The following is a 72,089-nucleotide window of genomic DNA, read 5'->3' as shown; positions in this document are numbered from 1 at the left end:
TTACCAAATCATTATTGTAGTACAATAGGCAATAGAATAAAAATAAAGAAACAATTTCTGTTTTTAGTTATTTTTAAAATGTATTTACATATATTATTGAAATTATGTATATGTGTATGCGTGTTTAGATGCTACATGCAACAATATAAAAAACTTCGTATTCGAAAATAGAATTTAATAATTTCTAATAATATAGGATTTAAAAATTAAGATTTTACAAGTTATTTTTATATTATTATATTTTATTATTGGTCAGAAAGATCTTGCTACCCTGCAAGACGTAGTGTTCGCCCAACGTTTGCTGAGCTGACTCGAGCATAGCTGGGAAGAGCAATCCACAGGCGGCTAGCGGAATCCCGAAATCCCTACAGACATCTTCATCCGGTTCAGTTGTACCGATTCGGGCTAAGAGATCCGTTTGACAGTTACCCGGAATATCCCTCGCCAACCTTTCCGTCCAACTTCGACCCATCCGTGAACAAGTTAACCGGCACCATGCCCCAGATAATTCCTCTTCCCCACTCCTCCCTCGGGGGAATGACTGGGATGAAGGTTGCATAGGGAGCGGCTATCGGCATGCAATAGTCCGTCCTGTCCGGGATAAAGTCGAAACTAGTATTCGGTCTAATATATAAACAAACTTATAAAATATCAATTTTACAAAAATAAAAAACTCAGTCTTGAAGACGGCAATTGATGTATTAATTAATTACTACAAACCATTAAAACCAACTTAACAATCATTTTTAATTTCATTTAAATTTATACATATTTCATAATAATTGTTTCATAACTTGAAATTCAACTGAATGGTCATCCAAGGAAAAAAAATTTGTTTTTACTATTTCTTCTGCCACTGGAATCATGCAGTGGTATGTAAACGCCCCTTTCACTGCTACTGCCTTTTTTGTTTTTATACTGTGCCTTTGCCCCATCAGAAAAATATGTAATTTTGGAAATATTTTCAAAGTTATTTTTAACATATTCCACTAGGTATTTTTGAAATAAATGCATGGCAATTGTGTTGTGATGTAAACAGTCCGAAATGACAAAAAAGCTTTTCATACGAATTTCGCCGCTTTCTTGCCTGTGTAAGACAGGTCGCCATGTAGTCCTCCATTTTAAAGCCAAAGTAGAACGTGACGCCTTGTAACCCGTCGAAGACTGCTGTACTCTTGGAGAGCGCCGCCTCCACACCAACTTTGTGCTATGAGAAAACGCTATTGTGGTATCCGCGTTAATCTCGTAGCGGTCCTTTTCTCCACACTATACATTCAATCGAGAAAACCACTTTATTTCAATTTTAATACACTTTATTTGGTGCTTTCTCAAAAAAGTACGTCTGAGGTATCTCGCACCCAAATTATAATGATGGCCGCCTTTTCTTTTTCGAGCCGACCACCCCGTTTCCAAATCTGTTGTCCATTCACAATAGACAAGAGGGTTCCACCAATTTGGAAAGAGGGTGACATGGTTCAACTATATACAGGTTGGCTCATCTGTAAAGCAACAAAATATGTCTGTTCAAATTGTCAAAATCTGTGTATTGGTGTTGGTGCGAATGGTATGGAATGGAAACATAAAACTTAGCAGTTTTTGTATGTGTAAGTAAAATGTTGCCAATGTGTTGGTTTCATTTTGAGTTTGCCATCTCCTTTTGACAATCCCTTTGACCATGCAATGACATAAATAAAATCAGCTGATGAGATGAGCCAACCTGTACATAATTGAACCATGGAGGGTGAGAATATAAGGCTGCTGTTACACCTGTAATAAATGGCAAATGGATGAATTGTTGCCTGATTGTTATTCCAATGAATTCCTTGAGCAGCATTTTGCACGACAAAATCACTGAGAATGATGCATTCATTTTCTGGTAAATATTCCTTTCTTCTGCTTATAAACTTGTTTTGGTTTTTAACTATGTATGAATGCAACACTAATTTTTTTTAAACCGGACTCTAAATTTTGTAAGTATTAATCAACTGGGGATACCATTACTTGCAAAGTGGTTCTATCGACGTTCACCCTTTGTCTGTAAGTTACTTCCTCAATGAAGCTATCCTCCAAAATTGTTCTTATTTCATCGATCAAATTTGTTGTCCCAGGGCACTGGGCACATTTTCCCAATAACAATTTGTTGATGCATTAAAACATAACATACATTTTAAACGGTCTTGATAGCTTTTTATTGGGTGCACAGACTCAGCAGTTAGATGTTTGATTTTAGGTCCTTCGACTAATAATTTGACGGTTTCATGTATAGTGCAAACACATACTGAATGAGTACCAGTTGAACCTGATAGAACACAATGTTTTGACCAGGCTTTGAACTGCTTACTGAAAAATAGTAAATTGAAAAAATTTTTGCCTTTACCAGCACATCTTGCATTTGTATTTGAAAAATATTTCAGGAAGAGAAAAAAGCAAAGCAAACATTTTTTTTTTTTTTCATTTTACTTCAGATGTAACTTGAATGGATTCGAGCTGTCGTCGTCAGCAGAAAAACAATCTTGAATATTTTACTGTGCTTTGAAGCTATAAGTATTTCATGATCAATTATTTTTAAGTAAACATTTTTAAGTTTTTTAACAGCCGAAATTCTGCTTTCGAATTACTTGCTGAAAATAAGTAAAAGTAATTTTTTTTTTATTATTTCAGCAGAAATATTTGATTTTCAAAAGGACATACAAACAATAATACGATGTATTGATCGCTGCTGCTCGCGCCCCACGGCGCCACCAACTCATAGGGCTGCTCCCACTCACACCTACAATCTCCGTAGTAGAGTCTGAAGCATTGCCGAGCAGCAGTCCCTGCTCCCGTCTTCTCTCCCACTCTTTTCCGGCAGCAATCGTGTAGTTCAGGGAAACATACTCTTAGTCCCTACCTCCTTTTGCACCGTTTGCCAGCACAGAATATATGTGCTTGCGACATCCGCCCAATGCAGCTCCTGCCTTGGACGGTGCCACTTTCCTAGATGTTCTGGTCTCCGCGACGCCAACCCCCCGACGGGTTTCATTGCGCCATGTTGCCAGGCCGCATACCCAAATACACCGGCATTGCTGCGATTCAAGAGACAAAACTCACAACAAGATCTGCTCTGCCTCGCGTTTATCATACACCAATATCATATAATTGATCCCGGCATCGGCCGCAGGGACAGTGCCTCAGAACATCAAGGCTTATCTGTCCGGTCATGTGATGCAAACCTAGAAATCATCACAATATCAGCGCCTTACTAACTGGCAATAATCGCATTATCTTGGGCGATTTTAATGCCCATCACGATCTATGGCATTCAAATTTGCAGGCAGACAGTAGGGGTGAGATGTTGGCGGATCAAGTAGAAGAAACGAAGTTCTGCACAATAAACGGAGGCGCCCACACGTATGGTAGGAAGCTGTCACAGCTCGCCGAATAACATTGGCATCCGACGACCTGCCCATACTTATTTCGCTCGAGCGTACCGCCCACTTCATCGTCACAGAAAAACGCACTTTCATAAACTTCAAAAAGGAAAGTGGGACGAATACAAATCCTTTACAGACAACCGCTTTGCTGCCCCGCCTATCCCGACTGATGCTCGCCAAGGGGAGCGTGCTTTCCGCAAGTTCATTGAATACGCCCCGGCTCGCTCCATTCCCGCCGGTAGAATTCCCGAAATTCGAACTCATTTCCCGGAGGAGGCCGCAAACTTAGCGAGAGAACGTGACCTCATAAGACAGCTCGATCCCGGCGACCTCCAAATAAAGGATATAATCCAACACATTAGAATGCTTGTGGATGAACACAAGCGGGCGAAATGGGAGGAGCACCTAAGCGGTTGTCACCTCTTTGTCGGTGTAGGTAAACTTTGGTCCACCATAAAGTCCATATCGAATCCGTCTAAGCGTAAATTTCCATCGCCTTTGGCGATAAAGTGTTGTCGGATGCGAAAAAATGCGCGAGCGCCTTCTGCCGACAATATATAATGCATTCTACGGTCGACAAAGATAGACGGAGGGCCAACAGACGCGCACATAAACATAAACTCAGCACGTCTCCAATTACCATAACCGCCAAAGAAGTTGAGGACGCCATCGGTCATGCCAAACCATCCAAAGCAGTGGGCCCTGACGGCATAGCCATGTCGATGCATAAAAGCCAAGGGAAAGAGGGTTTCAAATATTTAGCACATGTCTTCAACCTGTCTCTTTCCACCTTTGTCATTCCCGAAAAATGGATCACGGCCAAGGTGGTCCCGCTACTAAAGCCTGGAAAACCAGCTAACATGGGAGAGTCATATCGCCCGATATCTCTTTTATCGCCAGTAGCCAAGACGCTTCAAGCCATTTTGCTCCCCTACTTCAAAACAAATTTGCAGCTAGCCTGTCATCAGCATGGCTTTAGAAAACTCCATAGCACCACCACCGCGCTAAATGCCATTATCACCCAGACAAATTGCGGTTTAAATCAAAACGCCCACCATAGAACAGTGATCGTTGCGCTAGACCTATCAAAACCATGGCACGTTACTGCAAGACCTGGAAGGGTCTACCCTTCCCCACTGTCTTAAAAGGTGGACTGTAAATTATCTGGGTGGTCGGCGGGCATCGGTGCGATTTAAAAACGAATCACCTAAACCAAGAAGAATTAAACAAGTGGTGCCACAGGGTGGTGCCCTATCCCCACTTTTGTTTAAGTTCTACATATCAAAGCTACCTTCGCCACCAGAAGGAGTTACTATCGTTTCCTACGCCGATGACTGGACAATAATGGTCACAGGCTCAGGCCCAAAGATCGATGAGCTTTGCAACAGAATAAACGTCTACCTCTCTGATCTCTCCAGTTTTTTCGCCTCGCGAAACCTGGCATTATCACCTACTAAATCCTCCGCGACCTCATATACAACATGGACGTCCCAAATGTCGACCATTTTGAACATCCACGTCGATGGCACTACGCTACAGACTGTCCTAAACCCCAAAATCTTGGGTGTGACGTTTGATCAGGATCTAAATTTTTGTGAGCATGCAGCCGCAATTTACCGAAAATCCAGAGCCGTAATAAAATCCTCAAGAAACGCTCATTACCACTTACAAAGCAATTGGCCAGCCGATTGCATGCTACGCGTCCACGATATGGTCGCTAAGCTTAAAGACCACTCACTGGGAGAAGCTACAGGCCTTCCAAAATACTGCCCTCAGAACCGCTACGGGTTGTTTTCTTATTTCCCCAGAACACCGTCTACATAATTAGGCGAGAATACTCCCCATCAGGGAGAGAAATGAGATGCTAACCAAACAGTTCCTGTTGAATACCCAGGAACCGGGGCATCCCAACAGACATTTCATTGATGATCCAACACCGCCCAGGGGCTTAAGGAGTCATCTCCGTAAGCATTATGAGGAGATACGGTACATGAGAACTCAGCCGTATGAAGCCAAAAAAACACAAGCTGATCCTCAGCGAACTCCACAAACAGGCGTCGGACCTTTATAACCCGGTGAATCCAGTACTCTAAGAACAGTACCCAAAACTTGCGGTAGAGGAACGCATACTCACCAGGGAAACGCGAGTCACTCTAGCTCAACTTCGATCTGGATACTGTAACAGGTTAAACTCTTACACATCCAGAATAAACCCCTACATAAAAAATGTATGCCCCGCTTGCAATATGTCCCCACATTACACCAACCATCTCTTTAATGGTAATGTGGAACCGACACCTCTAACACCCCTCTCATTATGGTCCACCCCTGTTGAAACTTCCAAGTTTCCTTGGACTCCCGTTAGAGGACATTGATGACAATTTGTGATAGGTCGCACTTATTGGATGGGGCAAAGCACTGCTACAACAACAACAACATGTATTGATCGTAATATCTTTCATCTACGAGTAGGTATTTCTTGTTTTTATATTGTTTTAACCGCCGACAGACATATATACGCATGCTTCTACTGAAAAAAAGACAAATACGTACAAAATCTGCACCTCCACCGGCAGCTTGGTATATGTACTGGAGTCATTCGGTGTTTTTTCCGGGACCAAAGCATGGAATTTCAATGCAGCATGGCTCAATTTCTCTCGGATCGTTCAAAATTTGTCATACAATGAGCAGCTCCTTGTGGAGAGACTGTCCTTCATTCGGTCCTAGAGACTACCACTGTCGCATCTACAGAAGAAATGCATATTTATAAAACGGGCACATACATATGTCACATGCAAAACGCGATGTTTCAGGCTAACCTCTAATACTTTTGTCGACGCGAATTCTTTGAAACATGCATGTCTCCTTTCTGTTCACACCTGGGCTAAAGTACCTAGAAAATCAACATCAACATCGCCCTCTAGCTGTGGGCTCGCAAATACTCAGAGTGTATTTCTTCTATGAAAAGCTTTTCAGCGAAAATGCATCTTCCACGCAGATGCCATTCGGAATGGGTTTAAACAACGCAGACTGAAAGAGAAGCTCGGCCTAAATCTCCTCGAAGGTATATCGTGCCTTATGTTGATTTTTTAAATTTTTTTAATTGTGTCATGGTCGTCAGAATAAGTACAATACTATACCAGGGCCAAATCAAGGTACTCGCCTGCGAAGACGCAAGGTCTGTTGCGCTGTACAAGGCAGCAGCCGCAAAGCTGGGACAAGTCTATCCCGGGCGATTATTGAGGTCGTCGACTGGAAGGACATTCCGGCTCGGCCAAGGGCCAGGGCATGGGTTCCAGCAGAACCTGAGAGAATTCTCAGGATGCTGCAACTAATGAACCCAGCTCTCCCAACGCAGGACTGGAGTGTCATCCAAGTCGAGTATGATGTAGGACCTAGGAGAAAGGTCCTGTTGGCCCTGAATAAGGAAGCTCTCGAGCCCCATATACAGAGCAAAGGAAGAATGTTTTACGGCCTCGGCGAGGTGGTAATTCACATATACCGCGGGGACGCACAGCGCGCATCCCTTTCGAGTGCCTCTTTGGACACGGACATTGAGGCACCCGAAGTGCAAGCGGAAATTTCCGACGCCGAAAGCCTGGTTTCCGCAACGTCAAATTACGCAGGGGCTCTGGCCAGTTTGTCGATGGAGGATGCTCTGCTGGATAGTGACGGAGATGGATCACAACATCACGGTGATGGAGGCAGGGAAGCCTAAGCAAGCTCATGCTGAGGTTGCTCCAGATAAACCTGCAGAAAAGTAAGGCAACCTCGGCGGCCCTCATCAGTCGCCTTTCTAAGGGCGACGTCGACGTGGTCCTTATCCCCGAACCGTGGGTGAACAACTCAAGGATTTGCGAATTGGGGGCCATTGGGTTTAAGCTCATCCGAGCTGCAGATGTAGGTAAAGTTAGAACTTGCATTTTAGTAAAGTCTGAGCTAAACATCTTTCTGTTACCTAACTATAGCAATGGTGACGTTACAGCGGCCAGCTTGGCACGCGGAGGCTCCCAATTAACGCTAGCATCCGTTTATATGGCGTACGACGCAGAGGAATCTCCTCCGCAAAAGACGGTAAAGGATCTGTTGGCCGACTCAAGCAAAGGCCATCTGCTTATCGGGACAGACGCAAACGCCCACCACGTGCAGTGGGGTAGTTCCGACATAAACACTTGTGGTGAGTCACTTTTTGATTACGTTTTAACAACTAACCTGGTAGTATGCAATGTAGGTAATGAACCAACTTTTATTACTAAAAACAGTAAAGAGGTCATTGACCTCACTATTTGTAGCGAAGGCGTTTTTGGGTAGGTAAAAAAATGGTGTGTTCTTGAGGAAGATTCCTTCTCAGACCACCGGTATATTGAAGTAATGTTAGAGTTCTTCGTTGATGAGCCCATTGCGAGACCTAACTCACGTAATACAAACTGGGAACTACATAATGAGCTGGGAACTACATAATGAACTACCAGTACTGCCCCACAAAGCCCCTCATCAGCGGAGGAGCTAGAGGGTATGGTAGAAACCTTCACATCAGCATTCTCAAATGCCCTAGAACAGGCTTGTCAAATGCCAAAACCACGCAGTAAGCTTAAACTTCACTGGTGGTCCCATGATCTGGACCTACTTAGTAAATCCTGTAGAGAACAGTTTAACAAAGCCAAATTCCTTGATAACGGGTCACATTGCCTAGAATACAAGGAAAAACTAAGGACCTACAAAAAAGTCCTGAGACAAGCGAGAAGAACTTCATGGAGAAATTTCTGCACTGCAGTCGAAAGTGTCGTTGACACATCAAGGCTACGGTGCGTGCTTTTTAAGACGCAAACAGCTATTACCTTTCTGCGGAGACCGAATGGTACCTGGACCTGCACAGAAGGGGAAACTCTAGAGCTGCTCCTGGACACACATTTCCCGGGAAATATGACCAACGCACCGGAAGTACCTGCAGCAAACCAAGCTATGAATATACCCATCACTGAGGAGAGGGTGAGGTGGGCAGTCAAAAGTTTTAAACCTTTTAAGGCTGCTGGACCAGACGGGATTGTACCCGCTCAACTTATCTACTCTTTGGAGTTATCATCCAACTGGCTGCGGCACATATATACCGCTTGTTTGGCTATGAACTATATTCCGTGTGCATGGAGGAGCGCCACGGTCATATTCATTCCTAAGGCAGGCAAAGCCTCTCACTACGAGCCGAAGGACTACAGACCTATCAGTCTTTCATCCTTCGTACTCAAGACCCTAGAGAGATTAGTTAGCGATTTTCTAACTACAAGCATTGATATGAATCTCATTTCGGGCTATCAACACGCGTACACCAAAGGTAAATCTGCGGAGACTGCGCTACACAGCCTAGTCTCTACTATAGAAACATCCTTGTTCGAAAAGGATTATTGTCTTGTGGCCTTCCTAGACATTGAAGGAACATTCAACAATATAAGTCCAGACGTCGTTAACAATGCTTTAACTGATCTGGACGTAAATAGACCCCTAGTAGGACTGATTGATCAACTGCTCAGGGGAAGGAAAGTGCTTTCCTCACGGGGGAAGGTTGATATAACACGATTTGTCGCAAGGGGCACGCCCCAGGGTGGTGTCCTTTCCCCTTTACTATGGAACCTAACGGTAAACTCGCTATTAAGAGATACTAGTTGGGGGAGCGGGAAGGTTGTGGCATATGCTGATGACCAGCGATTTTCTACAGAGGCAAGTTCCCTCAAACTGTATGCGAGTTGATGCAGGTAGTATTGCGAGAGGTTTCCCTATGGGCTACCGATGTGGACTCAGCGTCAATTCTGGTAAAGTAAAGCTTGTCTTATATATCAAGCGATAAAAAACACCATCGTTGAACCTACCAGAACGCGATTATCCGACCCATACTGCTGTATGGGATACCCGTACGGTGGCCAGCCTTGAGCAAGGCGTCAAACCTAAACTTGTTGGCTAAAGTCCACAGATCTAGCATGATAAGCATAAGCGGGGCTCTGAGAACAACGCCTAGCGAAGCTCTTCAAGTAATTCTTGACATCCTTCCATTGGATCTAGCTGGTCATTCGGCACCGGCAACGTCAGCCCTGCGTCTAAAGGAGTTGTCGTGTTGGAACAACAAGACCACAGGACACTCAAGTATACTAAACAAATACAGTTTTCTTCCTCCTAGCACGGATCGCTGTGCGACCACAACAGTTGCTGAAACCAACTTTAAGATAAACATCCCCAGCAGGGATGCCTGGACGGAGTCGGATAAGTGCCTTGCTATGGGCAGCAACATTTCCATATACACGGACGGCTCGAAGCTAAACGGTAAAGTTGGAGGTGGAGTATACTCAAGGGACCTTGACCTCCAGCTCTCATTCAGACTACCCGACCACTGGAGTGTATTCCAGGCAGAAATTGCAGCCATAATGGAAGCCGCAGCTAGGATAGGGGCATACAATGTCGGCAAAGAAAACTTTATCTTCAGCGACAGCCAATTTGCCATAAAATCTCTTGGCTCCGACTCCATCAATTCTGAACTAGCACTAAACTGTCGCCGATCCCTTCAAGGCCCAACAGAACCCTATACACCTCACATGGGTCCCTGGACATACGGACATCGAGGGAAAGTGCATTGCAGAAGAACTCGCTAGGCAGGGTACAACCAGGCAGGTTCTTCCTGGACAAGAACGCTTAGGTATGCCCCGTCCACATGCAAACTAATGCTAAAAGAGAAAGAACCTGGCATCGAAAGAAATCTGGCCTAAATGGGATCCTAAAAGATCCCGTCACGTGTACAAGCTAAGAAGGGATACAATTTCCATACTTGTGGGGGAACTAACTGGTCATTGCCTCATTGGTAGGCATGCAGAAATGTTAGGAGCGCCTTATCGTCATTGCTGTAGGAGTTGTAAAGAGGATGAGGAGGAAGAAACGGTGGTTCCCCTCTATTGCAACTGCCCCGCACTAAGCGGAGCAAGTCAGCGCTTTCTGGGAGCTCCATTTCTTGATAATCTGAGCCAGGTTGTGGAGCGTGATGTCAAGGACCTGGTAGCTTTCATCAGGTCCTCAAAATGGTTCGAAGAGGAAAGGTAACGGTGTTTTTCGTGGTATCACAACGGACCTAATACTACTGGCCTAAGTGTGGCCTCGGGCAGCCACCCTAACCTAACCTAACCTAACCTATACATGGACCAATAAGCCGTTGCCACGCCAGTTTTTCAAAATTGTAAAATACGTAATTTAAGTCATCATTACCAGGATATTCCCCTTAATTTTTAAGATTGCAGCTCTTCGTAAGTTACAGAGATATCTTATAATTATATGATTTTATTTTTACAAAGAAAGTGGACTTAGTTGTCTGCCGATTGTATTTTTTTGGCACTTCCTCCTTGAATAGGAAGATATTGCTCCCAACTTGAAGGCAATAGTTCAGTTAGGTATTAAAATATCGAAAAGTCAATTTATAGGATATATTTGATGTACATATAAAAACTCTGCGTGGCTAGATACCGGTTACGGCCCCTTCTTGTAGGAACCTGACTCGTGTTCGAAAGTGGCGGCATTGCAAATTTCATTTGCACAATTAGCAACAAACGAGAATTTTGTCTGGCTATCAGACCAACTTTGGTGCTAATAGGTGAGGGAGGAACGGAGGTGCGCTTAAACGCGGCGTGAAACGCTCTTGGTTGTGAACAGAAAGCAGCCATACATGTTTTAAAGAAATCGCGTCTACAACAAGTATTAGGGGTTAGCCTAAAACATCACGTTTTGCATGAGACATATATGTACCCGTTTTATAAATATGCATTTCTTCTGTAGATGCGGCAGTGCTAGTCTCTAGGACCGAATGAAGGACAGTATCTCCACAAGGAGCTACTCATTGTATGACAAATTTTTAACGATCCGAGAGAAATTGAGCCATGCTGCATTGAAATGCCATGCTTGGGTCCCGGAAAAAAACCCCGAATGACTCCAGTACATATACCAAGCTACCGGTGGAGGTGCAGATGTTGTACGTACGTATTGGTCTTTCTTTTCAATAAGAGCATGCCTGTATATGTGTGTCGGGGGTTAAAACAACATAAAAACAAGAAATACCTACTCGTAGATGAAGGCTGTTACGATCAATACATCGTACAATTGTTTGTATGTCCCTTTGGAAATCAAATATTTCTGCTGAAATAGTAAAAAAAAATTTACTTTTACTTATTTTCAGCAAGTAATTCGAAACCAGAATTTCGGCTGTTAAAAAATTGAAAAATGTTTACTTAAAAATAATTGACCATGAAATACTTATAGCTTCAAACACAGTAAAATATTAAAGTTTTTTTCTGCTGACGACGACAGCTCGCATCCATTCAAGTTACATCTGAAGTAAAAAAAAAAATTGTTTGCTTTGCTTTTTTCTGTTGCTGAAATATTTTCCAAATTTAAATTCAAGCAATTTTGTAATACTGAAAATTAGTTCAGCATTTTCAAACCCTGGTTTTGGCCTCCAAGTTGCAAATTTGGAAAAACTACACTTAACCATGGGGTGATTTTCCTTAATCATTTGATGAAGTTCGCGTAAGTTTATCAACAGTAGCCTCTTTTGCACGTGAAAGTAAAAAAAAATTTACTTTTACTTATTTTCAGCAAGTAATTCGAAACCAGAATTTCGGCTGTTAAAAAATTGAAAAATGTTTACTTAAAAATAATTGACCATGAAATACTTATAGCTTCAAACACAGTAAAATATTAAAGTTTTTTTCTGCTGACGACGACAGCTCGCATCCATTCAAGTTACATCTGAAGTAAAAAAAAAAAATTGTTTGCTTTGCTTTTTTCTGTTGCTGAAATATTTTCCAAATTTAAATTCAAGCAATTTTGTAATACTGAAAATTAGTTCAGCATTTTCAAACCCTGGTTTTGGCCTCAAAGTTGCAAATTTTGAAAAACTACACTTAACCATGGGGTGATTTTCCTTAATCATTTGATGAAGTTCGCGTAAGTTTATCAACAGTAGCCTCTTTTGTACGTGAATGCGTTCGTTATTAATTTTTACGGAGACAAAATCTTTTTTCCCGAGCATCACACGACTATTTTCATCGAGTTCATAATATTGTGTTATTAATGCCCCTATTACCGTTTACAACTCAACTTAGTTGGGTTGTAATTAAAACAACTCAACTTCAAGACAACTCAACTCCTGTTTGGTATTACGAATTACAACTTATTTCAGTTGAAGTTGAATTGAGTTGCCAACTTCAGAAAGTGATGATTTGAGAGATAAATGAACAGCTGATCACTTTGTGGCGGAAATTTAAGCATTTGCAAAAGTGATTTTTTTGTAATTAAAAGCAAAATTGATATTATATGAAATCTATTTTATAATGGCGAAAATGTTGGTGATTGACAAGTCGCGAATACGGAAAACATTCGCGTAATCATTCCAATCCCTTGGAACTACCAAGCACCAAGTAAGGAACTGTTTGAGTGACAAATGATGAGCTTCTAATGAAAGTATTTTGCAGATTTGCACGGAAGCATTTTGCTCATTACTAAACAAAATAAAGGACCATGTCCGCATACGCGTTCGTATTTTAAAATTATGCGCCACTCTCCGATTCCTTGCTGACGGCAGCTATCAAGTATGCTGTGGAAATGATTTTGGTGTTGGACTGGTTTTAGATATTATTAAGGAGCGTATTTTGCACGAAGTGGATTAAAATCCTATTTTACTCTGGAACAGGATTCCCAGGAGTAGTGATTTGTATCAATGGGACTCACGTTCGCATAATTTCACCTATTTTAGCTGCAACCGAACTGCCGTTTAGACGGTTAAGCGCCAATTAAGTAAGTAAGAACTGCGGCTAGCCTCGTCCAACTTTGGAATGTCCCTCCATAAAGTCAAAAATTATTCAATGTAATCCTTCGTTTAAACGTTGTTTTTTCTATCAATATGTACAAAATTGTTGATTATTGTTTGATAAAAAAGGTTTAACTACCGGCTTTGAATTTTTGGGTTTTTTTTTTTTTTGGTAACATTTTATGAGCCCGTGCACCATCTAACCCTTATCAAAAGTGATATCAAAAGACGCGTTTCGATCTCCGTTTTTAGGATTCAAAAGCGGAAATTAAAAATTTTATTTCTGTCGAAAAATATTTACAAAAACCTACAAAATGGCCCGAAAGGGTCCGAAATATGAGGCCCATTTCACAGTTTTTTTGCACATATCATCTTTTTGCGTTGGCGGCCTTTGGCCGCGATTTATAAAAATAACTATTGGTGGGTCGAACGCCTTTCTGCATTAGTGTGTACAAAAAATCTGGCAAAATAAAACAACCACATGAAATTAGATTTTATAAGAAATTTATTAGAAATAAAATTTTAAATTTTTGTTATCGGATTCTTAAATCGGAGGTCTAAACGTGTCTTTTGATACCAACTTTGAAAATTTTTGCTAAAAATTAGGTGGTGAACTGTACTGTAAAACGTGACATTTTTTCAAAATAACTGTAAAATTGTATGAGACAACTGCTAGTAATCAGTTGTAAGATTTTGACGTCTTTGACAACTACACCAACACAAGGTTGTAAACGGTAATGCCACAAAAATTTATTAGACTAGACAACTCAACCGACATTTTTTTGACAGGTTGAGTTGTAATCTGTAATACCAAATTGCGAAATTTCAACCCAACCAGAGTTGAGTTGTAAACGGTAATAGGGGCATAAATCAATAACTTCTCTTTCTAATGACGGATGACTATTGGGATTTGCTTCTTCCAGAATTCCTTTTTCTCAGCAATTTTCTTAGGAACAGTTATCAAATGAACTTTAGCAGAGAAATGATGCTGAATTTTCCGATGAGGCCAATTTTTTAAATAGTTAAAATTTATTTATTTATTTATTTAAAATTATAGTCGACTCAAAAACAAAGCGGTCGACTGCTAAAAATTTAAATTAAATTGTATATAATTATATGCATTACAATTTCTATTATACAGAAAGTAATGTTATTTAAGGATTTATATAAGTGTCCCCAGTGGCGGGTTGTCGTGAGGAGCTCAGAAGGGAGCTTACGCAAGGTGCTCAGAAAGGAGCTTGGTGCCTATAAGGGGGCTGACGCGACGTGCTCATAAAGGAGCTGGATGCCCAGTAGGGGGAACGCGCGAACTGGTTGAAGTACCGATGTATCCAATCCATCCTTATACGATACCGTGCCCGTTTTCTACAGAAGAAATAATAATTCCAGCATATTAAAAAATAAATTTGCTTGTATCTCTTAGTTTAGATAGGCGAGTATTGCATTACGTATAGTGGCAAAAGTACATTCAAGACTGATACAGCTATACAAGTCACAAGGCACCAGATAAGCAGAGGATTATTTTTAAAAAAGTTTCGACGACAAAGGGGTAAATAAAAAGGAACGTACTGTCTGGAAACCCTAGGAGGAACTGCAGAAAACAATCGGCTGAGAAGGTCAGCAGAATCAATTTCTCCAATAAGGAGATTATGGATGAACAAAACCCCCCCGTAATATTCTCCAGTTTTCCAGAGTGGGTAAGCTAATAAGAAGAAGTCTGTATGGTGGAAGGTGGAGACTTGAGTCCCAGTTAAGGCCACGTAATGCGAATATAAAAAATTCCTTTTGAACTGACTCAAGACGCTTTATATGATTTTGAGAAACAGGGCAACAAACGCATGAGCAATACTCGAGTATTGGACGGACCAGTGATGTGTAAAGAATCTTAGTGAGATATGCATCATCGAACTCTTTAGCCCATTTTTTAATGAACCCAAGTAAACCCAACGCTTTGTTGGCAATAGATGAAATATGCATGTTGAAACTCACTTTTGGATCAAAAAGAACACCTAGATCATTTACAATAAATGTACGCTCCAAAGGGGTACCATCTATTACATACGGGTTCGAAACTGGTATCACTCGGTGAAAAGTCATATGCTTACATTTAAAGCAATTTAAATCTTGTAAATTTGTTGTGCACCAACAATGGAACGAGTCTAAGTCGGCCCGAAGAAGATCCAAAGAACTCAAATCGGTAGGACAGTAAGTGTAGCAAAGTTTTAATTCATCCGCATACATTATAACATGGGAATGTAATATTATCTGTGGCAAGTCGTTTATGAATAGGGTAAAGAGCAAAGGGCCTAGATGACTTCCCTGAGGTACACCGGAGGAAACTCCAAACGATTTCGAGAGATTGCACTTGAACAGGACTTTTTGGGTCCGGTTAGAAAGATAGCTTTTCAGCCACATTAATAGGTCAAAAGGAAAGCCCAGTAAATCAAGCTTATGAATAAGTAACTCATGGTTGACGGTATCGAATGCTTTGCTGAAATCAGTATAGATGACGTCCGTTTGCTTGTTCGCTAAAAATCCTTCCATAACTAAAGAGTTAAACACTAGCAAGTTTGTAGTGGTTGACCTTTGAGGAATGAAGCCGTGTTGACATGGAGATGAAAGGAAACAGCACTGATTTTGAAGTTGACTGGCAACAATCTGTTCAAAAATTTTAGGAATAGCTGAAAGTTTAGCAATACCCCTGTAGTTCTCTACTTTTGACCTACTACCTTTTTTATAAAGTGGTATAATAAAAGACTGTTTTCAAAAAGAACAACTGACGCAGACCCAGAGATAGCTCAAATAATTTTAAAATAGGCTCGTATATGTTTTCAGCGCAATAATTAAGCACACAACTAGCAACATCATCTGGTCCCGGAGAAAAGTTGGACTTCAAAGATTAAAGATTCTGAAGAACAATATCACCATCAATAGCAGGATTTCTAATGGAATTCAAGCTATCTAAGCGGTAGGGGTATTGACCGGAATAAAAACAACTGGATGAATACGTGAACTTAAAGGACTCAGAAAATAGTTCAGCAACGTCGTCATCAGTACAAGCTTTTTTACGTCCAAAGGTTAATGAGGAAGGATACCCAGAAGTTTTCCGTTTTGAATTTACGAATATGTAAAACTTTTTTAGATTTTCAAAAAATTTAGCTTTACAACAACTTAAGTAATCTTTATAACAAATCTTATTAATACGGTGAAAGTTAGAACGAGCTATTAGAAATTAGAGAAGTTCAAGTTCAAGTTTTCTTGAATTTTTTATATTATATTCTATGTTGTGATCGAGCAACACCGGTAGTAGCGAATACGTCTTTAAGAGTTTATGATATTTCGTTTCCATCATTTTCGTCGAAGCAACCGTTGTCATCACTGGGTATGCCAAACATTTTTCCTGAAATTTCTTTCTGTATTTTTTCAGTTGAATAGCGTTTTTGATGAACCTTTTTTTTTTGAACTGCTGAAACTCCGATTATTTCTAAGCCTTTGTGGATTAAACTAGTTGCCTCGAACATTGCATCTTTGTCTTTCTCCAATGATATGGATGTAGAACATTCCGGAGCCCAATTCACGTCGCTATCAGTTTCAGTGAGTACTTCGCTGAAATTAATAACATCTGATTCTTTCATCTGGAAAAACGAATAAATGTATGAAAAGTACCTAATATCTGACGAGTTTAATAATATTGAAGTTAAAATATGGAAAACCATATGTGTACATGAGGGCAGCTGCCAATGTCTTACATATGAGTTCCATAAATAGATATGTTGTTATAAATTCAAGGTACCTGCGAAGACGCAAGGTCTGTTGCGCTGTACAAGGCAGCAGCCGCAAAGCTGGGACAAGTCTATCCCGGGCGATTATTGAGGTCGTCGACTGGAAGGACATTCCGGCTCGGCCAAGGGCCAGGGCATGGGTTCCAGCAGAACCTGAGAGAATTCTCAGGATGCTGCAACTAATGAACCCAGCTCTCCCAACGCAGGACTGGAGTGTCATCCAAGTCGAGTATGATGTAGGACCTAGGAGAAAGGTCCTGTTGGCCCTGAATAAGGAAGCTCTCGAGCCCCATATACAGAGCAAAGGAAGAATGTTTTACGGCCTCGGCGAGGTCGTAATTCACATATACCGCGGGGACGCACAGCGCGCATCCCTTTCGAGTGCCTCTTTGGACACGGACATTGAGGCACCCGAAGTGCAAGCGGAAATTTCCGACGCCGAAAGCCTGGTTTCCGCAACGTCAAATTACGCAGGGGCTCTGGCCAGTTTGTCGATGGAGGATGCTCTGCTGGATAGTGACGGAGATGGATCACAACATCACGGTGATGGAGGCAGGGAAGCCTAAGCAAGCTCATGCTGAGGTTGCTCCAGATAAACCTGCAGAAAAGTAAGGCAACCTCGGCGGCCCTCATCAGTCGCCTTTCTAAGGGCGACGTCGACGTGGTCCTTATCCCCGAACCGTGGGTGAACAACTCAAGGATTTGCGAATTGGGGGCCATTGGGTTTAAGCTCATCCGAGCTGCAGATGTAGGTAAAGTTAGAACTTGCATTTTAGTAAAGTCTGAGCTAAACATCTTTCTGTTACCTAACTATAGCAATGGTGACGTTACAGCGGCCAGCTTGGCAAGCGGAGGCTCCCAATTAACGCTAGCATCCGTTTATATGCCGTACGACGCAGAGGAATCTCCTCCGCAAAAGACGGTAAAGGATCTGTTGGCCGACTCAAGCAAAGGCCATCTGCTTATCGGGACAGACGCAAACGCCCACCACGTGCAGTGGGGTAGTTCCGACATAAACACTTGTGGTGAGTCACTTTTTGATTACGTTTTAACAACTAACCTGGTAGTATGCAATGTAGGTAATGAACCAACTTTTATTACTAAAAACCGTAAAGAGGTTATTGGCCTCACTATTTGTAGCGAAGGCGTTTTTGGGTGGGTAAAAAAATGGTGTGTTCTTGAGGAAGATTCCTTCTCAGACCACCGGTATATTGAAGTAATGTTAGAGTTCTTCGTTGATGAGCCCATTGCGAGACCTAACCCACGTAATACAAACTGGGAACTACATAATGAGCTGGGAACTACATAATGAACTACCAGCACTGCCCCACAAAGCCCCTCATCAGCGGAGGAGCTAGAGGGTATTGTAGAAACCATAAAATCAGCATTCTCAAATGCCCTAGAACAGGCTTGTCAAATGCCAAAACCACGCGGTAAGCTTAAACTTCACTGGTGGTCCCATGATCTGGACCTACTTAGTAAATCCTGTAGAGAACAGTTTAACAAAGCCAAATTCCTTGATAACGGGTCACATTGGCTACAATACAAGGAAAAACTAAGGACCTACAAAAAAGTCCTGAGACAAGCGAGAAGAACTTCATGGAGAAATTTCTGCACTGGAGTCGAAAGTGTCGTTGACACATCAAGGCTACGGTGCGTGCTTTCTAAGACGCAAACAGCTATTACCTTTCTGCGGAGACCGAATGGTACCTGGACCAGCACAAAAGGGGAAACTCTAGAGCTGCTCCTGGACACACATTTCCCGGGAAATATAACCAACGCACCGGAAGTACCTGCAGCAAACCAAGCTATGAATATACCCATCACTGAGGAGAGGGTGAGGTGGGCAGTCAAAAGTTTTAAACCTTTTAAGGCTGCTGGACCAGACGGGATTGTACCCGCTCAACTTATCTACTCTTTGGAGTTATCATCCAACTGGCTGCGGCACATATATACCGCTTGTTTGGCTATGAACTATATTCCGTGTGCATGGAGGAACGCCACGGTCATATTCATTCCTAAGGCAGGCAAAGCCTCTCACTAAGAGCCGAAGGACTACAGACCTATCAGTCTTTCATCCTTCGTACTCAAGACCCTAGAGAGAATAGTTGGCGATTTTCTCACTACAAGCATTGATAGGAATCTCATTTCGGGCTATCAACAGGCGTACACTAAAGGTAAATCTGCGGAGACTGCGCTACACAGCCTAGTCTCTACTATAGAAACATCCTTGTTCGAAAAGGATTATTGTCTTGTGGCCTTCCTAGACATTGAAGGAGCATTCAACAATATAAGTCCAGACGTCGTTAACAATGCTTTAACTGATCTGGACGTATATAGACCCCTAGTGGGACTGATTGATCAACTGCTCAGGGGAAGGAAAGTGCTTTCCTCACGGGGGAAGGTTGATATAACACGATTTGTCGCAAGGGGCACGCCCCAGGGTGGTGTCCTTTCCCCTTTACTATGGAACCTAACGGTAAACTCGCTATTAAGAGATACTAGTTGGGGGAGCGGGAAGGTTGTGGCATATGCTGATGACCAGCGATTTTCTACAGAGGCAAGTTCCCTCAAACTTTATGCGAGTTGATGCAGGTAGATTGCGAGAGGTTTCCCTATGGGCTACCGATGTGGACTCAGCGTCAATTCTGGTAAAGTTGAGCTTGTCTTATATATCAAGCGATAAAAAACACCATCGTTAAACCTACCAGAACGCGATTATCCGACCCATACTGCTGTATGGGATACCCGTACGGTGGCCAGCCTTGAGCAAGGCGTCAAACCTAAACTTGTTGGCTAAAGTCCACAGATCCAGCATGATAAGCATAAGCGGGGCTCTGAGAACAGCGCCTAGCGAAGCTCTTCAGGTCATTCTTGACATCCTTCCATTGGATCTAGCTGGTCATTCGGCAGCGGCAACGTCAGCCCTGCGTCTAAAGGAGTTGTCGTGTTGGAACAACAAGACCACAGGACACTCAAGTATACTAAACAAATACAGTTTTCTTCCTCATAGCACGGATCGCTGTGCGACCACAACAGTTGCTGAAACCAACTTTAAGATAAACATCCCCAGCAGGGATGCCTGGACGGAGTCGGATAAGTGCCTTGCTATGGGCAGCAACATTTCCATATACACGGACGGCTCGAAGCTAAACGGTAAAGTTGGAGGTGGAGTATACTCAAGGGACCTTGATCTCCAGCTCTCATTCAGACTACCCGACCACTGGAGTGTATTCCAGGCAGAAATTGCAGCCATAATGGAAGCCGCAGCTAGGATAGGGGCATACAATGTCGGGAAAGAAAACTTTATCTTCACCGACAGCCAATCTGCCATAAAATCTCTTGGCTCCAACTCCATCAATTCTGAACTAGCACTAAACTGTCGCCGATCCCTTCAAGGCCCAACAGAACCCTATACACCTCACATGGGTCCATGGACATAGGGACAACGAGGGAAAGTGCATTGCAGATGAACTCGCTAGGCAGGGTACAACCAGACAGGTTCTTCCTGGACAAGAACGCTTAAGTATGCCCCCGTCCACATGCAAACTAATGCTAAAAGAGAAAGAACCTGGCATCGAAAGAAATCTGGCCTAAATGGGATCTTAAAAGATCCCGTCACGTGTACAAGCTAAGAAGGGATAAAATTTCCATACTTGTGGGGAACTAACTGGTCATTGCCTCATAGGTAGGCATGCAGAAATGTTAGGAGCGCCTTATCGTCATTGCTGTAGGAGTTGTAAAGAGGATGAGGAGGAAGAAACGGTGGTTCCCCTCATTTGCAACTGCCCCGCACTAAGCGGAGCAAGTCAGCGCTTTCTGGGAGCTCCATTTCTTGATAATCTGAGCCAGGTTGTGGAGCGTGATGTCAAGGACCTGGTAGCTTTCATCAGGTCCTCAAAATGGTTCGAAGAGGAAAGGTAACGGTGTTTTTCGTGGTATCACAACGGACCTAATACTACTGGCCTAAGTGTGGCCTCGGGCAGCCACCCTAACCTAACCTAACCTAACCTATACATGGACCAATAAGCCGTTGCCACGCCAGTTTTTCAAAATTGTAAAATACGTAATTTAAGTCATCATTACCAGGATATTCCCCTTAATTTTTAAGATTGCAGCTCTTCGTAAGTTACAGAGATATCTTATAATTATATGATTTTATTTTTACAAAGAAAGTGGACTTAGTTGTCTGCCGATTGTATTTTTTTGGCACTTCCTCCTTGAATAGGAAGATATTGCTCCCAACTTGAAGGCAATAGTTCAGTTAGGTATTAAAATATCGAAAAGTCAATTTATAGGATATATTTGATGTACATATAAAAACTCTGCGTGGCTAGATACCGGTTACGGCCCCTTCTTGTAGGAACCTGACTCGTGTTCGAAAGTGGCGGCATTGCAAATTTCATTTGCACAATTAGCAACAAACGAGAATTTTGTCTGGCTATCAGACCAACTTTGGTGCTAATAGGTGAGGGAGGAACGGAGGTGCGCTTAAACGCGGCGTGAAACGCTCTTGGTTGTGAACAGAAAGCAGCCATACATGTTTTAAAGAAATCGCGTCGACAACAAGTATTAGGGGTTAGCCTAAAACATCACGTTTTGCATGAGACATATATGTACCCGTTTTATAAATATGCATTTCTTCTGTAGATGCGGCAGTGCTAGTCTCTAGGACCGAATGAAGGACAGTCTCTCCACAAGGAGCTACTCATTGTATGACAAATTTTTAACGATCCGAGAGAAATTGAGCCATGCTGCATTGAAATGCCATGCTTGGGTCCCGGAAAAAAACCCCGAATGACTCCAGTACATATACCAAGCTACCGGTGGAGGTGCAGATTTTGTACGTACGTATTGGTCTTTCTTTTCAATAAGAGCATGCCTGTATATGTGTGTCGGGGGTTAAAACAACATAAAAACAAGAAATACCTACTCGTAGATGAAGGCTGTTACGATCAATACATCGTACAATTGTTTGTATGTCCCTTTGGAAATCAAATATTTCTGCTGAAATAGTAAAAAAAATTTACTTTTACTTATTTTCAGCAAGTAATTCGAAACCAGAATTTCGGCTGTTAAAAAATTGAAAAATGTTTACTTAAAAATAATTGACCATGAAATACTTATAGCTTCAAACACAGTAAAATATTAAAGTTTTTTTTCTGCTGACGACGACAGCTCGCATCCATTCAAGTTACATCTGAAGTAAAAAAAAAAAAAAATTGTTTGCTTTGCTTTTTTCTGTTGCTGAAATATTTTCCAAATTTAAATTCAAGCAATTTTGTAATACTGAATATTAGTTCAGCATTTTCAAACCCTGGTTTTGGCCTCAAAGTTGCAAATTTTGAAAAACTACACTTAACCATGGGGTGATTTTCCTTAATCATTTGATGAAGTTCGCGTAAGTTTATCAACAGTAGCCTCTTTTGCACGTGAATGCGTTCGTTATTAATTTTTACGGAGACAAAATCTTTTTTCCCGAGCATTACACGACTATTTTCATCGAGTTCATAATATTGTGTTATTAATGCCCCTATTACCGTTTACAACTCAACTTAGTTGGGTTGTAATTAAAACAACTCAAATTTAAGACAACTCAACTCCTGTTTGGTATTACGAATTACAACTTATTTCAGTTGAAGTTGAATTGAGTTGCCAACCTCAGAAAGTGATGATTTGAGAGATAAATGAACAGCTGATCACTTTGTAGCGCAAATTTAAGCATTTGCAAAAGTGATTTTTTTGTAATTAAAAGCAAAATTGATATTATATGAAATCCAATCCCTTGGAACTACCAAGCACCAAGTAAGGAACTGTTTGAGTGACAAATGATGAGCTTCTAATGAAAGTATTTTTCAGATTTGCACGGAAGCATTTTGCTCATTACTAAACAAAATAAAGGACCATGTCCGCATACGCGTTCGTATTTTAAAATTATGCGCCACACTCCGATTCCTTGCTGACGGCAGCTATCAAGTATGCTGTGGAAATGATTTTGGTGTTGGACTGGTTTTAGATATTATTAAGGAGCGTATTTGCACGAAGTGGATTAAAATCTTTTTTACTCTGGAACAGGATTCCCAGGAGTAGTGATTTGTATCAATGGGACTCACGTTCGCATAATTTCACCTATTTTAGCTGCAACCGAACTGCGGCCAGCCTCGTCCAACTTTGGAATGTCCCTCCATAAAGTCAAAAATTATTCAATGTAATCCTTCGTTTAAACGTTGTTTTTTCTATCAATATGTACAAAATTGTTGATTATTGTTTGATAAAAAAGGTTTAACTACCGGCTTTGAATTTTTGGTTTTTTTTTTTTTTGGTAACATTTTATGAGCCCGTGCACCATATAACCCTTATCAAAAGTGATATCAAAAGACGCGTTTCGATCTCCGTTTTTAGGATTCAAAAGCGGAAATTAAAAATTTTATTTCTGTCGAAAAATATTTACAAAAACCTACAAAATGGCCCGAAAGGGTCCGAAATATGAGGCCCATTCCACAGTTTTTTTGCACATATCATCTTTTTGCGTTGGCGGCCTTTGGCCGCGATTTGTAAAAATAACTATTGGTGGGTCGAACGCCTTTCTGCATTAGTGTGTACAAAAAATCTGGCAAAATACAACAACCACATGAAATTAGATTTTATAAGAAATTTATCATAATTAATTTGTTTATTGGCCGTTAATGAATAAATATATATATTATTCTGTTTTATGAGCTCCAGGCCTGTTTAAAATAAAACAACTCCGTTTGTTGCTTATATGTATTTAATTTCGATATTTCGATCTCAATCTGAGATCAACATCAGGACTGTAATAAAAAACAATAAAAACACACATTCAATTACACATAAAAAACATATCCATCTTTTAAACATATTATATTTCACATAAAACATGCTAATCTACTTAAACATAATGCATAAGCGCGACTTACATCTTCCGCTGTGATGCAAAGACTAAAAATTATGAAGAAAAGTGATTATCGGAACCAACGAAAAAATATAAACAGAGAGTGTAAACATGTAGATAATCAAATGAAATACCGTAATTGTAAACAAAAATTGAGAAAAATTTACAACAATAATATGGCAAGCGGCGAAAATAATAATACTGTAGGTAAGCATACAAGTAATCAGGTGTATAGTTATTGTACCAAGGCACAGAAACTACATGAGTGTGCATGTGCAGAGAATGGAGCAAATTGTTATTATTTTTATTTTATCAAGAGTATTGATTGTGCTTTAAAATCAGGTTGCGGTAGGCGTAAGCATAATGATCCGTGTCCGCCTTAAAATTCATCCTTCTATCATTAGGGGTGTTCACTATGTGAAGCATTTCTAAAGTAAAACGCTTATGATAATTTTTCTCCTCTTCCAAAATTTTGATATTTTCGAAATCCGGGTAATGTCCGGTATCCTTACAATGAGATGATAGAGCCGTTTTGTTGTCAGAAAAATTGTTCCTTAATTTTATATTGGATTTGTGAGCGGATATCCTTGTCTTCAGTTTTGATTTTGTAGTACCCACATATACTTTCTCGCATACGTGGGACCCGTCGCCGTTGCAAGGAATCCTATAAACAACATCCGATTTTTCTGGTATTGGTATTGGGTCTTTTAATCTGCTGAACACCTTTTTTAAAGAATTGCTGTAGGTAAATGCTAGCTGAACATTATCCATATCATACATTTTTGAATGTTTGATCCTTTCTGAAAGCCCAGGGATATATGTGACGGATTTAAAGATTTTGGCATTTTGATTTTTCTCCTTATTATCTTTACCTAGATGCGAGTAATAATTATATATAAGTTTGTTCACTAATTTAATTGGAAAATCGTTCTTTTCGAGGGTATCCTTTATAAGTTTAATATTATTGGTATGGTAAATTCTATCACTAATTGAGAGAACTCGTCTCACGAAATTATTGGCCGTGTTCACTATTACTCCTCTATCATGCTGTGAGTTGAAGTTAATCAGTCTGCCGGATGCAGTAGGTTTTTTGTATCAGTCTAATGCTAATTGGTTGTTCCTCCTAATCACTAGGGTGTCCAGAAAAGGTATTTTTCCGTCCCTCTCTACTTCAATAGTGAATTTAATCGATCGGTGGTATCCGTTAAATAGGTTAAGCAAAATATTTGTGTCCTCCGTTTTTATTATCGCGAACAAATCATCTACATATTTCGTAAGCATTCGTGGTTTGTTCGGCGCCTGCATTTCAAACCGGGATAAAAGTTCCTCCATCACAATATCCGCAATAACCGGTGACGCTGGGGATCCCATGGGCATTCCCGATCGTTGCTCGTATATTTTATCCTTATATTTGAAATACCGATTTTCCTTAATGCAAAACTTGACTACCGTTAAGAAAAGCTCTTTCGTCATGGACGTGTGCTCCTTTATCATTTCCCACTTTGCACCTATTATGTCTAGTGCTAAATCAACTGGTATGCTGGGAAATAAAGACACGACGTCGAACGACACCAAACTCTCGTCGTCATGCACATACGTATTGTGTATCTTATTTTTGAACTCAGCTGCATCTTTGAAGTTGTATTTGGATGAAGAGGTCAGATTTTTCAGAATTTGTATGACAAATTTACACAGATTGTAGGACGGAGACTTGACGGACGAACAGATAGGTCTAAGTGGAATTCCTGCTTTATGGATCTTGGGCAGGCCATAGATTCGGGGGGGATAGGAAGTTTTACAATTAAGACTAACTTTTTCTTTTAAATCAATGACATTGTTGTTGTATAATTTATCCACTATATCGTTGTTTTTCCTTTGAAGCTGATTGGTAGGGTCGCGTTTTAATACTTTATACATAGAAATATCATTAACAATTTTCTGCATCTTTATGTCGTATTCAGTTCTGTCCATTAACACTGTGACATTTCCCTTATCTGCATTGAGAACTAAGATTTGTTCATTCTTTTTCAAAAATTGTTTTGTGGCTCGCAGTGTGTCTACCGTGAATTTGTCTCTAGCTGAAATTTTTGTTTTGTTAATGTGGTTCTGTAGAAGTGCCGTCAAGTTGTTCCTTTCGATTTCCTGTTTATCTTTTTCTTTAATAGTTTGAATGTGATTTTCCCCATCTGCTATCAATTTGAATAACGGGAATTCTTTAACCAACGTGGGCAGAGCATGTTTGGGACCAAGGGAAAGAAGCCACATGATATTTGTCGGTATTTGTATATCCGTCGTGTTACAAATATATTCAGGTATCACCCTAATGTTAAAGCTTTGTTCCTGTTTTTGTTTTAGATGTTCGTACTTGCTAACTTGTGTATTTTTCATGTTGGTCTTGAGAGTATTCGTCAAAAGCTCTTTGCTTTTAAAGAATGTCGTGGCATCGTTTGTTGTAAGGGATTGTGTTATTAGTGTTTTTAACCTATTTACCTCTTTTCCTTTTCGCCGTAGAATTTCATGTTTTATTGTGATTAGTAAGTTTAAAAGTTTGTACCCGATCCTCTCCATGTATGTATTTACGGTGTTCGATAGTTTTGTTGGTATTTTGTGGCTATTGATGTTGTTGTTAATAGTGTAAAGAATGGTTTTGGTTGCATTGGTTATGAAACTCGGTGTAACTCTATTTCTCCTACATCTCTCCAGGAACTTTGTTGATTCTGATATTCTCGCGATTTGCTGTGTGTTGCGTTGGTATTGTTTAATATTTCTCTTGGTTTTGTTGTTGTAACCATTTTTGATGTTTTTGTAAACGTTTGTGTTGCCGTTTACCTCTCGGTGTGCTCTCCGTTTTGACATAATTAATTTGTTTATTGGCCGTTAATGAATAAATATATATACTGTTCTGTTTTATGAACTCTAGGCCTGTTTTAAATAAAACAACTCCGTTTGTTGCTTATATGTATTTAATTTCGATATTTCGATCTTAATCTGAGATCATCATCAGGACTGTAATAAAAAACAATAAAAACACACATTAAATTACACATAAAAAACATATCCATCTCTTAAATATATTATATTTCACATAAAAACATGCTAATCTACTTAAACATAATGCATAAGCGCGACTTACATCTTCCGCTGTGATGCAAAGACTAAAAATTATGAAGAAAAGTGATTATCGGAACCAACGAAAAAATAAACAGAGAGTGTAAACATGTAGATAATCAAATGAAATACCGTAATTGTAAACAAAAATTGAGAAAAATTTACAACAATAATATGGCAAGCGGCGAAAATAATAATACTGTAGGTATGCATACAAGTAATCAGGTGTATAGTTATTGTACCAAGGCACAGAAACTACATGAGTGTGCATGTGCAGAGAATGGAGCAAATTGTTATTATTTTTGTTTTATTTTATCAAGAGTATTGATTGCGCTTTAAAATCAGGTTGCGGTAGGCGTAAGCACAATGATCCGTGTCAGCCTTAAAATTCATCCTTCTATCATTAGGGGTGTTCACTATGTGAAGCATTTCTAAAGTAAAACGCTTATGATAATTTTTCTCCTCTTCCAAAATTTTGATATTTTCGAAATCCGGGTAATGTCCGGTATCCTTACAATGAGATGATAGAGCCGTTTTGTTGTCAGAAAAATTGTTCCTTAATTTTATATTGGATTTGTGAGCGGATATCCTTGTCTTCAGTTTTGATTTTGTAGTACCCACATATACTTTCTCGCATACGTGGGACCCGTCGCCGTTGCAAGGAATCCTATAAACAACATCCGATTTTTCTTGTATTGGTATTGGGTCTTTTAATCTGCTGAACACCTTTTTTAAAGAATTGCTGTAGGTTAACGGATACCACCGATCGATTAAATTCACTATTGAAGTAGAGAGGGACGGAAAAATACCTTTTCTGGACACCCTAGTGATTAGGAGGAACAACCAATTAGCATTCGACTGGTACAAAAAACCTACTGAATCCGGCAGACTGATTAACTTCAACTCACAGCATGATAGAGGAGTAATAGTGAACACGGCCAATAATTTCGTGAGACGAGTTCTCTCAATTAGTGATAGAATTTACCATACCAAAAATATTAAACTTATAAAGGATACCCTTGAAAAGAACGATTTTCCAATTAAATTAGTGAACAAACTTATATATAATTATTACTCGCGTCTAGGTAAAGATAATAAGGAGAAAAATCAAAATGCCAAAATCTTTAAATCCGTCACATATATCCCTGGGCTTTCAGAAAGGATCAAACATTCAAAAATGTATGATATGGATAATGTTCAGCTAGCATTTACCTACAGCAATTCTTTAAAAAAGGTGTTCAGCAGATTAAAAGACCCAATACTAATACAAGAAAAATCGGATGTTGTTTATAGGATTCCTTGCAACGGCGACGGGTCCCACGTATGCGAGAAAGTATATGTGGGTACTACAAAATCAAAACTGAAGACAAGGATATCCGCTCACAAATCCAATATAAAATTAAGGAACAATTTTTCTGACAACAAAACGGCTCTATCATCTCATTGTAAGGATACCGGACATTACCCGGATTTCGAAAATATCAAAATTTTGGAAGAGGAGAAAAATTATCATAAGCGTTTTACTTTAGAAATGCTTCACATAGTGAACACCCCTAATGATAGAAGGATGAATTTTAAGGCTGACACGGATCATTGTGCTTACGCCCACCGCAACCTGATTTTAAAGCACAATCAATACTCTTGATAAAATAAAACAAAAATAATAACAATTTGCTCCATTCTCTGCACATGCACACTCATGTAGTTTCTGTGCCTTGGTACAATAACTATACACCTGATTACTTGTATGCATACCTACAGTATTATTATTTTCGCCGCTTGCCATATTATTGTTGTAAATTTTTCTCAATTTTTGTTTACAATTACGGTATTTCATTTTATTATCTACATGTTTACACTCTCTGTTTATTTTTTCGTTGGTTCCGATAATCACTTTTCTTCATAATTTTTAGTCTTTGCATCACAGCGGAAGATGTAAGTCGCGCTTATGCATTATGTTTAAGTAGATTAGCATGTTTTTATGTGAAATATAATATGTTTAAGAGATGGATATGTTTTTTATGTGTAATTTAATGTGTGTTTTTATTGTTTTTTATTACAGTCCTGATGATGATCTCAGATTGAGATCGAAATATCGAAATTAAATACATATAAGCAACAAACGGAGTTGTTTTATTTAAAACAGGCCTAGAGCTCATAAAACAGAATAATATATATATTTATTCATTAACGGCTAATAAACAAATTAATTATGTCAAAACGGAGAGCACACCGAGAGGTAAACGGCAACACAAACGTTTACAAAAACATCAAAAATGGTTACAACAACAAAACCAAGAGAAATATTAAACAATACCAACGCAACACACAGCAAATCGCGAGAATATCAGAATCAACAAAGTTCCTGGAGAGATGTAGGAGAAATAGAGTTACACCGAGTTTCATAACCAATGCAACCAAAACCATTCTTTACACTATTAACAACAACATCAATAGCCACAAAATACCAACAAAACTATCGAACACCGCAAATACATACATGGAGAGGATCGGGTACAAACTTTTAAACTTACTAATCACAATAAAACATGAAATTCTACGGCGAAAAGGAAAAGAGGTAAATAGGTTAAAAACACTAATAACACAATCCCTTACAACACACGATGCCACGACATTCTTTAAAAGCGAAGAGCTTTTGACGAATACTCTCAAGACCAACATGAAAAATACACAAGTTAGCAAGTACGAACATCTAAAACAAAAACAGGAACAAAGCTTTAACATTAGGGTGATACCTGAATATATTTGTAACACGACGGATATACAAATACCGACAAATATCATGTGGCTTCTTTCCCTTGGTCCCAAACATGCTCTGCCCACCCACGTTGGTTATAGAATTCCCGTTATTCAAATTGATAGCAGATGGGGAAAATCACATTCAAACTATTAAAGAAAAAGATAAACCGGAAATCGAAAGGAACAACTTGACGGCACTTCTACAGAACCACATTAACAAAACAAAAATTTCAGCTAGAGACAAATTCACGGTAGACACACTGCGAGCCACAAAACAATTTTTGAAAAAGAATGAACAAATCTTAGTTCTCAATGCAGATAAAGGAAATGTCACAGTGTTAATGGACAGAACTGAATACGACATAAAGATGCAGAAAATTGTTAATGATATTTCTATGTATAAAGTATTAAAACGCGACCCTACCAATCAGCTTCAAAGGAAAAACAACGATATAGTGGATAAATTATACAACAACAATGTCATTGATTTAAAAGAAAAAGTTAGTCTTAATTGTAAAACTTCCTATCCCCCCCGAATCTATGGCCTGCCCAAGATCCATAAAGCAGGAATTCCACTTAGACCTATCTGTTCGTCCGTCAAGTCTCCGTCCTACAATCTGTGTAAATTTGTCATACAAATTCTGAAAAATCTGACCTCTTCATCCAAATACAACATCAAAGATGCAGCTGAGTTCAAAAATAAGATACACAATACGTATGTGCATGACGACGAGAGTTTGGTGTCGTTCGACGTCGTGTCTTTATTTCCCAGCATACCAGTTGATTTAGCACTAGACATAATAGGTGCAAATTGGGAAATGATAAAGGAGCACACGTCCATGACGAAAGAACTTTTCTTGACGGTAGTCAAGTTTTGCATTAAGGAAAATCGGTATTTCAAATATAAGGATAAAATATACGAGCAACGATCGGGAATGCCCATGGGATCCCCAGCGTCACCGGTTATTGCGGATATTGTGATGGAGGAACTTTTATCCCGGTTTGAAATGCAGGCGCCGAACAAACCACGAATGCTTACGAAATATGTAGATGATTTGTTCGCGATAATAAAAACGGAGGACACAAATATTTTGCTTAACCTATTTAACGGATACCACCGATCGATTAAATTCACTATTGAAGTAGAGAGGGACGGAAAAATACCTTTTCTGGACACCCTAGTGATTAGGAGGAACAACCAATTAGCATTAGACTGGTACAAAAAACCTACTGCATCCGGCAGACTGATTAACTTCAACTCACAGCATGATAGAGGAGTAATAGTGAACACGGCCAATAATTTCGTGAGACGAGTTCTCTCAATTATTGATAGAATTTACCATACCAAAAATATTAAACTTATAAAGGATACCCTCGAAAAGAGCGATTTTCCAATTAAATTAGTGAACAAACTTATATATAATTATTACTCGCGTCTAGGTAAAGATAATAAGGAGAAAAATCAAAATGCCAAAATCTTTAAATCCGTCACATATATCCCTGGGCTTTCAAAAAGGATCAAACATTCAAAAATGTATGATATGGATAATGTTCAGCTAGCATTTACCTACAGCAATTATTTAAAAAAGGTGTTCAGCAGATTAAAAGACCCAATACCAATACAAGAAAAATCGGATGTTGTTTATAGGATTCCTTGCAACGGCGACGGGTCCCACGTATGCGAGAAAGTATATGTGGGTACTACAAAATCAAAACTGAAGACAAGGATATCCGCTCACAAATCCAATATAAAATTAAGGAACAATTTTTCTGACAACAAAACGGCTCTATCATCTCATTGTAAGGATACCGGACATTACCCGGATTTCGAAAATATCAAAATTTTGGAAGAGAAGAAAAATTATCATAAGCGTTTTACTTTAGAAATGCTTCACATAGTGAACACCCCTAATGATAGAAGGATGAATTTTAAGGCTGACACGGATCATTGTGCTTACGCCTACCGCAACCTGATTTTAAAGCACAATCAATACTCTTGATAAAATAAAACAAAAATAATAACAATTTGCTCCATTCTCTGCACATGCACACTCATGTAGTTTCTGTGCCTTGGTACAATAACTATACACCTGATTACTTGTATGCATACCTACAGTATTATTATTTTCGCCGCTTGCCATATTATTGTTGTAAATTTTTCTCAATTTTTGTTTACAATTACGGTATTTCATTTGATTATCTACATGTTTACACTCTCTGTTTATTTTTTCGTTGGTTCCGATAATCACTTTTCTTCATAATTTTTAGTCTTTGCATCACAGCGGAAGATGTAAGTCGCGCTTATGCATTATGTTTAAGTAGATTAGCATGTTTTTATGTGAAATATAATATGTTTAAGAGATGGATATGTTTTTTATGTGTAATTGAATGTGTGTTTTTATTGTTTTTTATTACAGTCCTGATGATGATCTCAGATTGAGATCGAAATATCGAAATTAAATACATATAAGCAACAAACGGAGTTGTTTTATTTAAAACAGGCCTAGAGCTCATAAAACAGATTAATATATATATAAGAAATTTATTAGAAATAAAATTTTAAATTTTTGTTATCGGATTCTTAAATCGGAGGTCTAAACGTGTCTTTTGATACCAACTTTGAAAATTTTTGCTAAAAATTAGGTTGTGAACTGTACTGTAAAACGTGACATTTTCTCAAAATAACTGTAAAATTGTATGAGACAACTGCTAGTAATCAGTTGTAAGATTTTGACGTCTTTGACAACTACACCAACACAAGGTTGTAAACGGTAATGCCACAAAAAGTTGTTAGACTAGACAACTCAACCGACATTTTTTTGACAGGTTGAGTTGTAATCTGTAATACCAAATTGCGAAATTTCAACCCAACCAGAGTTGAGTTGTAAACGGTAATAGGGGCATAAATCAATAACTTCTCTTTCTAATGACGGATGACTCTTGGGATTTGCTTCTTCCAGAATTCCTTTTTCTCAGCAATTTTCTTAGCAACAGTTATCAAATGAACTTTAGCAGAGAAATGATGCTGAATTTTCCGATGAGGCCAATTTTTTAAATAGTTAAAATTTATTTATTTTTTTATTTAAAATTATAGTCGACTCAAAAACAAAGCGGTCGACTGCTAAAAATTTAAAGTAAATTGTATATAATTATATGCATTACAATTTCTATTATACAGAAAGTAATGTTATTTAAGGATTTATATAAGTGTCCCCAGTGGCGGGTTGTCGTGAGGAGCTCAGAAGGGAGCTTACGCAAGGTGCTCAGAAAGGAGCTTGGTGCCTATAAGGGGGCTGACGCGACGTGCTCATAAAGGAGCTGGATGCCCAGTAGGGGGAACGCGCGAACTGGTTGAAGTACTGATGTATCCAATCCAGCCTTATACGATACCGTGCCCGTTTTCTATAGAAGAAATAATAATTCCAGCATATTAAAAAATAAATTTGCTTGTATCTCTTAGTTTAGATAGGCGAGCATTGCATTACGTATAGTGGCAAAAGTACATTCAAGACTGATACAGCTATACAAGTCACAAGGCACCAGATAAGCAGAGGATTATTTTTAAAAAAGTTTCGACGACAAAGGTGTAAATAAAAAGGAACGTACTGTCTGGAAACCCTAGGAGGAACTGCAGAAAACAATCGGCTGAGAAGGTCAGCAGAATCAATTTCTCCAATAAGGAGATTATGGATGAACAAAACCCCCCCGTAATATTCTCCAGTTTTCCAGAGTGGGTAAGCTAATAAGAAGAAGTCTGTATGGTGGAAGGTGGAGACTTGAGTCCCAGTTAAGGCCACGTAATGCGAATATAAAAAATTCCTTTTGAACTGACTCAAGACGCTTTATATGACTTTGAGAAACAGGGCAACAAACGCGTGAGCAATGCTCGAGTATTGGACGGACCAGTGATGTGTAAAGAATCTTAGTGAGATATGCATCATCGAACTCTTTAGCCCATTTTTTAATGAACCCAAGTACACCCAACGCTTGGTTGGCAATAGATGAAATATGCATGTTGAAACTCACTTTCGGATCAAAAAGAACACCTAGATCATTTACAATAAATGTACGCTCCAAAGGGGTACCATCTATTACATACGGGTTCAAAACTGGTATCACTCGGTGAAATGTCATATGCTTACATTTAAAGTAATTTAAATCTTGTAAATTTGTTGTGCACCAACAATGGAACGAGTCTAAGTCGGCCCGAAGAAGATCCAAAGAACTCAAATCGGTAGGACAGTAAGTGTAGCAAAGTTTGAATTCATCCGCATACATTATAATATGGGAATGTAATATTATCTGTGGCAAGTCGTTTATGAATAGGGTAAAGAGCAAAGGGCCTAGATGACTTCCCTGAGGTACACCGGAGGAAACTCCAAACGATTTCGAGAGATTGCACTTGAACAGGACTTTTTGGGTCCGGTTAGAAAGATAGCTTTTCAGCCACATTAATGTCAAAAGGAAAGCCCAGTAAATCAAGCTTATGAATAAGTAACTCATGGTTGACGGTATCGAATGCTTTGCTGAAATCAGTATAGATGACGTACGTTTGCTTGTTCGCTAAAAATCCTTCCATAACTAAAGAGTTAAACACTAGCAAATTTGTAGTGGTTGACCTTTGAGGAATGAAGCCGTGTTGAACAGCACTGATTTTGAAGTTGACTGGTAACAATCTGTTCAAAAATTTTAGGAATAGCTGAAAATTTAGCAATACCCCTGTAGTTCTCAACTTTTGACCTACTACCTTTTTTATAAAGTGGTATAATAAAAGACTGTTTTCAAAAAGAACAACTGACGCAGATCCCAGAGATAGCTCAAATAATTTTAAAATAGGCTCGTATATGTTTTCAGCGCAATAATTAAGCACACAACTAGCAACATCATCTGGTCCCGGAGAAAAGTTGGACTTCAAAGATTAAAGATTCTGAAGAACAATATCACCATCAATAGCAGGATTTCTAATGGAATTCAAGCTATCTAAGCGGTAGGGGTATTGACCGGAATAAAAACCACTGGATGAATACGTGAACTTAAAGAACTCAGAAAATAGTTCAGCAACGTCGTCATCAGTACAAGCTTTTTTACGTCCAAAGGTTAATGAGGAAGGATACCCAGAAGTTTTCCGTTTTGAATTTACGAATATGTAAAACTTTTTTAGATTTTCAAAAAATTTAGCTTTACAACAACTTAAGTAATCTTTATAACAAATCTTATTAACACGGTGAAAGTTAGAACGAGCTATTAGAAATTAGAGAAGTTCGCAGATGTTCCAGTTTTCTTGAATTTTTTATATTATATTCTATGTTGTGATCGAGCAACACCGGTAGTAGCGAATACGTCTTTAAGAGTTTGTAATATTTCGTTTCCATCATTTTCGTCGAAGCAACCGTTGTCATCACTGGGTATGCCAAAAATTTTTCCTGAAATTGCTTTCTGAATTTTTTCAGTTGAATAGCGTTTTTGATGAACCTTTTTTTTTTTTGAACTGCTGAAACTCCGATTATTTCTAAGCCTTTGTGGATTAAACTAGTTGCCTCGAACTTTGCATCTTTGTCTTTCTCCAATGATATGGATGTAGAACATTCCGGAGCCCAATTCACGTCGCTATCAGTTTCAGTGAGTACTTCGCTGAAATTAATAACATCTGATTCTTTCATCTGGAAAAACGAATAAATGTATGAAAGGTACCTAATATCTGACGAGTTTAATAATATTGAAGTTAAAATATGGAAAACCATATGTGTACATGAGGGCAGCTGCCAATGTCTTACATATGAGTTCCATAAATAGATACGTTGCTATAAATTTGTATATTCAATTATTATATGTGCAAGTATATACAAACCTCATTATCTTTTTTGATTTTAGATAGCTTGAGTTGGTATTTGTTGCAAATTCGTTGTTCCATCGCTTTTTTTGTTACAGGAATATCCAGCGTCAATAAGTGTTTTTTTTTTACTTTTCTCAGAGTCCCGTAGTTTTTGGTATTTGGGTGCGGAGACAAATCAAACGGATGGAAACATTTAACATTCGGCATTTTCCTAATAATATTTATTTAAAACTCGCAATAATAAAACAAGAACTTTCTGAATTAAGGAAATTAACGATGTTTCTACATTGAAATAAAATTTAATATGTTTTCTATTTACAATCTTACATCTACTTATACTAATTCTGATATAAATAATAATTTCGAAAAACTAGCTACCTGCTAATTGATTAGTAGGTTTATTTACAAGTACTTATAGGTATGTATGTTTGTAGTTAAGTTGACCATGCATGCGTACACAGGCATGCGTTGGCTGTATACAATTGTAGCACGTACCTGCTGCAAGTAAATATAAGCAAATTGCTCGAGGTCAAGTCAGAAATGAGTTAATATCTTTTGAACCACAAAATTGTCCAACTTAAAATCAAAATGGTTTTAGATGAAATTGTATCGCATATTATATATATTTTCTCGAAAATATTCATGGGGGAAAACAGTATGTAATAATTATTTAAAAAATTATTTTTTTATTCATTATGATGACCCATACAGTCAAAACCTAAGGCACAAGTAATTACTCACACATACATATGCATATAACTAGAAGACAAAGTGAATACCCGATACATAACGGAGAAATAAGTAAGCAGCTTTTCCGGAGGGTTGTTCGTGAAAAGTCTAGACCTTAGGAGAAATGGGCGAACGAGGTAACCGAGAGTATTAAAGTATTAAAGCAGCGCAAGCTGAGGAATAATGAATCAGTTTGATTTTAACACGATTTAAGTAAAGTACTACTGTACGTTTTGCTATACTGAATATTTTAGTTATTTATTAGATAGTTCAGCGATTCGGACTATAAAAGAAGTTGCAGAATAATCAGGAATTTCCCAAAATTCGTTACAATATATATGCAGTAAGAGCCCCAGATGCTGGCACCCAATACATTCTGCACTGTATGCCATTGATAATATCAGTCCAGTGTTGCCCTTCCTTTGCTTCCTTTACTTATGTAATATGTAAGACAAGAAGATTCTTCTAAGCTTTGCTTTCCGGCCATACCGGTGCGGACTCAACTTTCCAGAGGATTAAGCCTTATTTAAAAACTTGTTTATAAAATAAGATTGGAAACCATTAAAAGCAGTTCTCTAAATGCTCATCACTGCCGTCTGTGAGGATAAAAATTTAATATGAATTTTTGCTCGTTAGGCCATGTTAAAAATATGCGTTTATATTTCGCATAAGTTTGATTGAAAATCTACAAATAATAAATCAACAATACCCAATAATAATTCTCGCACTCAATAGTTGCGGCAACTCTTACTCAGAAGTTTTGACATTTCATTAATAAAATTAGTTTTTTTACTTTGAACCGTTACTTTTTGCTGCGTGAATTAGAGATATTATGTGCAGTTCTTCGATGTGCGTGGAGTGAATGTGCTAAAACTAGTGCTTAAAATTTCGAAACGGTGAACGTTAAAGTGAAGTGCACTGTGTTCAGATGCTGATAAAAACATACACAAAATTCGAATGTACGTAGGTCAACTTCTCTCTGCTTCGAGTTGTGGCTACCGAAACATCGGAAAACGCGCCTATCCCAAAATATTTTAATTTTCTCCAATTTCTTATTATAAAGTTTTTTCGGAAGTAAAATAGGTCGGATATAAAGTTAGTTTTCTCATACATATTGCTTAATGTGTTCCAAAATTGTGTATATCTATATAAAAAGTGGTCGTATTTATCGCCCGTTTTAATTAGCGATGGGGATAAGGGGCAGCGAAACTTCATACTAACAGCGTTATTCTGTGCACTTGACTGCTGAAAAGATAACAACCTAATGATGAACGCCGACGAAATGAAGAAGTCGCTGACTGAAATGAATCGAGCCGTGAATGCCATCCTTGATCAGCTGAGGAGATTCGAGGAACGCCTCAAAAGCGTAGAATCCACAATCGCTGACGAGTCCATACAAGGACTTAGTCAAACCCTAGAGAGACTAGAAAGTAGGGTAGAAGAGATTCGTCGGCAATCTGTCGATAGCGAGGCAACACCAGTAGAAGAGCCTCTCGTGACTCCTCAGACGGAGGAGGATCTCAAAGAAATAGCGAGGTTACCAGATTGTGTGAAAGTACTTCAAGTGTTTGATGGATCTCGGGGGCACTATACCTCCTGGATCCATAGTGTAGAACAAGTCTTAAGTGATTATAAGCCCGTTCGGCAAAAGCCAATATATAGGGCAATTTTAAGGCACATAAGATGCAAGATTAGGGGAGCGGCAGATGCCGCCTTGGTGTTTCACAATATTTTAGATTCGGATTGGAAGAAAATCAAGGAGATTCTCTCCTTGTATTATGCGGACGTTAGGGATATCGAAACCCTTGATCATCAACTTACCCTCGTGACCAGGGGCGACAAAAGTTGTCCGAATTCTATGCTCAAATAAACAAGCAATTGTCACTCATGATAAATACGACAACCACTGATAAATATATGCACACAGAAACGGTGAAGGCATTGGCCGAGGCACATAGACGAAGAGCCTTGGACGTCTTCATCAGGGGGCTAAACGGCGACTTGCCGACCTTGCTTCTTATGCAGAAGCCAAAATCCTTACCTGAGGCATATTCGTCATGCCTCACGTTCATGAACGTGGATCGGCGAAACGCTATTTACCGCCCCACAGGCATTAAACAGAAGTGGACGAATGTTCCGCGATTCGTACCAAACTCCATCACAGCCATATTTTCCTCGCTGCAGCACAGACTACTCTGGCACACTGCAGAATCCAGCCCTGAACAATAATGCAACCCACTCCAATGGGAGCTTTGCAGACCGACATCAAAATCAGAGGGGATTCAACTCCCCATACGCTAGGTCAGGGCAAACCAGGAATAGCCACCAATCTGCGCAAAGCTGGCGCAACAACAGTGACCCCCACGGCTTTAAGAGTGGATGCCGGTGCATCCTCAAACCCGCCAGACAGGAAATTCCAGGTTCTCTAGGTACGACGGCCCAAGGAAAAGTCAGCTTCCAACAAAATTTTCAAACAACGAAACAAACAAGAAACAAAAATTGTTTCATCTAGTGACCGTAGACGAAGAAGAGGGAGAAGATGCCTTCAGTGAACAAAAGGATTCAACAATTGACCAACTAAATTTTACAATGGGAGCCTCGTGTCCGGCGTACCATATTTAGAGTACGCCACTCAGGGTAAAGGTATATTAGAGTTCTTAGTTGACACCGGCACAAACAAAAACCACATTAGCGAGTGCCTAGCTTTAAACACTACCCCAGTGGAAAAACCATTCCACGTAATCTCGGCTGGAAGAAGAATCAAAATCGACAAGAAAGTTTGCGGAAACTTTTTTCAGTTTGTTGGTAGGGATCTGCCGAATACATTCTTTGTCCTTCCCGGTCTAGAATCATTTGACAGGATAATAGGGGATGATACTCTCTCAGAAATTAAAGCGGTGTTAGATAGGGAGCTCAATGCATCTTAAGCGAAAGACTGCGCAACAAGTTAACTCCATTAATATATACATCCCCCTTGACAACTATGTCACCGAACATACGAAAAGCAAGCTGTATGGGATACTAGAAAAGTACGAAACTTTATTCGGTCCAGTCGACCAATCCACGGAAATCCAAACCAACCTCCAGGCTGAGATAAAAACAGTAACCGAAAACCCTATTTACACCAAAAGCTATCCCTAACCCGTCAACATGCGTGGCGAGGTCGAAAGACAAATTCAGGAACTGCTTTCACAAGGCATCATCCGTCCGTCAAAGAGTCCCTATAACTCCCCCCTATGGATTGTCCCAAAGAAATCCGGCTCGGATGAAGAAAAGAAATACCTGATGGTTATTGATTTTAAAAGGTTAAACGCCGTAACGATTCCCGATACACATCCAATTCCGGACATCAACGGGACTATTCCCAGCCTTGGCGAAGCCAAATATTTTACCACACTGGACTTAACTTCAGGATTCCACCAAATCCCAATGAAAAAGTGTGACATCCCTAAAACGGCATTTTCCACCATGAATGGAAAATATGAATTCCTGCGACTTCCTTTCGGGCTAAAGAATGCGCCCTCTATCTTCCAAAGAATGATAGACGATGTCCTCAAAGAATTTATAGGTCGAATTTGTTTTGTATATATCGCTGATATAATTATCTTGAGCAAGGACGAGGCCACCCATTTGGAGGACATCGAAACAATTCTTTTTAGACTACTAGACGCGGGACTCAAAGCTAACCTAAAAAAAAACACATTTTTTAAAAAGAAGCGTTGAATTTCTGGGTTATATTGTAGCCTCCGAAGGAATCCTGCCAGATCCCAAGAAAATAAATTCGATAAGAAATCTGTTGCCACCCTCAAATCTAAAAGAGCTCAAAAGTTTTTTAGGTTTAACTTCTTACTATAGGAAATTTATTCGGGATTACGCCAAAATTGCGAAACCTCTCACTAACCTCACAAGGGGCGAACACGCACAAGTTAAGGCTACGCAGTCCAAAAAAGTGCCAATATCACTAAATAGGGACGCCCTTAGGGCATTCGATGACCTTAAGGAAATGTTGAAAACTTCAGAAGTCTTAACACTTCCCAACTTCGAAAAAACCTTTAACTTAACAACAGACGCCTCAGACTACGCTATTGGCGCGGTATTGTCGCAGGACTATGATGGTAAAGACAAGCCAATTGCGTTTATATCGAGAAGCTTAACAACCACAGAGGAAGGGTACGCTACAAACGAAAAAGAGATGCTCGCCATCGTTTGGGCGTTAGACAATCTGCGAAATTACTTGTATGGTGCCAAGAAAATACGTATATTCACCGACCACCAACCACTAAATTTCTCCCTCAGCAATCGCAACTACAATGCTAAGCTGAAGCAATGGAAAGCCCGGATCGAAGAGTACAATTATGAACTCATCTACAAACCCGGATAATCTAACTTCGTGGCTGATGCCCTTTCTCGTGTAAAAACCCAAGTAAACCAACTGAGGGATTCAATGCCGCCCACATCCGAGGTCGGTAGTCAGAATGCAACCATAGGATCAGATTCCGATACAGTCCATAGTGCAGAACAGGATAACACAGACCTGATCCCCTTCGTGGAAGTACCACTAAATGTTTTCAGAAACCAAATTGTGTTCGGGGGCAGACTTCAAATCTACGAAGAACCACACCCTGGACACTCACTACGTAGGGATAGAAAGCATTAGTGAAAACGAACTAATTAGCATTTTGAAAGAAAAACTGAGCCCAAATGTCATCAATGGTATCAAAATACCGGAAGATCAGTTAGGCCTATTACAGAGAGTTTATTTAGACCATTTTACCAACTATAAGGTACGAATAGCGCAAACCCTTGTGGAGGACTTAAGAAATCCAGATAGTGTGTGTGAGGCAATAACAAAGGAGCACAAGAGGGCTCACCGTAATGCCAAGGAGAATAGGAAACAACTTCTTGAGCATTGCTATTTTACCAAGATGAGCAGTCAAATTAGGAAATATGTACTGGCTTGTGAGACGTGTAAACTCAGTAAGTACGGCAGGCACCCCCATAGGCCAGAAATACAGGCTACACCAATCCCATCGCGACCATGCGAAATCCTTCACTTAGATATATTCGAAATTCAGGGGGAAAATTTTTTGAGTTGCATCCATAAATTTTCTAAATTCGCAAAGCTTTTTCACATCAAAAACAAAGGAACCCTGCACCTTAGGCAAAAAATTGTGAAACTTCTGCACTATTTCCCCACCCCTAGAATTTTACCCTTTGAAAAAGAACGCAGATTTATTAGCCCTGTTATTCAAAGCTTGTTAGAATCTCTAGGAATTCAGCTTCACCGCACCCCAACTCAGAGGAGGGAGGTGAACGGCCAAATCGAGAGATTCCACTCTACGTTACTTGAAAATTTTAGATGCCTAAAGGTGGAGAATGAAGCCCTCAGGACCAAGGAACTTGTTATCATAGCTATAATAATTCAGTCCACTCGGTAATGAACGAGCCAACAGACATTTTTTTAAACGCTTACAAGCCTCCAACTTCCAAGAACTCCTTGACCAGAGCAGAAAAATGAATATCCAAATTAAAGCACTATTGAGGGAAAAGCAAATGGCTCAGATAAAAAGACACAATAAAAAAAGGATGCTACCGGATGCTACGAAAATGACGTCGTATACGTGAACGATAAGCAAATAAAGGGATAGCAAAAACCTAACCTCTATACAAGAAAGAAATCGTTTCAAAAGACAATAAAGTTTCAGTCACCAAACTTAGTGGGAAAAAAATTCATAAACTCCACACTAAAAATATAAAAAGAAGGGGACAAACTACCCCCACACAATAAAACAAACAAACATACAAAAAACATGAAAAGAAATTATAAAAGATCTGGCACCAAGAGGGAGTTTATCTAATAAGAGGGGGCTTGTAAGTGGGACAAATCGTGCCTTAGTTGGCTCGTAGTGCCATCAAATTTGACAATTGGCTACACTACTTCCAGACGGGATTCTGGCGATCTCCCCATAGCTGGTTCGAGAAATGTTAACACCTCTGGTCCAGGAGAAAAAAGGAAAATTTGAGCTTATGCGCCTAATCCGCTAAGCAAATATTTATTTAATTCTCTGCGCCCAATCCGGAGATGAAAAAGAAAAAAAAAGAAAAATTTGAGCTTATGCGCCTAATCCGCTAAGCAAATGCATATTTAATTCTCTGCGCCTAATCCGTAGATGAAAGAGAAAAAAAAAAGAAAAACAAACTTAAGCTTATCACCTAATCCGCTAAGCAAAAATAAAACAAACATTTTTTTAACAAAAACAAATAAAAATAAAATTAAAATATTAATCCAAAGAAAAGAAGAAAAAAGAAAAAATTGTTAACAATGAAAAAGAAAAAAAAAAGAAAACCAAAATTTTTCACCTTTTTAATTTACCTAACTTTTTGCTCCTGCTCCTTCATGCCTGTAATACATGTCAAATGGATGAATTGTTGCATGATTGTTATTCCACTGAATTCCTTGAGCAGCATTTTGCACGACAAAATCACAGATAACGATGCATTCATTTTCTGGTAAAGATTCTTTTTTTCTGCTTATAAACTTGTTTTGGCTTTTAGCTATGTATGAATGCAACACTAATTTTTTTAAACCGGACTCTAAGTTTTGTAAATATTCATCAACTGGGGATACCATTACTTGCAAAGTGGTTCTATCGACGTCCACACATTGTCTGTAAGCTATTTCCGCAATGAAGTTATCCTCCAAAATTATTCTTATTTCATCGATCAAATTGGTTGCCCCAGGGCACTGTGCATATTTTCCGAAATAACAATTTGTTGATGCATTAAGACATAACTTACATTTTAAACGGTCTTTATAGCTTTTTATTGGGTGCACGGACTCAGCAGTTAGATGCTTGATGTTAGGTCCTTCGGCTAATAATTTTACGTTCTCATGTATAGTGCAAACACATACTGAATGAGTACCACTTGAACCTGCTAGAACAGAACGTTTTGGTCTCAAAGTTGCAAATTTTGAAAAACCACACTTAACCGTGGGGTGATTTTCCTTAAATATTTGATGAAGTTGGCGTAAGTTTATCAACAGTAGCCTCTTTTGCACGTGAATGAGTTCGTTATTAATTTTTACGGAGACAAAATCTTTTTTCCCGAACATCACACGAATATTTTCATCGAGTTCATAAAATTGTATTATTAAATCAATAACTTCTCTTTCTAATGGCGGATGACTCTTGGGATTTGCTTCTTCCAGAATTCCTTTTTCCTCAGCAATTTTCTTAGCAACAGTTATCATATGAACTGTAGCAGAGAAATAATGTTGAATTTTCCGATGAGGCCAATCTTTGCAAATTGTTAAAATTCTAAGTTGTTTTGCTCGATCACTGGTAGCAGCGAATGCGTATTTAAGAGTTTGTAATATTTCGGCCACTTGGCGGCCACCGTAGTGTGATGGTAGCGTGTTCCGCCTACCACACCGTATACCCTGGGTTCACACCCCGGGCAAAGCAACATCAAAATTTTAGAAATAAGGTTTTTCAATTAGAAGACAATTTTTTTATGCGGGGTCGTCCTTCGGCAGTATTTGGCAAGCGCTCCGGGTGTATTTCTGCCATGAAAAGCTTTCAGTGAAAACTTATCTGCCTTGCAGATGCCGTTCGGAGTCGGCATAAAATATGTAGGTCCCGTCCGGCCGATTTGTAGAGAAAATCAATAGGAGCACGACGCAAATTGGAAGAGAAGCTCGGCCTTAGATCTCTTCGGAGATTATCGCGCCTCACATTTATTTTATTTTTTAATATTTCGTTTCCACCATTTTCATCGAAGCAAACGTTGTCATCACTGGGTATGCCAAACATTTTTCATGAAATTGCTTCAGAAACATTCTGCATTTTCTCAGTTGAATAGCGTTTTTTTTTTTTTTTTCCTTGGATTGCTGAAACTCCGATTATTTTTAAGGCTTTGTTGATTAAACTAGTTGCTCGAACATTGCTTTTCTGTCTTTCTCCAATTATGCAGATGTAGAAAATTCCGGAGCGTAATTCACGTCGCTATCAGTTTCAATAAGTACTTCGCTGAAATTAATAACATCGATTCTTTCATCTGGAAAAACGAATAAATGTATGATAAATACCTAATATTTGACGAGTTTAATAATATCGAAGTTAAGATATGGAAAACCATATGTGTACATGAGGGCAGCTGCTAATGTCTTACATATGAGTTCCATAAATAGATATGTTGTTTCAAAATTTGTATATTCAATTATTATATGTGCAAGTATATACAAACCTCAATATCTTTTTTTGATTTTAGATAGCTTAAGTCGGCATTTGTTGCAAATTCGTTGTTCCATCGCTTTTTTTGTTACAGGAATATCCAGCGTCAATAAGTGTTTTTTTTTTACTTCTCTCAGAGTCCCGTAGTTTTTGGTGTTTGGGTGCGGAAACAAACCAAATGGATGAAAACATTTAACTTTCGGCATTTTCCTAATAATATTTATGTAAAACTCGCAATAATAAAACAAGAACTTTCTGAATTAAGGAAATGAACGTTGCTTCTACATTGAAATAACATTTAATGCTGTTTTCTATTTACAATCTTACATCTACTTATACTACCCTACAAAAAATTTGGTCATAAAACCTAATCACGCCCATGCTAATGTGACTATGAATATAACCTATGACCGTAAAATGACTAGTCAAATGACGTGGAATGACGAGAGTGTTTTTGCAGGGTAATTCTGACATAAATAATAACTTCGTAAAACTAGCTACTTGCTAAGTGATTAGTAGGTTTATTTACAAGTACATATATGTATGTATGCTGTAGTTAAGTTGACCATGCATGCATACACAGGCAGGCGTTGGCTGTATACAATTGTAGCACGTACCTGCTGCAAGTAAATGTAAGCAAATTGGTCGAGGTCAAGTCGGAAATGAGTTAATATATTTTGAACCACAAAATTGTCGAACTTAAAATAAAAAGGGTATTTTAGATCAAAGTATATCGCATATTATATATATTTTCCCGAAAATATTCGTGGGGAAAACAGTATGTAATAATTATTTAAAAAATTCATTTTTTATTCATTATGATGACCCATACAGTCAAAACCTAAGAGCACAAGTAATTACTCACACATACATATGCATATAACTAGAAGACAAAGCGAATACCAGATACATACAGGAAAAATAAGTAAGCAGCTTTTCCGGAGGGTTGTTCGTGAAAAGTCTAGACCTTAGGAGAAATGGGCGAACCAGGTAACCGAGAGTATTAAAACAGCGCCAGCTGAGGGATAATGAATCAGTTTGGTTTTAACACGCTTTATTGAAGTACTACTGTAGGTATATTTTGCTATACTGAATGTTTTAGTAATTTATTAGACAGTTCAGCGATTCGGACTATAACAGAATTTGCAGAATAATCAGGAATTTCCCAAAATTCGTTAAAATATGTATGAAGTAAGAGCCCCAGATGCTGGCACCCAATGCATTCTGTACTGTATGCCATTGACGACATCAGTCCAGTGTTGTCCCTTCCTTTGCTTCCTTTACTTATGTAATATGTAAGACAAGAAGATTCTTCTAAGCTTTGCTTTCCGGCCATACCGGTGCGAACTCAACTTTCCAGAGGATTAAGTCTTAGTTAAAAACTTTTTTGTAAAATAAGATTGGAAACCATTAAAAGCAGTTCTCTAAATGCTCATGATTGCCGTCTGTGAGGATAAAAATTTAATATGAATTTTTACTCGTTAAGCCATGTTAAAAATATGCTTTTATCTTTTCCATAAGTTCGATTGAAAATCTACAAAAATTAAATCAACAATACTCAAAAATAATTCTCCCACTCAATAGTTGCGGAAACTCTTTCTCAGAAGTTTTGACGTTTCATTAATAAAATTAGTTTTTTTTTCTGACTTTTTACTTTTAACCGTTACTTTTTAGCGGCGTGAATTAGAGATATTATGTGCAATTCTTCGATGCGCGCGCAGTGAATGTGCTAAAACGGGATTCCCCGGGCCCGAGGTTTCTCAGTGGGCGGAGAGAAAGTGGAGCGTGACTGGTTAGTGTGGAGTGCCAGAAGCAAAGCTTTTTATTACCTACCATGTCGTCTGTTAAGCACCAATACTTAAATCGACCTAAAATTTGTTGTAGGGATATTCGAAATTCCAGGTATGGAAGAAGCTATACGATAAACTGCCATCACCCGAAAATACTCAAGATCACATTAAATGTTATATTCAATGGCGATCTTTACAAAATCTAATTCAAAAGGAGGATACACTTATCAATGAACAGCTAATCACTGAAACTGAAAAGTGGAAAGAAATTTTATATAGAATTTTGGACACTATTTTATTATTGGGTGAAAGAGATCTAGCTTTCAAGGCGAAGGTATATATCTTGGTGAACGAAACGATGGACATTTTTTGGTCATCTAAAGTCTCATAAGCCGTTATGATCCGACACTTAGAGATCGTTTGGAGAAAGTTAGGATTTCACAACAGCAGCACAAACGTTTACAAATTTATTATCTTTCCCCAGACATTCAGAACGAGTTTATAGAAATTTGTGCAAAGCACGTGAGGGAAACTATATAGATCAAGGCAAGAAAGCCAAGTATTTTGCTATTATCGTTGATGCTATGCCTGATGCTAGTCACGTTAACGACGTCCATTTTGCGCTAACTCCATTTCAACTCGAAAACAACAAATTTTACAATTCAAGAACGGTTTTTGGCTTTCGGGAATTGTAACCAAAAAACTGGTCAGAAAATCGCTGATCTAATTTTCCATACTCTAGGTTAACAGGAAATCCCATTAAAAGATTGTCGTGCACAAGGGAACGATAACGGCGCCAATGTGAAAGGAGCTTTCAACGAAGCATTACGTCACATTCTCAACAAAAACTCGAATGCCGATTACTCGTTCATTTTGCGCTAACTACATTTCAATTCGAAAGCAACAAATTTTACAATTCAAGAACGGTTTTTGGCTTTCGTGAATTGTAACAAAAAAACTGGTCAGAAAATCGCTGATCTAATTTTCCATACTCTAGGTTAACATGAAATCCCATTAAAAGATTGTCGTGCACAAGGGTACGATAACGGCGCCAATATGAAAGGAGCTTTCAACGGAGCATTACGTCACATTCTCAACAAAAACTCGAATGCTGATTACTCGCCTTGTGCAACCCACAGTCTCAATTTATGTGGTGTTGATGCTGCAGAATGTTGTAGGGCTGCAATTACTTTTTCGGAGTTGTACAAAAATGTTTTACTGTCTTCAGCAGCAGTCCACAATAATGGGACATCCTCAAAAAAAAAATGTACCGAGCTCTCTTCATAGTCTTTCAGGCAAAAGGCAAGTTTGACTACGCAAGCATACGGAGGTGTTACCGGCATTCTCAAGTACATCAACAAGTTCGAATGTATCTTGCTGTCCTCAATTTCGTTCAAAATACTGACTACCATTAATGAAAGGATCGTGGACCACATTTCCAAGCTAGAGGCGCCACCACAGATGTTGAGGTCCGACATCTAGATGCCTTATTAGCTGATTTGAAGTTGATCAGGAACCAATGCGAAACAATTTTAAACGAATGCAAAAAAGTTGCTATTCAATTGAACATCTCGCCAAACTTTCCGGACCTTCGAAAGAGAAAACCCAAAAGACGTTCTGAAGATAATTGTAATGAGATGATTACGGTTCATTCACAGTCTGATTTAAAAAAAATACATTCCTGGTGATCGTTGATTCGGTAATCACTGGCATTACTGAACGATTTGCAGCTATGAAAAATTTGAGCGATACGTTTTCCTTTTTGTGGCAATTTGAAGACACGGATGAAATTACAGTTCGGGCGAGCGCAGCAAAATTTGTCGAAAAATACAAGTCGGACATTTCTCAAAGCTTAGAATGCGAAATAATTCACTTAAAACACATTTAATCTTTCATAGATCGTGTTCATCTAAAGAGCGAGTTTTAGGACTTGCCAAGCTTTGTGTTGAATTTGTTTTGGCAAGACAATTAAATTTTTATATTATTATAAACAAGTAAAGGTGTCTAAGTTCGAGTGTAACCGAACATTATATACTCAGCGTGAGTTTCAATTGTACATTTCATTTCAGATAAATTACTTTTGTACGTAACAAGTGGCACCGCCCGTTTAAAAAAATGTCTCCAATAAAACTTGATAAGTGATGTACAATAAAACTTAATAAGTGAAATATCATTGATTCAAAACTATTTTTTGCTAAGTTATAGCTTATTATTCTAATCTACGACCCTTTTAAAAATCTTGGATATAAAAGTGGGCGTGGTCTTTAACCGATCTCGTCCATTTTTCCTAGAAATATTTCCTGTTATAGGGAAAATTTGTGTAACCAATTTTATTACGATCCGTTAATTTTACGATCCGTTATGATTAATAATATTTGTGAAATTGATTTTATAACAAGTGGGCGGTGCGCCGCCCATTTTAAAAATTTTTTATCAATAGTCTCAATATCAGTCCACCTGTCAAATTTCAACATTCTAGGTGTATTATTTACTAAATTATCAGGTTTTCTGTGTTTTCCAAAATTTTATATATATGTATAAAAAGTGGGCTTGGTTATCATCCGATCGCTCATTTTCAATACCAATCTATTCTGTGTCCAAATAAGCTAGTGTACCAAATTTGGTGAAGATATCTGAAGTTATCGGACGGACGGACATGGCCCAATCAAATTTTTTATCGATACTGATTATTTTGATATATGGAAGTCTATATCTATCTCGATTCCTTTATACCTGTACAACCAACCGTTATCCAATCAAAGTTAATATACTCTGTGTGCAAAGCACGCTGAGTATAAACATTTTGCAGCGAAAAAGCAAGAAAAGCCACTCTTTGATATCCGAACCTTCTTATATTGAATAACTAAATTTATAATCATAATTAAATTTATCAGAAATGTAATAAAATGTTACCAAATGACTAGAAAAGATTATTTGAAACAATATGTGGCTGTTAAAAGAGAATTTTATTTCTACGTTACAATAAAATAGTATAAATCAGCGATCGTCACCCCATAAGCGCTTTCGCGCAATTGTTTTTGTAAAACCATCAGACAACCGCACCGCATAGGCAAGCGCACCACACATCCCCGCGCGCATGCGTTCTATCCTCTCGCCTACAACCGAATGTATTCTACTGTGCCCATTAGTAACTAAACTGCTAAAATTTCGTGTAAAATGACCTTTGAAGTAATATTTTTGGGTATATTTTTGGTTCACCTGTACGAAATAAAATGAAGCTTTGTTTGATTTATTTAATAATTGAATTTTAAATTAAATTAAATTTTAATTAACGATTGTAGAAATATTTTTAAAGGCATTAAAGGGAAGAATTCGATACGTTAATTTTGCAAGCTACCAATTCCGACTGGATTTGTGTACATGCCAGCGCCATTTCTTCTCGCTGATTTATTGGTAATGGATTGGCGATTTTTAATAAAACAAAATGAAGAATAGAAATGCACTGACAGAAATTTACGTCGTCTCACTTGAACTTAAAATTTGAAAATGGAATATACATATTAGTGAAAATTTGAATTAAAAAGATAATTTACGACTATCACTCATTTATCTAATAGAATATAATAAATAATAGCTGTGTTTTTTAAACGGTTTTATTTAGCTTGACTATGTGTAGCGAACAGAATTTTGTAATCGAAATTTAAGTAACTTCCCGATAAGCTACAAGCTTGAAACTTGGAATATATTCAGAACCCAACGATAGTCCAATAATAAGAAAAAAACTCCGATAGGTGGCGCATGGATCGAAATAGTTCAAAAAATCGTATTTGAGGTTTCATGTTTGGAACACATAATACATACATGAATAGAAAGCGACCTATGGAAAAAAACCGCCGCTAGGAGGCGAAATGATCGAGATATTAAAAAAATTATAATTTTATGAATTTCCGAAGTTTTTACAGTGTACTTTTACTAGCTCCGTCATCATTTTTCGGATTTCAAAGTAGGTGTGGTCAACTTCCATAAGAAGCTTTTGGTGATCCCCGGTATAAATAGTAAATATCACTAGTCAACAAGAGAAATTACTTTGAAGTCTAACTATTTAATTTCGAATTTTCACAGAGGTCTTTCTATTTATTTTATCATATCTTAGAAATTACTTATCTAAATTCGTTGAGAGAAACACCAGTGGATTCACCACAAAATTTTCTTCAAGTCTTGATAAGAAAATTTTTTTATATGATCGACGGTTGTGGAGTTATTCACATAAAAATGTAAAAAAAATTTTTGTTTTTTGCAAAATCGAACATTTTTTTATTTTTCATAAATTCATAAAAAATCGAAGGTTTTAAAAACTTACCATTTTTTATTTCATTTAAGTTGCCAAGGCGGGTTTTCGTAAGAAAGAAGTATGGTCATATATATTTGTTATCAAATATATACAACTTTTTCCTTGAGGCATTTCTTGCGATGTTCTTAGAATGCTTAAATCATAAAAACAAAAAAATCAAATTATCACTTCCCAGCCTGCACAGGCCATTTCCCATAGCATATGAAGTTTTTTTGAAACCCCCTTTTTTCAAACCCTTTCGCAGGTAGTGGTAAAAAAATTTACAGACTCATTAGATGCCTGCCCTGTATGGTATATTTATTTATTTATTATTTAAAGTCGACGACAAATTATGGTCGACTGCATAATATAAAAGATATATAAATATACAACTCAAAAGATAAAATTTAAGATATATCGAGATTTCAACAATGTTATATTACAAACAAAGAAATATTAATGAACATTACTCTTTAATTTCAGGATATAATAATAATAAGAAATATGAGCAGAAATAAGATCTTATGCCGAAATCTTATACTGGCGGAATGCGTAAGATTCCGCTCAGCATGATTTTGGAATGCAGTGGATTCCAATCTTCCTGTTGGAATGCAACAAGATTCCAATCAGCATGTCATGGGAATCCGGCAGTGTTAACAGTAGGGTAATGAGGATACGCCATCACAAGTCATAAAAAGTAACATGACCTGTGTTGTTGGAATGCACCGGATTCCAATCAGCTCGATGACTGACCCATAAGATTATACTGCCGGAATGCATACGATTCCGGTCAGTGACTCATGAAAAAGCATGTTTTTTACGTTGTTGGAATGCACCAGATTCCAATCAACACAGTACTGTCTTGTTCCTTCTTAATGATACATGTTGATAAATGTTCCCCCATCCTTAAGCGAGATAGTTCCTGTTTTTTATGGAAGGAATAAAATGCCGGCAAATTAAATTAGCTTGTATCTCTTAAATTAGATAGGCAAGTATTGCATTACCTATAGTGGCAAAAGTACATTCAAGACTGATACAGCTATACAAGTCATTGTAGTGCGCGCACCAGATAAGAAGAGGATTATTTTTAGCAAAGTTTCGTCGACAAAGGGGTAAATAGAAAGGAACGTAGTGTCTGGATACTCTAGGGGGAACCGCAAAAAACAAGCGGCTTAGGAGGTCCGCAGAATCAATTTCTCCAATAATGAGCTAATGGTTGAACAATACCCCCAGTAATATTCTCCGATTTTCCAGAGTGGGTAAGTTATTAAGAAGAAGTCTACTTCTGTATGGAGGAAGGTGGAGACTTGAGTCCCAATTAAGGCCGCGCAATGCAAATATCAAAAATTGCTTTTGAACTGACTCAAGACGCTTTATATGCTTCTGAGAAACAGGGGACCAAACGCATGAGCAATACTCGAGTATTGGACGAACCAGCGATGTGTAAAGAACCTTAGTGAGGTACGGATCATCGAACTCTTTAGCCCATCTTTTAACAAATCCAAGTAAACCCAACGCTTTGTTGGCTATAGATGAAATATGCATGTTAAAATTCAATTTAGGATCAAAAAGGACACCTAGATCATTTGAAATAGATATACGCTCCAAAGGCGTACCGTCTATTACATAAGATTTCAATGCTGGCTTCACTCGGTGAAATGTCATATGCTTACATTTAGAGCAATTTAAAGCTAGTAAATTTGTTGTGCACCAACATTGGAACGAGTCGAAGTCGGCCTGAAGAAGACCCAAGGAACTCAAATCGGTAGGACAGTAAGTGTAGCAAAGTTTTACATCATCCGCATACATTATAGTATGGGAATATAATATTGTCTGTGGCAAGTCATTAATGAAAAGGGCAAAGAACAAAGGGCCTAGATGACTTCCCTGGGGTACGCCGGAGGAAACTCCGAACGATTCCGACAGATTGCACTTGAACAGGTCTTTTTGGGTACGGTTAGAAAGATAGCTTTCAGCCACAGTAATAGGTGAAACGAAAAGCCCAGTAAATCAAGCTTATGAATAAGCAACTCATGGTTCACGGTATCAAATGCTTTGCTGAAGTCCGTGTAGATGACCTCCGTTGGTTTGTTCGCTAAAAATCCTTCCATAACTATAGAGGTGAATACAAGCAAATTTGTAGTGGTTGACCTTTGACGAATAAAACCGTGTTGTCATGGAGACAAAAGACTAGAACACAGATATTGGAGTTGACTGGTAACAATCTGTTCAAAGACTTTAGGAATGACTGAAAGTTTAGCAATACCCCTGTAGTTTTTTACCTACTACCTTTTTTATGCAGGGGTATAATAAAAGACTGTTTCCAAAGTGTCGGGAATGACGCAGATCCCAGAGATAGCTCAAATAATTTTAAAATAGGCTCATACATATTTTCGGCGCAGTACCTAAGCACGCAACTAGGAACACCGTCCGGCCCCGGAGAAAAGGTGGGCTTCAAAGATTGAAGACTCTGAAGAACAATATTACCATCAATAGCAGGATTCCTAATGTAATTCGAGCTATCTAAGCGATAGGGATATTGACCGGAATGAAAACCACTGGATGAATACGTGGACTTAAAGATCTCAGAAAATAGTTCAGCAACGTCGTCATCAGTGCAAGCTGTTTTACCTCCAAAGGTTAATGAGGAAGGATATCCAGAAGTTTTCCGCTTTGAATTTACGAAACTGTAAAACTTTTTTGGATTTCTAAAAAATTGGGCTTTACAACAACTCAAGTATAAAAAAGCTGATTAAGACGGTGAAATTTAGAACGAGCTATTAGATATCTAGAGAGGTCTGCAGATGCTCCAGATTTCTTGAATCTCTTATAAAGCCTAGATTTAATGTTATTAAGTCTGATAAGTTGCCTTGAAAACCAAGGGGGCTTATTCGAACATAAGGTATAGCGAGTAGGATTGTGACAAACTTAACGAAAAAAAAGTAAGGAAGGCTAAGTTCGGGTGTAACCGAACATTACATACTCAGTTGAGAGCTATGGATACAAAATAAGGGAAAATCACAATGTAGGAAAATGAAACTAGGGTAACCCTAGAATGTGTTTGTATGAGTATTTTAGGATTGAGTGGGCCATAGTTCTATAAATGGACGCGATTTAGGGATAGCGCCATAAAGGTGGACCAGGGCTGACTCTAGAATTTGTTTGTACGATGTGGGTATCAAATGAAAGGTGTTAATGAGTATTTTAAAAGGGAGTGGGCCTTAGTTCTATAGGTGGACGCCTTTTCGAGATATCGCCATAAAGGTGGACCAGGGGTGACTCTAGAATTTGTTTGTACGATATGGGTATCAAATGAAAGGTGTTAATGAGTATTTTAAAAGGCCGTAGGCCTTAGCTCTATAGGTGGACGCCTTTTGGAGATATCGCCATAAAGGTGGACCAGGAGTGACTCTGGAATTTGCTTGTACGATATGGGTATCAAATGAAAGGTGCTAAAGCGTTTTTTAACAGGGCGTGGGCCTTAGTTCTATAGGTGGACACCTTTTCGAGATATCGTCATAAAGGTGGACCAGGGGTGACTCTAGAATTTGTTTGTACGATATGAGTATCAAATGAAAGGTGTTAATGAGGTTTTTAAAAGGGCGTGGGCCTCAGTTCTATAGGTGGACGCCTTTTCGAGCTATCGCCATAAAGGTGGACCAGGGGTGACTCTAGAATTTGTTTGTACGATATGGGTATTTTAAAAGGGAGTGGGCCTTAGTTCTATAGGTGGACGCCTTCTCGGGATATCGTTATAAAGGTGGACCAGGCTTGACTCTAGAATGCGTTTGTACAATATGGGTATCAAACGAAAGGTGTTAATGAGTATTTTAAAAGGGAGTGGGCCTTAGTTCTATGCGGGGACGCCTTTTCGAGATATCGCCATAAAGGTGGACTAGGGGTGACTCTAGCATTTGTGTGTGCGATATGGGTATCAAATGAAATGTGTTAATGAGTATTTTAAAAGGGAGTGGGCCTTAGTTCTACAGGTGGACGCCTTTTCGGGATATCGTTATAAAGGTGGAGCAGGGTTGACTATAGAATGCGTTTGTACAATATGGGTATCAAATGAAAGGTGTTAATGATTATTTTAAAAGGGAGTGGGCCTTAGTTCTATAGGTGGACGCCTTTTCGAGATATCGCCATAAAGGTGGACCAGGGGTGACTCTAGAATTCGTTTGTACGATATGGGTATCAAATGAAAGGTGTTAATGAGTATTTTAAAAGGGCGTGGGCCTTAGTTCTATAGGTGGACGCCTTTTGGAGATATCTCCATAAAGGTGGACCAGGGGTGACTCTGGAATTTGTTTGTACGATATGGTTATCAAATGAAAGGTGTTATTGAGTATTTTAAAAGGGAGTGGGCCTTAGTTCTATAGGTGGACGCCTTTTCGAGATATCGCCATAGAGGTGGACCAGGGTTGACTATAGATTGCGTTTGTACAATATGGGTATCAAATGAAAGGTGTTAATGAGTATTTTAAAAGGGAGTGGGCCTTAGTTCTATAGGCGGATGCCTTTTCGAGATATCGCCATAAAGGTGGACCAGGGTTGACTATAGAATACGTTTGTACAATATGGGTATCAAATGAAAGGTGCTAATGAGTATTTTAAAAGGGAATGAGCCTTAGTTCTATAGGTGGACGCCTTTTCGAGATATCGCCATAAAGGTTGACCAGGGTTGACTATAGAATGCGTTTTTACAATATGGGTATCAAATGAAAGGTGTTAATGAGTATTTTAAAAGGGAGTGGCCTTAGTTCTATAGGTGGACGCCTTTTCGAGATATCGCCATAAAGGTGGACTAGGGGTGACTCTAGAATGCGTTTGTACAATAAGTGTTTAGGCCGACAGCCCAAACTCCAAACATAAAAGGTCGCCCTCGCATTTTTCTTATATTAGTTAACAGTGCCAGTCAAACTATTTATGTTAACCATAGAAATGAACATCGCTGGAATAAATAAACAGTTTGACTGGCAAGCGGTATTGACCTGTTTTGTTCTTTTACTTCACTTGTTTTCTTACATCAAGCAGAAAGGACATATCCCGCCGAAGTTCCAGATTCACCAACCAAATTGTACAGGTAACCTAAAAAAATATATATTAATTTTTGTGCACAATCTTTATTGCAAAAACAGATATTTATATTTAAATTAAAAATTCTAATACCACTTTTTTCCTCTTCTGCACTATATCTTGACCGGCACCATCCCTGAGCTGTGGCCCGTCCAAGACGTTGGTCCATTCAATCCGTTTTTTCATCACAGCGACCATTTTGGCATCAACAGCAAGTGTTTAAATATTATTAAAGCGATTATTTTGCGAACCAACCACAGGAGTTCAAATACTGTTGTACTTGCGACCAATTTTGAGGGTATAGTGCTTGATATTCCAGAAGCAGTATTTTATTTGTGAGGAATTTAAAGCGACCATTGGCAGCAACAACAACACAGAAATTTGGCCAGCAAAATTTATAAATTATTGAGTTTGCGAACAATAACACCAACAACTTCATAGCGATTTCATCAGTTTGAAACATCTACAAATAAAAGGTACGTGGTTATTTTCAGTGAGCACATTATAATAAAATTAGTGAAAGTGAAAGTGCGCGCGTGATTTGTGAAACAAAATTTAAATTTAAATTTGTACAAATAGCCCTTTGGACCATCAGATATTACTTGTCACCAACGATAAGAATATTTGACACGGTTTAAGGGTATTCAGTGTCGAACCAACGCACACACATATTTGTACAAAACAGTGTTTATGGATTAAATACAAGAAATGTTGCGAGCAAATTTGAGATATTTTAATTCCATTTACATTTAATGTAACTTGCACTTTTCTATTATTAATTGCTCACAACAACAACACTACACTGTGTAGTTAACCTCACTTTCGGTTTTGGTTGATCACAGCTGAATTATAGAAAATTTGTTTCACAAAAATCACTTAGCAATTAAATTCACTTTTAAAACAAACAAAATTTAATCTGAGCGTCATTTTAGTGGACGGAACATTTTTCCTATAACTTCTGCTTAGTTTTTCACTTGGGTTTGCTTTAAATAATACTGTGCTACATATGGGGTATTCCATCCCAATTCGACCAATTTTGAATTCGACCCCTTTAGAATTGGCTGAAAGTTTTTCTTCTTTTTCTAGCTTACGAAAGACGTTTTTCAGAAGTTTTCAAATTTTTTCACCCAACTCAAAAAAAGTTATGAATTAAAAAAAAAAAAACCGTTTTTGTTTTCAAAATGCTATAACTTTTTCAACAATTGACCGTTTGGGATCTTGTTTTTTTATTAAATTTGTTTTTAAATGTACTTTTTGGAAAAAATTCAAAAAAATTTTTAAAGTTTTTTTTTTTGTAATTTTTCAGTTTTTCGAGATTTTTCGAATTTTGCCCATTTTTTTTTTTTCATAAAAAACTTCAATCAATTCTGCAAACATCCCCACTAATCCCGGAGTGGGCCGAGAATTATTTTTTTTTATTTAATTGAAAAAAAAAACTTAAAAATTTTTTTTGTATTTTTTCCGAAAAGTAAATTTAAAAACATATTAAAAAAAATGATCCCAAACGGTAAATTTTTGAAAACACCGTTTTCCAACTCAAAATAAGTTTTAAATATTTTGAAAAAAACGCTATAACTTTTTCAAAAATTGACCGTTTGGGATAATTTTTTTTTTAAATGTACTTTTTGGAAAAAATACAAAAACAAATTTTAAAGTTTTTTTTTCAATTAAATAAAAAAAATTCTCGGCCAACTCCGGGATTAGTTGGGATGATTGCAGAATTGATTGAAGTTTTTGGTGAGAAAAAATGGCGATATTCGAAAAATCTCGAAAAACTGAAAAATTAAAAAAAAAATTTAAAAATTTTTTGAATTTTTTCCGAAAAGTACATTTAACAACAAATATACGATAAATATACAACGATATATTATCTCATCTAAAAACCCAAGGTGAAGCCAAAGAAATCGTTAAGAAATGCGAATTGACGAATGATGGTTTTGATATACATAGCTTGGAAAAATTTGTGCGACAGGTATGAAAATAAGAGAATATTAGTCAACACCCAATTAAAGATTCTTTTCAACCTTCAATCAGTCGAATCTGAATGCGGTAATTCAATCAAAAGATTACAAAGGGACATAAATAATTGCATATCCTCGTTAGTAAGTCATCATATTGACATATATAATTGGGATCCAATTATTAAATATTTATATTCAACTTAGCTTCCTGATGTGACCCTTTCGCTATGGGAACAGTCCGTAGAAAACAAGACAGAAACTTCCAAGTGGGCGGATATGGACCGATTTCTGACAAATCGTTTTCAAACATTAGAATCAGTCTCAGGTTTAAGAGGTATAAAGAGTACAAAACCTCAAAAGGTACAAAACTCAAAACAGGCCTCTGAACATCCCCCAAAGAAACTTGGCGCTTTCCAAGCAAGTGTAGCTAAAGGCACTTGTAAAATGTGCCAAAGCAATGATCGCAAAATTTATGCGTGTTCAAAGTTCAAAAATTTGAACACGAATGAAAGACTTGCTTTCATAAAAAGAAATCACTTCTGACTAAACTGTCTGTCATCAGGGCATTCAGTGTCAAAATGTACAAGTGCGCACAATTGCAGCAACTGTCATTTAAGACATAATACCCTTCTGAATTTACAGACAAATAAGGCAAAACCTGCACATGTAAATAATTCTGCAGATTTATCGGATGAGCAACCGTGCACTTCAAAGCAAGCTCAATCTCAAAATGAATCTGCAAAACAAAAAAAGCAGAAAGATAAAAGTACAGTAAAATCTAATTTTATTAATACCAGTAAAGGTGTTTTACTAGGCACAGCTCGCGTCACCATTCATTATAATGGTACAGATTTTTCGGCCAGAGCTATCATAGATTCGGGATCTGAATGCTCTTTTATCACTGAAAGACTCAGACGAAGAATCAACCTGCCAACTCGAAAGATGCATGCTCAAGTTTCGGGCATCAATAATTCAGTTTCTGCGCAGGTAAAAGAGGCATGCGCCATTCAGTTGCAGTCCCCAGTTGACCCACTAATTTATATTGACGCTTTAGTTCTAGTTCTACCACATTTGACAGGTAATTTGACAACAGTTGTTTTCAATGCTTCTTCATGCTCTTCGAATGGTGTCAGTCTGAACGATGTTCTTCTTCCTGGTCATGTGCTTCATCCTGATCTACCGACATTAATTCTTCGCTGGCGACTTTTCAGATACGTCTTCAATAGCGATATTGAGAAGCTGTATAGGCAAATCCTAGTAGATGATAATCATACAAGATACCAAAGAATAGTTTTCCGCTCAAGTTCAGATGATCAAATCAGTCTGTATGAGCTCAAAACGGTGAAATTTGGTATCAATTGTGCTCCTTATCTATCAATAAGGACTTTACTTAAACTGGCTGATGATTCCGAAAAATCTCATCATATCGGCTCAAATATCCTACGAAAAAATATGTATGTCGACGACTTTCTTTCGGGAGGGCATACTATTGCATTTGCGATCAGAGAAAGAGTTGAAATTTCCGGGGTTTTAAGTTCAGCTGGTTTTCCATTACGAAAATGGACTTCAAATTCCAGTTAAATATTACAGGGTATTCCAAAAGCTCATCTACTGAGCGAAGATTTCTTAGAATTTGAATATTCAAGTAGTGCAAAGGCGCTCGGTATTAGGTGGAATTATCATTCCGATCAGTTTTACTTCATAGCAAAACCTATAGAAGAAAATACCGAGCCCAAAAAAGAGCGATACTATCTACTATCGCAAAACTCTTTGACCCATTAGGGTGGCTAGCTCCAACAATTATCGTGGCAAAAAGGATTATGCAAAATATCAGGTTAGAGGGTACTGGCTGGGATGAAAGCGTTTCACCTTCAACATTAGACAGGTGGAGAAATTTTACGAATACGTACAAGGAGATCGACAAAATACGAATACCGTGATGGGTAGCCTTTTCTCCAACAGAAAAGGTCGAAATCCACTGATTCTGCGATGCCTTCGAGAAAGCGTATGGTCCAGCCATTTATTTGAGAGTGGAAACCAACGACGGCATACTTGTGAAACTGCTTTTGGCAAAAACAAGAGTAGCTCCAGCCAAAACCATCTCACTTCTTCGACTGGAACTTTGCGGAGCTGTATTATTAGCTGAAATAACCGAATCTATCTGCGCTAACCTTGATTTAGGTCAACAAAACATTCATCTTTGGACAGATTCGACAACCGTGCTAGTTTGGATACGTAAACCTCCGTGCTCATGGTCAACTTTTGTTGAGCATCGAATTACAAAAATCATCAACAAAGTTGGAAGTTCATTATGGTATCACGTGGATTCAGGTAAAAACCCAGCAGATTTAGCCAGTAGAGGAATACTAGCCGAGGATTTAGTCAACAATTCTCTGTGGTGGCAGGGTCCTTCTTGGCTTTAAGAAGAGAAGTAAAAGTGGCCAACCCAAGATTTAGATTTTACCACGAATATTGAAGAAAAACGCGTGCAAGTACACGCAACCGAAATTTCAAGCAATATTAATGATATTCTCGATAGGTTTTCAAATCTTCCTAGGGCTTTAAGAGTTATATCATATATACTAAGGCTTTTTCATAGAACGCATTCCAAAATTCAAGATTGTAGTCAACCTGAATCTTATTTAATTTCCTCAGATGAAATTAAAGCTACAACAACCCGTTTAATAAAACTAGCTCAGAAGCAATATTACGGATCAGAAATTTCAAGCTTGCAATCCAAAACACCAATTGGACCTAAAAGCGAAATACTTTCGCTCACTCCATATCTTGATTAAGACGAAGTAGTGAAAACGGGTGGACGACATGGTGCATCCAAAGATACTACCGAATCTGAACGCCTCCCATAATACTTCCGTACAATTGTAGGTTTACACGTCTGTATGTTCAGTTTGTCCACGAAATGTCAATTTTTATAGCTCATGCTATTCATGACTAGCACTGTTAAATAATTTGTCAAAATTGTTGTGCTAGGAACAAATCTTCAAATAAATACATACATACAATACAAATGTCTCTCCATGGTGAAAACCAATTAATGCTGCGCGTCATTAGAACTGAATACTGGATACCAAAAGTTAAAACCATGACACGATCCGTAATTCATAATTGTAAGATCTGCACGGTTTTCAAGAAACGATCTCAAAGTCAGCTCATGGGAATTCTACCTCAAGAACGCACCACATTTTCGCGTGCATTTACCAATACTGGGGTAGATTTCGCAGGGCCTTTCGACATTAAGAGTTACAGTGGGCGCGGGTGTCGTACCTCAAAGGGTTAACTTTGCCCATTCGTTTGCTTTTCTACTAAGCCCATACATTTAGAAGCCACTAGCGATTTGAGCTCTTTCTCATTTCTAGCCGCGCTTTAAAGATTCGTAGCTAGACGGGGATGTCAAAGAACAATTTATTCGGACAATGGAACAAACTTTGTCGGTGCATCACCCGCATTAAAAGCGGAATTTAAGGAATTTCTTGCCGATGCAAGAAATCAAACCCTGTCCAAATATTCCTATCAGGCATTAAATTGGCATTTCATACCAGCAGGAGCTCCACACATGGGGGGACTATGGGAAGCGGGAGTGAAAAGATTTAAAAGCCACTTCCCGCCCTCTTAGCCCCGCTCCAAATGAACCATCTGACCTTGAACCTCTAACACCAGGGCACTTTCTGATTGGAGAACATCTATTAGCACAAGCGCAAATCAGCGTTGATGAAAATGCTGCCTCAATAGTCAATCGCTGATAGAAACTCAAGGCATTACATCAAAACTTCTGCAGAAGATGGAAATCACGATATCTTTCGGAACTACAGAAACGGATAAAATGGAAGCACTCTAAATCAAATATGCAAGTCGGAAATATGGTGGTTATACGGGAAGAAAATTTTCCTCCCAACGAATGGGGATTGGGGCGTGTGATAAGGTTACACCCTGGTTCAGACAACCGGGGGCAAGTAACAAGACCATTTGTCAAACTAATATTACTACCACCATATACCGCGAAAACCGAAAACATGACAGACCCTAATCTTGATCAGTAACGATACAATTGGAGCTACAAAACCTCTACACAACATTAAAAACATCTCGTAACCAAAACGAAGCAACTTCAACAAACTCATTGTGGAAACAAAGATTTCTTTTTATACATGCTTGCACACATGTGAGGTGTGATTTTCATTTACAAAAGCAACAATATTTTGCTACAATTGATGAACAGATTTTACTATTAAATTTTAAATTTTTTTAATGCGTTTTTACACACTCACTACCAAGTGAGGTTATCACTGGGTAGTCGCCACCGAAAACATGTGCACGGACATGTGACTATGTGACATAATGACTATGTGCATTGGACTGAATGGAATCATGAAGGAAAAAAATTCGTGGGTTCGCAAACCATATATTCAATCATGAAATTTCCCTTAAACAAATATTGCCTTTGTTCTTTTTGCCTAATGCATTATATATAAAGGCAGCGTTACTTAAATTAAACAAAACCACTACCAATTCCATTGCATACACCCGTTTTTATCAAAATAAAAATAAAAACAAAAATAAAATAAGTAAAAAACAAAAATCACGGAAATAAAAATTTTTCAAATAAGTACACCCTAAAATAATTCACGGCACATAGCACAATTCCTTTTTTACTTTTCGAGTAAAAACTTTAAATACTAAACAAAAACAACAACAAAACAATTTCTTACAAAAAAAAACAGAGGATAAATTTCGGATTGCTCGGTTCACCCTAATGCAACATATTGCAATTTAGCTTTTGTTTTTCGAAGCAAAAACCAACACAAAAAAAAAACACTTAAAAAAAAATTTTATTTTTTTCACAATAAAAAAATGACTGCACACTAGGCCGGGTCGATTTGTGGGGAGACAAAAAAATCGCCCATTGCTCTGTGAAAATCATATTCTAGGGATCAAAATAAGAAACTTTGTCGAAGGAACCATACCTCTAAAACGAATTCTGATGCCCGCCCCCCCCCCCCCCCCCCCTTTGGGTCGTAGGGGCAAATTTTGAAAAATCCCACTTTGTAATGCCTATGTTTTTTCGTTTTGGAGTTTATTTTTCTCTTTAGAAATTTATTTAGTCCGAACATATGTAAATGAAAAAATGAATTTAAATTAGTAATAGAAAAGAAATTTAAAAAAATTATTAGAAATTAGCGTTTTTACAACCCCCTTTTAAAACCAAGGCATCACTGTGAAGCATTCCATGTCGTAAACATAGTTGTGTGGGTTTTTTATTCAACCGTTTTAAGAAATGAAGGTATCACTGTGAAACAATTGCAGATCGTAAAATTGATTGTGTTGTTTTTTTTAAGCCACCACAAGACACAGCAAGTAGAATTGAAATTGCCCCTACCCAAAAGTTCGACCCAAAGGGGGGGGGGGCATCAGAATTCGTTTTAGAGGTATGGTTCCTTCGGCAAAGTTTCTTATTTTGATCCCTAGAATACGATTTTCACAGAGCAATGAGCGTTTTTTAAATTGACCCGCCCTACTGCACACCCTACTCTAATGTACGGTCGCATGATTTTATTGCGAATCGTAGTAACAACAAAACACAATTACTCACTTTTCACATAACTTGTTGCTTTGCTTTGGTGGAGGATTTTTGCATGACCTTTCATAGGTCGTTATTATCACACTTTTTTCTTTCCTCTCTTTGTTATTTGCAATATGTATATACATATATGTACATATGTATATTTTGTTTCACTAAAACACTGCACAAACACGAAATAAACGCTAAAGTGTCGCGATTAACATTTTTCGCCCACACACGTACTATTTTTATTGCAATTACCATTATATTGCAATCACAAAACAAAAAAATCACTAGCGAACACATTTGTTTCATTTCGTTTTTTCATTAATTACTTACTGAAGTTAGTGAAACATGCAATATATCGATTTTGCAAACAATCGATACACTAGTACGGTAGCATAAGGGTGTTGACACATCATCAATTATCCGTAAGGCTACATGCTTCACATATGGAAAAGCATGACGTAGACATTTACATTTTTTGAGAAACGAGTTACTAATCAAAAATAAATGCTATAAATGCTTGGAAATATATAAATTAGACATTGCTTGAGAAAGTCTTTCCTCTTAATGTTTGGGTTGGAGTTCTTTCTGTCTTGGGGTCCGAGGGTATCATTTGCAAAACAAATGAATATGAATTATATTACAATACAATACATCTATCGTGTATTCATGTATCGCATGCATTACCGTGCTTCCACCAGCAACCCCTTATCAGGTGAAGTTCACATTTACTTTACCAGAATTGCTCGCCAACAGAAACATGCTCGCTGCGTCGACAAAATTAGAACAAATTATTTTCCTTTTCAGAAAAATAACGCGATTCACTGCAATTCGTAAAACAGCTGAGGCAAAGGGGTTCTCTTTGGCCTGTCGATTGTGCGAAAAGAAGCACCCACTCAGTGTGTGTCCTGTCTTCCGCGATAGCGCACCGGAAAAAAGGTGGTATTTTGTAATAAGAAAAAATTATGCACCAACTGTCTGTCCCCTCTGCATAGTCCAGCACACTGCACACAAGAGTGACGGTGAAATAAGTGCAAGGACGACCACGACACCATGCTGCATATCGAGGAAGCTCAGGATACGACGCGACGGCAACGAAAAACGTGGCATCGCAGGCCACTGAGAACCACCGTAGAGGATAGCGACACCCTCTCATTAAACGCGTCCGAGGTCGAAACGGAGTCCTCTGGAGCGGAAAAGTCTGCTCTCCGCCCAGGTGTAGCTAGGAATCGTTTGCATTCCACCCGCCCTCTACGAGCGGATTGGAAATGAAAACTTTCTAACCGCGCCGTTTTCGACCTCTAATCAGGCACGAGGTGATCGCTAGCGGATTGGAAATGAAAACTTTGCAACCGCAGAGGAGCAGCCAGAATAGGAAGAAAAATCGACGTATGCAGCATGCACATCACAATCGTAAAAAATGGAGAGTGGACTCATCCGCATTCCACCTCCATCCAACTAGTAGTTTCCGGGCTGGAGCGGTTGTCAACCTACGCGCACCGCCGCCGTTGATCCAGTGCCTCACGTCGGTTGCACCCACCGCCGTCGTTAAGGTCGAGTCGGGTGGACGTTTGTACTTGGTCCGAGCTCTTCTCGACCCATGCGCTGCGACATCCATCATCGCAGAGGATCTCGTCCGCCAACTCCGCCTCGAGGTGACGGTTGTGGGCGATCGGCGTGGGTGCTTCATCAGGCTGCGGGGAAAGTATGGGCAGACGGCAGCCGTCACCACCTATGCTGTGGCGTTGTCACATTTCCAGAGGCAAACTCCTCTGACAAGCCTTGACGCCACGGCAGTCACACCATACGCAAACATCAGGCTCACAGACCCGCGGTTCTACATCGCCGCCCCAGTCCGATTGGTACTCGGTACCGACGTGGTCCCAAAGGTTCTGCTGGGCGCCATACCGGCCGGAACTTTGGGACCCCTGTTGGCATAGAATACCATCTTTGGCTGGGTGTTGTCTGACGCCTGCTAAATTGTTTTTTTTTTTAAGGTGGACCAGGGGTGACTATAATGTGTTTGTAAGATATGGGTATCAAATTAAAGGTATTAATGAGGGTTTTAAAAGGGAGTGGTGGTAGTTGTATATGTGAAGGCATTTTCGAGATATCGAACAAAATGTGGACCAGGGTGACCCAGACCATCATCTGTCGGGGATATTTATATATGTAATACCACGAACAGTATTCCTGCCAAGATTCCAAGGGCTTTTGATTTCGCCCTGCAGAACTTTTTCAGTTTCTTCTACTTAATATAGTAGGTGTCACACGCATTTTACAAAGTTTTTTCCCAAAGTTATATTTTGCGTCATTAAACCAATCCAATTACCATGTTTCATCCCTTTTTTCTTATTTGGAATAGAATTATGGCATTTTTTTCATTTTTCGTAATTTTCGATATCGAAAAAGTGGGCGTGGTCATAGTCGGATTTCGGCCATTTTTTATACCAATAGAAAGTGAGTTCAGATAAGTACGTGACCTGAGTTTAGTAAAGATATATCGATCTTTGCTCAAGTTAACGTGTTATAGGCCGAGCGGAAGGGCAGACCGTCGACTGTGTATAAAAATTGGGCGTGGCTTACACCGATTTCGGCCTTTTTCACAGAAAACAGTTATTGTCCTAGAATCTAAGACCCTACCAAATTTCATAAGGATTGGTAAATTTTTGTTCGACTTATGGCATTAAAATTATCCTAGACAAATTAAATGAAAAAGGGCGGAGCCAGGCCCTGTTGAAATTTTCTTTTATTTTTGTATTTCGTTGCACAATATCATTACTGGAGTTGAATGTTGACATAATTTACTTATATACTGTAAAGATATTAACTCTTTTTTTTTAAATTTGACTTTAAAAAAAATTTTTTTTAAAAGTGGTCGTGGTCGTTCTCCGATTTTGCAAATTTTTATTAAGCATACATACAGTAATAGGAGTAACGTTCCTGCCAAATTTCATCATGATATCTTCAACGACTGCCAAATTACTGATTGCAAAACCTCTAAATTACCTTCTTTTAAAAGTGGGCGGTGCCATGCCCATTGTCCAAAATTTTATTAATTTTCTATTCTGCGTCATAAGTTCAACTCACCTACCAAGCTTCATCGCTTTATCCGTCTTTGGTAATGAATTATCGCACTTTTTCGAATTTTCGAAAAAGTGGGCGTGGTTATAGTCCGACATCGTTCATTTTAAATAGAGATCTGAGATGAGTGCCCAGGAACCTACATACCAAATTTCATCAAGATATCTCAAAATTTACTCAAGTTATCGTGTTAACGGACGGGCGGACGGACGTGGCTCAATCAAATTTTTTTTTCGAACCTGATGATTTTGATATATGGAAGTCTATATCTATCTCGATTCCTTTATACCTGTACAACCAACCGTTATCCAGTCAAAGTTAATATACTCTGTGAGCTCTGCTCAACTGAGTATAAAAAAGATACATACTTTTGAAAATCGAAGTGGCCTGCGACTATTTAAAGTAATTCATTTAGTTCATTCAATGTTATTTAACTAGCATTACTGATCGCGAAAAGTCAAGTTGTCAACAACAGCAAAAAAACTATTAAATGGTTAGTGCATTTTAAAAAAATGAATAATAACAGCAGAAAATTTGTCTGCAAAAATGACTCGAATATATTTTGTTATGTATGTGGTCTTTACACTACAGCAAAAGGGCGGAGAAAATTCACTATTTCACTACAAAATTCATATAAGGTTATTTTAAAAATAGATGTTGAGAATTTGAGCCAATATTAATTAATTAATTGTTAATAATATTACCGTTTATGCATGAATTTTCATGAAATAAAGCTTGCCTTATTTGGAATGTTCATAGTTTTATGATCATCTAATAAAAGTTGTAAGTTTTTGTCTCTTTCGATTTTTTACGTATTTAAAAAAATGGTATCTAAGCAATTTTAAAGTAATTTCGTCTGCTATTACATGCTGTTTTCTCCAACAAAATCGGACAACCCGTTATAGATAAAATCAATGGATCTCCCTTTTCAAAAAAGGCCAATTTTAGAAAACAAAAAAAAAAAAAACATATCCATAGAATTTTAAATTTCGACCATTTTTATAATTAGGGGAACTATAGCAAATAAAAAAAAAATAGTGGTGATCTAGGGTAATGCAAAAAGTTTTATTTTGTAGAGCGGTGTATTCTGTGTTAATTTTATTTTCAGCTATTAGTCCAGAAATCATTTAGTTGATGTGGAAAAAATTTTTTTTGATGTAATCCATCAATAACGATTCAAGCATGAGACATCATTAATTCAAATTAACCAAATGTATTAGTGGATTTCTTATAGAGGGCCCATAAATTGTTTAGTCCCGGGCCCGGATTTTCTCTCTACGGCGCTGCTAACAGCGTTATTCTGTGCACTTGACAATTTGTCAATAAGTTGACAAGTAATCGAGATTTTTATCAAGTTTACAAATGTTTCTATTCTGTGCATAAGTTGACAACTCTAAAAAGCTCTACGACCTGTGCTTTTCACCATGTGGTGAACTAAATAAAGTAAACAGAAATCAGCTGTTTAGTGCAACAATCGCGAAATGGAAAAAACGTAAGGATTAAATATTGTTCATTATTTTTTGCAACAAATATTTTAAAATCATAGTTTATTCAAAGAAATCAAAAGTGGAACGTGCTACGCATGAGCAATTGGTGCCGATACATATGTCTCATTTTATGCTGCTAACACCGAAATGGGAATAGGAAAAAATAATCCGCGGGGTCATTTGGGGGTCATTCCTGGATGGTTTTGTGGACTCCCTCGGGGTCATTTAGGGGTTTTTCCGGGGTGGTTATGGGGACTCTGTAAAAGGTTTGGTTTGGTTGTGTGTTGTACACACACCTGTATTAAATCATGTGAATGGCTATGTCAGCAAGAATTGAAAATGCTATTTTATGTGTTGATGAACATTTAGACTATTTTTGTTACAGGGTAGCTGATTTAAATATTTGTTCTTAAATTGTTGGCTGTTTACACTACAACTCTATCGGGTCCTCCCAGGGTCATTTGGGGGTAGATTCGGGATCTTTTTTGGGACTCTCGGGGTAATTTGGGGGTCTTCCGGGATGATTTTGTGGACTACCTCGGGGTCCCCCCGGGGTAATTCAGGGGTCGTTCCGGGATGTTTATGGGGACTCCATCGTTGTCTTTCCGGGAAGGGTTTGGCGACTCCCTCGGGGTCTTCCCGGGGTGTTTTGGTGTCCTTCCGGGATGTTTTTGGGGATTCCGTCGGGGTCATTTAGGGGACATTCTGGGATGGTTTTGGATACTTCCTCGGGGTAATTTGGGCGATATTCCGGAATGGTTTTGGGAACTCCATCGGGTCCGCCCGGGGTCATTTGGGGGTCGTTCCCGGATGTTTATAGGGGCTCCCTCGGAGTAATTTTGGGGACATTCCGAGATGGTTTTGGGGGCTTCTCGAGGTAATTTTGGTGATATTCCGGGATGGTTTTGAGGACTTCTCGGGGTAATTTGGGGGACAACCCGGGAACTTTTTGGGGACTCTCTCGGGGTAATTTGGGGGTCTTCAGTGAGTCCCCAAAACCATCCGGAATTACCCCCAAATGTTCCCGAGAGAGTCCCCAAAAGTTCCCGGAATGACCCCTAAATGACACCGGGAGGACCCCGAGGTAGTCGCCAAAACCATCCCGGAAAGACCCCGAGGGACTTCCCATAAACATCCCCGAACGACCCCAAAGACCCCAGGAGGACCCGATGGAGTCCCAAAACCATTCTGGAATGTCCCCCAAATGACCCAGAGGGAGTCGCCAATACCATCCCGGAAAGTCCCCGAGGGGTTCCCCATAAACATCCCGTAACGATCCCTAAATGACCCCGGGAGGACCACGAGGGAGTTCCCAAAGCCATCCGGGAAAGACCCCGAGGGATTCCCCATAAACATCCCTAAATTACCCCCGGAGGACCCCGAGGGAGTCACCAAATCATCCCGGAAGACCCCAAATTACCCCGAGAGGGTCCCCAAAAAGATCCCGGAATGACCCCCAAAGGATCCCGAGAGAGTCCCCAAAAAGATCCCGGACGTCCCCTAAATGACCCCGGGAGGACCCCGAGGGAGCCTCAAACACCATCCCGAAATTACCCCCAAAACCCCAGGAGATTCTCTCGGGGTAATAATAGCAAAAGAAATAAATCTTTTTCCATTTTCTCTCTATCGCACAATAACAGAATTCTAATTTAAATTTATCCGTATAAACTAAATTATCAAGAGCGTTTGACTTGTTGACAATTTGTCAACGAAAAAGCTTTTTACTTTTTACATAGAATAGCAATTATTTGATAAATTGTCAAACTTGACAAATAAGGAAGATGGTGAATTTGTCAATTGCATAGAATAGGGCCGTAAGTTTCATTAAGATACCTCAAAGTTTCCACAAGTTATCGTGTTTACGGACAGATATGGCTTAGTGAATTTTGAAGATTTTTATGAAGGTAGAAAGATACTCTGATGTTGAAGTTATTCAAATAAGCTTAACTCTTTCGACGAATGAGTTTTTACTAAAACTTTCAGATCATTATTAAAATTAAGGTTATATTAATGGAGTGAATGTGTTTATAAAAACCAAGATCTTTGTTTTTCAATTTTTCAATTTTGGGAAACGCAGCTAAAATTTTATCATTTATGATATGGATAAGACATTCTCAAGTGAGCCCCGGATTTACCAAAGTTAAAATTTAGCGATGATGTTTTCTGGGATCTCTGCATAGTTGCAAATCATACCATAGAAAGGGACGCTGTTACGGCGGACGGTTTTGATCCCAATTTTTAACATTAGAACGCTGAGCCCGCCTTGTCGGGCCGTTGATCGTACAACCAAGATGAACTCAAAAACTTTAAAACAAAGTAAGGATGAGAAGGAAAGAGCGACGGCTCGCTGAAGGAGCGGTCTACTAGCCCGGACAAAGAACTAACGCTAGAACGGGAACAACTCAAACTAGGGAACCCTCACAAAATATCGGGCAACATTAATAATTATGCAGCGCTTGGGTCCCAACCAACGATGAGGGCGATCAGGAGACAGTGGAAGAATGTCGAAGACAGTTCACTGACGAAACTTTTCGGGGAGCAACCCTCCATTTTGCAACCGCATTGAAAATGAAGAAGCCCGGAGAGGCAAGAGGCAGCGATCAGCTGAATGCGACAAGCCTGCTTTTAAGAGGCAGAAGTGGGAGGGAAAATGCCCCAGTCCCAGAAATGGGAACTAGTTGTAATGACAGGAACCAACCGTCAAAATCTGCCAAGCGGATCAAAGAGGGAAATGTAAGTACGGTAAAGCCATGTTCCTCAAAAGCTGTAATACAGGAAGAGGAAAGAAATAATGCCTAGAGAAACAAAAATAAGAGTGTCAATAACATGAAGGATTCTAACGACGAGACTAAGAAAGCAAACCCTTCGACTAACGCTTTTACCGAGAAGAAAATGAACAAGTCACTGACTGTGGCACTACTAGATTGCAGCATCCCCAATGGGCAGATATCAACCGAAAGCAGGAGATCCATAGAAGGAGAGCTGGTTAGTATCATGATCAAAATTATTCATGATAAAACAACTAGACCGCTGTCAGCCTCCGAAACAGCTGGATGGCACAATGGGATTAAACTGATGACCTGCACCAACGCTAGGGCTAAGGATGAAAGCCCTTTCCCCCCAGGAAAGAGACCTAGGAAGAACTCGATGAATGGAAACAACGTAGTCAAGCTCACTACCTCATCGAAGGACGTTACGCCACAAGCGTCTGCCGCTTACGCAGAAAAAGGCCGAAAGCAAGGAAGCCACGACAGCACAAAAAACGGAAGAGTGGCAGGTAGTCAAGCACAAAAACGGGAGGCGTGATGCAACCATTCTTTCAAAGGCTAGAGATGCTACGTATGCTGACATACTAAGAAAGATGAAAATTTTCGACGAAATAAAAGCCTTTGAGGGTGACGTCAAAAGCATAAGAAGAAACGTAAAAGGTAATTTGTTACGCCCACTAAAAAGATCACAGATATTGAGGCGGTCCTTAAGCACTCAGCGAAGGTCACAGCAAAGTCTCAAACGGTCCCCCTACAGCACAAGGGGTTCGATGAGGTAACCACGACCGTGGAGATTAATTAAGCGATCCATAAGCCATGCAGCATTTAACGGCCTTATACAAAGGCTATGAAAAATATACGCACAGGGTACAGCGGTACAAAATCGGCCCCTATAAGTATTTCATCGAATGATACCAAAGCTGTTCTAAAGGCGCAAAAAATACGAGTAGGATTGGTATCCTGCCGAAGAAGGGAGGTGAAACATGAGATACGTTGTTTTAGATGCTGGGGCTATGGGAATATAGCTCACAAGTGCAACGAGACTACAGAGAGGTCAAATATTTGCAGGAAAAACGGTCAGGAGGGACATAAGACCGCAAACTGCTCACATCTACCGAAATATGCTGTATGTGAAGGACAACATCCGGCAAGCAGTTTTAGATGCCCACAACGCGTGGGAAGCAGTCACATTGCCCAATGACAACTCCATCCAACTCCATCCAACCCACTGCCAAGCAGACTAAAAGCTCTTGTGCCAAACAATGTTTGAAGGATTATTTGATAAAGAAGTACTTTCAGAACCGTACAGAAATACTCAGGAACAAGAATTGCTATCAGACTCAGAGCTATGAAAGCCTCAATTTGGATACCAGGAAAACTTCTCCCACAAGAAAATATGGCACCGACAGTGGCTGGATTAACGTGGGCAAAAATCTCTGAGCAT

The 72,089-nt window shown here is 38.7% G+C and overlaps 1 long non-coding RNA gene across 2 annotated transcripts; it reads right to left on the bottom strand.

Annotated features, from left to right (window-relative positions):
• Window positions 1-34,610: 34,610 nt before the first annotated feature.
• LOC137236972 (uncharacterized) lies at window positions 34,611-63,620 on the bottom strand. 2 transcript variants are annotated; one of them, XR_010948735.1, is made up of 5 exons: window positions 63,331-63,620; window positions 55,855-56,224; window positions 55,711-55,773; window positions 44,618-44,814; window positions 34,611-35,468 (listed from the first exon to the last, which is right to left on the bottom strand). It is a non-coding gene; the product is annotated as an uncharacterized lncRNA (long non-coding RNA). The 2 variants fall into 2 exon arrangements; XR_010948734.1 differs by lacking the exon at window positions 34,611-35,468 and adding an exon at window positions 37,162-44,428.
• Between the last annotated feature and the right edge of the window lie 8,469 nt (window positions 63,621-72,089).

This window comes from Eurosta solidaginis, chromosome 1 (assembly GCF_040869045.1).
Source record: "Eurosta solidaginis isolate ZX-2024a chromosome 1, ASM4086904v1, whole genome shotgun sequence".
NCBI classification, from domain to species: Eukaryota; Metazoa; Arthropoda; class Insecta; order Diptera; family Tephritidae; genus Eurosta; species Eurosta solidaginis.
This window is presented reverse-complemented; position numbering and strand designations above follow the sequence as displayed.